Source organism: Chlorocebus sabaeus, chromosome 9 (genome assembly GCF_047675955.1).
Source record: "Chlorocebus sabaeus isolate Y175 chromosome 9, mChlSab1.0.hap1, whole genome shotgun sequence".
Taxonomy (NCBI): domain Eukaryota; kingdom Metazoa; phylum Chordata; class Mammalia; order Primates; family Cercopithecidae; genus Chlorocebus; species Chlorocebus sabaeus.
In genome coordinates this window covers 4,771,095-4,843,183 of record NC_132912.1, presented here as the reverse complement: position 1 = coordinate 4,843,183, position 72,089 = coordinate 4,771,095, and the positions used below count along the sequence as shown (strand labels likewise).

The 72,089-nt window shown below is 38.4% G+C and overlaps 1 protein-coding gene across 2 annotated transcripts; it reads left to right on the top strand.

The window, feature by feature from the left end:
• Window positions 1-18,835: 18,835 nt before the first annotated feature.
• On the top strand, window positions 18,836-47,247 carry LOC103237802 (uncharacterized). 2 transcript variants are annotated; one of them, XM_037983284.2, is made up of 4 exons: window positions 18,836-18,991; window positions 37,924-37,978; window positions 39,455-39,598; window positions 45,978-47,241. In XM_037983284.2, exons 1-4 carry the CDS (start codon window positions 18,951-18,953, stop codon window positions 46,494-46,496), a joined length of 759 nt encoding a protein of 252 aa, XP_037839212.2. In that variant the 5' UTR covers window positions 18,836-18,950; the 3' UTR covers window positions 46,497-47,241. The 2 variants fall into 2 exon arrangements, with proteins under 2 accessions (XP_037839212.2, XP_008000308.3); XM_008002117.3 differs by lacking the exon at window positions 39,455-39,598 and having other exon boundaries at window positions 45,978-47,247.
• The last annotated feature ends 24,842 nt before the right edge of the window (window positions 47,248-72,089 follow it).

Here is a 72,089-nt window from a genome sequence, read left to right as displayed (position 1 = left end):
CCATTTCTATTGGCAAAATATCCGAATTTCAAACTTGGGAGCCCACTTCTGCTCCTTTCTCCCCTCATCCAAGCCCCAGTAGCTACTATCTCACTATTATTTAGAACAGAAAACAGCAAGTCTATTTGAGAAGCATTTATGTTAAGTGAATAGGAATTACTGATGTGTGTCTTTGACATTAACCCATGAGCAGTTGTGTGCCTGTTTTATTTTGGTTTTGTTCTATATCTACAGCTATTATAGCTCTATCTGTATCTATCTATGGCTATTATATCTATCTCTACATATGTATATAATGTGTACCCATGTGTTATTATGTAAACATACACATATTCTCACATGTATGTATGTATCTATGTATGTGTGTGTATAATATACACACACTTATGTTTATATGCTGTAAATCTATTCATTCAGCATCTTATTCTTGGCTATGTTACTATTAAGTATTCTCCATATAGGTATATTTTTCTCCTTCAACCTCAAGAGACGAAACGAGAGAGCATCATAACATTTTAAGTCAAAATTAGAATTTAGAATGGAATGTTCTGGCCGTTATCTTGTAAAGGATATGGATATTTTTATACTATTTATTAAACTGTGAAATGACATTAACTGAGAACATCCTACAGCTTCAGCTGTTGTAATTTCACACCTCATGATGGCCTCTGATTTCAAGGTTCCTGTGTGCTTTAGGGAAGCTTCTCCAGAACCAAATCCAGCATCATAGTTGCAAAGAGGCCAGCTCAATGCCAGCAAAATGAACTAGAAAATTGAGTCAATTAACAGGCTAATTCAGGATAGAATTTCCCACAATATATACAATATGAACATGAGTTTTACAGGACTATGTAAATGACGGAATTGGTGGCTCACTAAATGGACCCGCAGTAAGCATGGGAAACAAGAGGATGGGGCATCTTATTGGGAGAAAAATGGGTGCTTTATCAGCTGCTCACATCCAATGCCTGCACCAGGCTGGTACCTTAACGCTGCTCACACTCAGAGAAACCAATCACGGCCTTATCAAACTCCCATTCTCCCTGCAGATCAATCAGTGTCCCTTCCAGTCCTCCCTGACTGTGGTCTGGGTGACAGCCCCTTCACTTGGAATTTGATTCAGTCTCATGTTTATGTGTTCACATTCTATGGCTTCACTTGTGACCCTCCTGGCTCTGCCTGCAGTTGTAGGTTGGCTGTATCCTACTAAATCCTTGCTCTTTGTCCCCAGACCTCCAGCCCAAGCCAGATGCGAGACCCTCACATACTCTGAAAACAACATTCAGGCATCTCATGTCTATTTGAACATTTCTGAAACTGAAAGAACGACTGCTATTACTTTTTTTTTGAGATGGAGTCTCGCTCTGTAGCCCAGGCTGTAGTGCAGTGGTGCGATCTCGGCTCACTGCAAGCTCTGCCTCCCGGGTTCACACCATTCTCCTTCCTCAGCCTCCTGAGTAGCTGGGACTACAGGCACCTGCCACCACACCCAGATAAATTTTTTGTATTTTTAATAGAGATGGGGTTTCACCTTGTTTGCCAGGATGGTCTCCATCTCCTGACCTCGTGATCTGTCTGCCTTGGCCTCCCAAAGTGCTGGGATTATAGGCTTGAGCCACTGTGCCTGGCCTGCTATTACTTATTTCTATTTTGTAGATGGAGCCTCAGGATTTGGCAAAATTAATTTGCAGATCTTAAACAGAGGCCTTCTGACTCCCAGGCCAGCACATCTCTCATAAAATGACTCTGCATCCCGCCGTAGCCCTGAGTGAAGAGTTCTTGGCCTTCATAGACCTTCTCGGGGTCACTACTGAATTCAATATAGGGTCATTCTGGCCATGTGATACTTTAAAATTTGTATTCTAGGTATTTTTTTCTGGTTGTGAAACTCAGACTCAGTCCACTTCATTTTCATTCACTCAACATACTTCTTTTATTAAATTGGTCTCTTTGGTAAGCCACAGAATGCACAATGAACAACAGAGGCCAGTGTGTGTGGAAAGTGACAATGGAATATGTCTTTGCAGTCATAAGAATATGATGACATTATGAATTGTGGAGTAGTTGGGAATCCTGTAAGGGCCTAAGGATGAACTGGTAAACCTAAGCTATATGTCAAAGGAGAAGTTGTTTATATACTAGATATCTATTTAACCTCCAACTGAATGGAATAAAGTCCCAATTTTCATAACTAAATTTCAAATTATTTCGTAGTACTTTTCCACAATTTCCTGATGTCTCATAGGAAGCTCGTACTAATATGATAATGTAGAAATGTAAAATGAGGTATATGGCATTTTCAAATACGTGCTTTATTTTTCTTTGGGAAAGTATATTGTACTATTGTGCTCATTCTCATGAAATTCATTGGCATGTGCATGTTACCCATTAACCAGAAGCCTAAGAGATCTGATGGGATGCTGTTGCTGTTCATTTGTGTTGCTGTCAAGGAATAGCTGAGACTAGGTAAATTATTATTTTTTTAAAAGTTTATTTGGCTCATGGTCCTGCAGGCTGGCAAGAAGCATGGTGCCAGCACCTGTTTCTGGTGGGGGCCTCAGGCTGCTCCCAGTCCTGATGGAAGGCAAAGAAGGTCAAGCTTCAATGGTTAGAGAGGAGGAAAGAGATGGGAGGAAGGCACTAGGCTCTTTTCAACAACCAGCTCTCAGGGAGAACTCTTGCAGGAATGAACAGAGTGAAAATTCACTCATAATCATGAGGACAGCACCAAGACATTCATGAGGGATCTTGCTCCCTAACTTCTAGTTAGACCCCACCTCCAACATTTGCTCCATTAAATTTCAACACGAGGCTTGGAGAGGTCAAATACCCAAACTATAGAAGATGTTTCTTTTGGAAGATTCAGTGATGCTTCTGTCTTGGTGGCAATGCCTCCTAAAACTGGAATAACATTTTTCAGGATGTGATGTGTGCTCTAGATCAACGACCAATATATTAGTTTTTTTCCAAAGCTAGAATCCATGGGTCCCAGACTGAAGGGGTGAAAATGGAAGTGATTTATCTCATTATTGCTCCTAGTGATTCACTGGCAAGACATTTTGCTTCTTATTCCTGTGATATTGGGGTCTTCTGGTCCCCAAAAGAGGTACGGGATTGTGATACTGTCATTAACCTGGGATTTAAAACAGGGTCTTATCTTAGGCTTCCGTAACAAACCACAGACAAGGTGCCTTAAACAACAAAGTATTTCTCACAGTTCTAGAGGCTGGAAGTCCAAGGTCAGAGTGCCTGCTGGTTTAATCTCTGGTGACAGCTCTCTCCTGGCTGGTGGATGGCCAGCTTCTCACTGTGTCCTCACAAAGCACAGGGGGACAGTGATATAGAGAAACAGAGAGATTGAGAGAGAGAGATTTGGTGTTTCTTCTTATAAAAACACTAATCTTATTAGATCAGAGCTCCACCCTTATAACCTAATTTAACCTTAATTACATCCTTATTCCAAATACCACCATGCTAGGGGTAAGAGCTTCAACATATTAATTTGGAGTGGATGCAACTTAGCCCATAGCAGAGGGACACCAGGCCCCTTTGGCATCTCATGCCTGTGAAGCAACAGGCCAAGAAGAGTGTTCCTCAATGGGAGTAGGTAGAGGTGGTCAAGGAAATGCTGGTCAATGCTGGTCAATTAATTAATAATTCCTTCCTATGGTCAAGGAAATGCTGGATTTATATCCATTAAGGATAAGTAGATGTGTGTTTGAAATTATGAAATCACTTGGGGTGCTTTTCATTACTTCCATGTTCTATAAAACCGGCTGTTGTTTAATTTTTCAATACAATGCTACAACTCAATACAGGCAGGCCTCTTAATGGTGTAGAACCTTCTAAAATGAAGAAATGAGCCATTCTACAAGGCAAGGAGCCACAATTAGCTATGGTGCTTGCCAGGGGAAAAGAGAATACGAAAGGGGCTGTGGAAGAAGCAAGTTACCATTATCAACTATGATCATGTGAGCAGTGGCAGAAAGAAGGACTTGAACAGTGTTGAATATACTTTTCCTGGCCAGATGCAGTGGCTCTTGCCTGTAATCCCAGCACTTTGGGAGGCTTGGGAGGGCAAATCATGAGGTCGGGAGATCGAGACCATCCTGGCCAACATGGTGAAACCCGGTCTCTACGAAAAATACAAAAATTAGCTGGGTGTGGTGGCACGTGCCTGTAATCCCAGCTACTCAGGAGGTTGAGGCAGGAGAATTGCTTGAACCAGGGAGTTGGAGGTTGCAGTGAGCCAAGATCTCACCACTGCACTCCAGCCTGGCAACAGAGTGAGACTCCATCTCAAAAAAAAAAAAAAAATTATATCTATCTATCTATATCTATATTTCCTTATGTTGATTTGTGTATACATTAACCAACTCTTTCCTTTTATTCCTTTCTTTCATTTTTATACAATTTAAAATAAAATATATTAATAATAATTAACTTTATACCTCTGTATTTAAGTTACAGGATATCAATGGAGGACTGAGAGGACTCAGCTAGAGGAATGAACTTTCACCTAAAAGGACTTTGTGGCCCATTTTTTGAAGAGCGTTAAGAGGTACATGGTTGTAAGTAAAATAATAGCATGATATGAAACAAAATGCATGATTTTGCTGTCATGTTTATTTGGAAGTTGTCTGCTGAGGTGTAGCATGCATGAATGCCAGTTAACAAAGCGTGCATCATGGTCATTTTACACTGTACCAACTTAGTTAACTAGAAAAGGAATCTGCCAGTTATGGCCTGAGGGACAGATTCTGCCCACTCTCTGTGTTTGTAAATAAAGTTGTATTGAAACATAGCCATACCTACTCGTGTGTCTGCTGTCTATGGCAACTCATGCTCTAGAATGGCCTGACTGAGTGGTTGTGACAGAGACCATATGCTCTGTAAAGCCTATAATGTCTCCTATCAGGCTATTTACGGACAATTGCCTGTATATACATATATATTATGTGTCTATCAGGGTCATCATTGCAATAATTTATGAAACTCTACTCTGACAATGTCTAAGTCCTTACTCACATTGGTGTTTCTGTCACCCAAACATAGTCATACACATAAACTTTATACAGCCATTAAGCCAGCCTGCCTGCCTGCCTTCCTTCACCTCCCTCCCTCCCTCCTTCCCTCCTTTTCCTTCCCTCCCTCCTTCCCTCCTTTTCCTTCCCTCCCTCCTTCCCTCTTTTTCCTTCCCTCCCTCCCTCCCTCCCTCCCTCCGTTCCTTCCTTCCTTCCTTCCTTCCTTCCTTCCTTCCTTCCTTCCTTCCTTCCTTCCTTCCTTCCTTCCTTCCTTCCTTCTTTCCGCTAAATTGTGGATAAAGAGAGCTATGCAGTGGCAAGTCCATTTGCCCAGAACCTACTCATCTGTTAGGATTGCTGAACAACTCCCTGGCTTCTCTTTCTAGCCCTCCTTTAACACAGACGGAGGACGGAGCATGTTATTTGTTCTATTGAAAAGTTTGTTGTTTAGTGTTACTCCCTTCAGAAAGATTAACAGTGATATAGCTAAGATAACAGGTTTTTTTTTGTTTTGTTTTGTTTTTTCTGTGCATGTTACCTGGTGCTCCTAGAGGAAAGTCTGAAAGCATTAAGGAGAAAAGATAGTAGTCCTGGTCCTTTTGGGACTCCAAAAGGTCCAGGAGCCACAAAGGAAAATGCTGGCAGTGGGCAGGTGTTGGAGATTCCCCTCAGGCTGGCAGATGTCACCCCATCTACTCTGAATGATGACGTTCACACCTGCTTGATTGTTACAATTTGCTTTTCCATATGTTCCATTTATCTGTTGCTGTGTAAGAAACAACTCAGAATTTAGTAGCTTGGCTTGGGTTCTGCTCACCCCGTGTTTCCGCTGCCTTCGGTGTGGGCTGGGCTGATGTGGTGACATTCAGCTGGTAAATATCTTGGTGATTCAGAATACATATTAAAAAATGTGTCTAGGTAATTTCACTCCCTCCACATCTTTGATAGCTTCAAACTATTTTGATTCCCATCTTTCTTTATGTTCTAAAAGCATGGTCCTCTATAATCTCTGATCTTTTTGTGGATCATATTTTTCTACAAATGTAAAATCATAGAATTTGTTTCACATTTTATTTGTAAATTTTTATTTTATAATGGGAATTTACCAAGCAAAATGCCAGGTAAATATTAAAAGATTCTTGTAGTTACCATATTAATACTTAAGGGACTCAGGGAGTTAAAGAAATATTTATGTGTGTGTGTGTGTGTGTGCCTGAGTCAGTCTGAGTGTGTGAGCATATGTGCGTATATGTGAATATATGCATGTGCATATCTGTGTACATGATTGTGTGCATATGTACCTGTGATCATGTATGTACACACATGCATGGGTGTGTGAGTGTGTGTTTGTGTCTCAATCATGCATCAGCTTTCCTTCAACAGTAACAATAGTGGCCATTTCCCCAAAGTTGTAGAAAAATTATTCTTTTTCGTCTAGCGTCTATTAATTTTACCTGTAGGAATAATTTGTTTCAGGGCCATCTTACCTGATATAGGCTGCCTTGTAGAAAATACATTTAGTCCAAGATAAAAAAAGGAGAATGAACTCTTTCCTGCTATAGGATAAACCCACTATGGCCAACTAAGCTGAGATAAAAACACTCAGGCAATGGAGTGCTTCAGAAAAGAATTGATTTTTGATATTCATTCTACATATAATCTAATCACTCTCATTCATATCCCTGTAATATACATTTCATTACAGCTCTCAGATTTATCCTTACATAGGAATAATCAGTGAGAAAGGAGAAAATATGTGTAAAGTATCAACTTGCTTCTGACATCATGAAAAAAGGTAAAATTCATTTTAAATGCCTGAAATAGTGAAATGTCTTCCTGCCTCATTTTTCTTCCCTTTGAATCTCAAATCTGGGTTCTAGGAGAGGTGTGCATTCCATTCCCATTCCAAAAAATTCCTAGTGGTGGGAAAATAGGCCAACTGTCGGGCATGTGACTATGTTCAGTTGACCTCTAAATATCATAAATGTTTTCTTCTATATTTCATATTTTCCACTCTAAAAATAATGGTGTCATGAAAATATCAACTTTTTCCTAAAGCACCAAACTATTCTCTAAACTTTAGATTGGTAATTAGAGAATCCAAAGGATAACATACCGCTTGATCTATTTGGACAACTTAAATGTAAAAACCTACATTTTCTTGGAAGTTGTAGAATATTAAGAGATAAAGAATATTCACTGTTTTATTTAACAAATCAAATAAGTATTAATTCCTCCACCTTTCTTTTATTTATTTCTTTTGGGACTTTCTTCGTCATGATTTCTGGCACTATATATACCATAAAATGTGGTAGTTTTCAAATAAACTTCCACAAGGTAAATATTGAAATCAACCAACTTGTATTTTTCTTTTAACCTAAAGACATTATAAAATTCACAAGATTTCTTGTAGTAATAGGAACAAAAAGAGAACATTAAATTCTTTCTCACAGTGTTTCAAATTCAAGTCACAGAGTCATTCAAACAAGATGGAACAAAAATAGAAATTTATTGGCTCAAGTCAGTGAGGGTCCTGGGCTGGGTGCTCCCAGCCTAGTCGGTCTGGTGGCCCAGGCAGAGCCTGTAAGACGATGTCGGGTCCTGTGCTTTTGACGCTTTATCCTGCAGACCCTTCCCCACATCACAGCAGACATCCCCGCAGCTCCACACTCCCCTTGCCTCGGCACTCACATTCTCAGAGGAGGCTAATGCTCTCTTTTGCAGTGCCTATATTAAACCTCAGGTATATTGTTTTCTAAAATCATGCTTTTGCATCCAGACCAGGGAAAGAAACACTCATTGCCAGCCTGCACCTTGTCCACTCTGTGTTCAGTGACATTGGGATGCCCTAGACCAGGGAAGAAGAGTTCTCAGCAGGAAGGGAAGGAAGGCTAATATCCCCCCGAAATAATAAAGAGGAGGAATGCTGTGCAGGATAAAACAGATTGTGAAATTTTAGAGGCAAAATGATTTTTACAAATACTCTATTTTAAGTATCTCATGTTACAGATGAGAAAACCGAGGTACCTGGTAGACTGCTTGACTTTCCACAGTTGCGTTGTAAGCAGTGACACCTGCAAGAAGAGAGTACTTCCTTCTGGTTGCTCCTTCTGAAACCTTGCAAAAATTTTTGAAGATAGTATATATGGGGCATGTTAAGGAGAAAGTTATTTGCTTTATTCATCTATTTGATTTATACTTAGGTTTTTCTATGGGATGCTTCCTTGTATTTCCTGTACTCACCTCAGCCCAAGCTTACGTCTACAGGAGTGTGTGCATTATAAGTATGACATACTGTGTAGCAGGTTCACGGTGCCTGCTTACCCGCTTACTGAGTCCCATAAGACAGAACACGCTGACACACAGCATGCTGCTTGAAGTAGGTTTAACTCACAGACAGGCAGCAAGGGACAACAGAGGCCTAGGATTTACTGTGAGCCAGTCTCCCAAGGCTCAAGAAATCTGCTGAGGGAGATAAGAGTCTCATCTGAACCTACCCCACTCTCACTGCTGCTGAAAGCAGGTTTTATACTCTAGGGTCATGTGATTCTCTCAGCTACAGTGTTGAAAGATTTCCTGTTTTAAGGGGGAATTAGAACAGAGCCCAGGTTGTTGCTGTCAGCCCAGGATGTTGTATTTCCAGCACATTCTATGGTTATTCTTGAGACCTATAAGTGAGAAAGGAGGGAGAACTTCGTGCATGTGTGTGTGTGTGCGGGTGTGTGCATGTGTGTGTGTGTGTATGTATGTATGTAAATGAGAAAGATAGATCAATCCACATGGTGATTCATTTATTTAATGCCATGAAAGATAAAGCAATTATAACATTTGCATCTAGAACTTAAAATTAACGGCCCTTGCCATTGAATAGATGACTTTTCTCTCTAAATTACTTTCCAGCAGTATTTCCACACCTATAGAAACATCTCTCAGAATAGAAGAATGAGTTCAACCAGATCGTTATCACAAACTCTAATCCCTTCCAGCTGCTTATGGTAAGACACAAATATGTATCATCCACATAGACCCACTGATGTGTATTGAAGATCCACATATACAATGGGAGGAAACATCCAATTTTCCATATGCCTTCTATCTTCCCCATTTCTGATCCACAGGCCTCATAGATTGACAGAGACATATAATACAATACACTTTTGGCCTTGAAATCTTTCTAAAAAAGCCTGGAGTCACTGAGCTCAAGGAATGAGTTGGAAGGACAAGTTCATTAAACTGAAACGCTGAACAAACACCGACGAAATAAACCAGAATTTCGAATAACTAGACATTTTCTCTGAGCCATCCCTGACCCTTTCAATACCAGGTCCCAAATGAAGAAGTAAATACACAGCATTTTGAGGTAAATGTCAGCACCTTATTGCAGAAACTACTATTGCAAAATGTATCTTCCAGATGTCCAATAAAATGTATAACAACCCCAAGCATCACCTGATCTTATTGTCACAACTTTGAAAACTTTTAGAGTATTTATACTCAACAGTACAAATGTGTGCGGGCATAAACACATGTACACATATATAAATAACTTTGTATATGTATATATGGCAAAAGGTGTAAATATGTGATATATCCAAACCCACTCATACTCTTTGGAGAACTCAGTAGTAGAGAGCAAAGTTGTGACGCCTTCAAGATTCAGCAGGTCCTGAGATTCCACAGGAAACCAGCCAGTCCGGCAGTTGACAGGCACTGCCTTCCTGCTGCAGTGGCCGGGTGGGGAGGATTACCTACAACATTACAGAGCCAAGCAGAGAGAACCAGCGGCCAGCCTGACAGCAACTTGTCCTAATCAAAAACATGGGAGGTTTTTCACATCTCGGTCTGTTTCCTGTTTAACACGCGATTTGGACGTTTTGGGGAAGAAATCTAATTTCAAAATTGTCTAAATATGTTTAATGACAACTCCCATGCTGTTGGAAAGTACATCACTCTGAATGCATCTATCTTGTATACTACCTACTAGGAGGCCCAGCAATCTTTTTTTCTGTAATAATTTTCTTTCAGCAGAAAATATTACACTGTTTCTGAATAACTAGCAGTTACATACTATATAAATTGTGCACTACATATACTATGCACTCTCTAAACCAACTGTATCATAAATGTTGGCACTGCACGTTTATGTCAAATTAATGTGATTTACTGAATTTTTCTAATCCCCTTGCAGAGTAAAACCCAACATATATAAATATTTCTCCCTAAGTTTTCCCTCTCTGCATAAACTCCAAATAAACTGTAAAAGTATTTTCTTTATTTTAGCATATTTCAACTTCATGTGTAGAGACATGTACCTAAGATCTTGGCTTACCCTATCTAAATCTCTCACAACTTTCAGAGTAAAAACTTTGATAATTCCCTACCAATCGTTACCCAAGAATAAAACTAAAAATAACTTGCAGCGATTTATCATGTATCTGAGTTTCAATACCAGACACAATGCTCACCAGACTGAGAGAAGTTGCAATGAAATTCCACTGCGATGAGCATGTTGTTCAGGTAGGAGAATGCAAAGCAACCACATAATGTGGTCTTTGTTCCTTCTCAACCTTAATATGTGATTCAGTCTTTCCATAGTCTGGGAAATTCACCTAACTAAACCTAATGAGGAAAACCTATGTTGTTGGTAACCAAATAATGAGTTGGAGATCAGAGCTCAAATTCCTGCTCTAAAAGTTATCAGCAAAAGAAGTAAGTTACATATCATTCCATTCATACATGTATTTATACTTTTTTTCTACTTTTATCTATCAACAAATCAACAGCTATTTTAATCTACTCTGTGAAAGGCCCTGTGCTCATCCACCTAGCAGATACAGAGAAGCGTAGAAAGAAGCCTTGCTGTCATGGAATTTGTGAACTAGATAAGAAGACACAGTGACAGCCCCAGTCCCATGTCGACATCTGTAAATGTCCTTCCACGTGCTTCTATAGTCAGTACACACAAGCTATCCTACACGTAGCTTGTAGAGGATAATTACAAGCTAGTGTGAAGCTATATGTAATTTATAAACACAAAATAAAATAAGCAATTAATGTTGTATGATCTCAGAGTTGTGAGTAATGTTTAAATTAATGCATGTAGAAGGTCAGACATAAATTAGGCTCTGTGGAATGTGTGGGGCTCATTTAAAGGTAAATGCCCCTGAAGTGTCCTCTCCTGTCACTGCTGACTCTGCAACATCAATCCCCATAGGAATTTACATTTCTGGAACTCCCTTTTGGGTTGTTTCCAGAACGGCTTGTTTCAGGAAAGTGAATTGGAATAATCATGGTTGGTTTTCAGTTGTATGCAACAGATCGGTTTTCATCTGATGACCCTTTGTACTCTTCCTATGACCCTACACAACTACACAACTTGATTATTCACTTAAAGAAAGAAGGCTGAGTGAGCAAAGAGAGGCCACAGGGTCCTAGTTCATAAAACTTTGCAGGGACAGGAAAGTGAATTGCAATGTTTACTAGAGAGAGACGTGTCCAGCAAAATTCATCGAACTACTTAAGGTGAGTTATTGTAGGAACTACATAGCAGCCTTGCCGTGGCTCGCAAGGCCCTGCACTCAGACCCTCCTTCCAACACTTCCAAAGTAGTCCAGCCTCAGAGCCTTTGTGCTTGCAGTTTTCTCCACTTAGAACACCTTTCCCCAAGATGTCCTCTGTTCTCATTTCCTCATTTCCTTCACTTTGGCTAAAACGTCACCTCTGCAGTTAAGACTTGTTTTACGTCTATCTTAAAATAGCCAAGGGCACAGCTGTTTTCCTCATCAATCACTGGCCTCACTTTATTTTTCTTCGTTGCATGTATTGAATCATGACCTTCTACTTTTTTAATCTGATGTTTATATATCTGCTCCTCTCTGTCACCACCAACTGCCCCCACACGCATACCATGAAGTCATGGAAGTTAGGTATTCTGTTTTCCATTGCTCTTTCCCTAAAACCTGAAATATTGACTGGCACCTACTGGGGTCTTGAAAGTACCTGTTAAATGAATGAACTACAAGCTAGCAGGAATCAAAAAGCAGTCCATTTTGGGGTGTGTGATATTTCCAAAACACTGAAACACTCCAGATCAGAAACCAGAAAACTGCGCAAAGGCTGCTGTTGTCACTTGCAAATGTCTCTTTCATGATGAAACACTTAATCTGTGAAAAGTTCACCAAATCCCACCCTTTGGATACTTCGATTGATTTATTGTGTCTTGTATGTTGTTCTCAGTGATGCTGCACTGAATACTGGCACACCCAAGAAGGAACACGGGGTCATATTAGACACAGGTTGTTTTTATCGTGGTTGTTAACTACATGGAGATGACTTGGAAATTGATCTATTATTTATATGAAAACAGGGGCTGTTTGCTATTGCTGCCCCTGCTCTTCAGGGCTGCTCTGGTGTCCCTGAGAATTACTACATCTCCTTGCATGCTTTGCATTTTTGGCCCTTCCTTCCAGTTGCCTTGACCATCAGATGTTATTCTTCCAACCAAAGATCACTTAATAGAGATACCTATAAAATGCTTTCCTCTTGCTACAAAGAGTCACAGCTGGCTTTGTCTCCCAATCCCTGCGGCTATTTTTCCATTCTTTTTAAATAGAACTGTAAAGAATACCTAGCATATCTACAGATGCTATTGTTTACATGGAAAGAAAATAGAATGTCTATATGGAATGCCAGAGACTCCTTCAAGTAAAATTATATTATTGTATTCGTGTATTCATTCATTCCTTCACTCAACAAACACTGATTGTGTCTCTGGCATGAGTCAGGTGCTATGGTAAGTGCTCATGCTTAAAGATGGATTAAGATGCAATCTCTGTTGTAAAACAAACCATTGTCTGAATGCAGGTAGGACTATGGTAGCCTAATTTCTTCTTTTTGGCGAAGACCCAGGCAGTAGAGTCCTGGAGCCAGAGAAGTCATTAAGTTAGCCCTCTCTCCTCTTCTTGAAAGCCTCTCAACCAAGCAGGTAGTACTCCAATGTAGCCACCCTGTGATATCTGATTTGCGTCCCTTTTTTTGTCCCTGTTCAGTATTGGCCCATACTCCTTCAAAGTCACCCAGACCCTCCTTTCAGCCATCTGTTAAGGTTACAAAGCAATTCAATCATTCCTTCATGTAGTGACTGTCAAAGATGTTTGCATTACATGTCACAAATTTAACCATTATTAAGGACTCCCAAAGTGCTGTGCTCTACCTCAACCAGGCACTTTTAGTGATGCAAACTTGGGGGCTCCTGGAAGACAGTCAATAAAATAATTTTAGATGAGGGGAGCCTCATTCTAAACATGATTCATCCCTCAGTACCACGGTGGTAATCTGCCTTTAGGAATCAAGTAATGTCTCATTGAAATTTGAGGCCAAGGCTGGGAGCATTGGCTTATGCCTGTAATCCCAGCACTTTGGGAGGTTGAGGTGGGCTGATCGCTTGTGTGCAGGAGTTCAAGACCAACCAGGGTAACATGGTGAATCCCGTCTCTACAGAAAATACAAAAATTAGCCAGGCATGGTGGCATGTTCTTGCAGTCCCAGCTACTCGGGGACTGAGGAGGAAGGAACACTTTAGCCCAAGCAGTTGAGCCATGATCATGTCACTGCACTCCGGCCTGGTGAACAGAGTGAGATTCTGTCTTTAAAACAAAAACAAAATAAAAGAAAGAAAAAGAAAATTGAGGTTAAATGAATACTACATTGATCCTAATAGTTATTCTTAAAGGTATTGTCTTTCAATATCCTCACCCATCTACTCCATAATGTTTTCTCCTCTCTTTAAAGTATTTCTTCAGTTTCCAGGAGGCAAAAAGATTACTGAGACTGCTCTGAAGGCCAATAGTCATAAAGAAAAATATAAAAGTGGCATCTCTGCTAGGCAAAATTTATATCCAACAAGGAGACTCAGGCTTTCACAAAAGACAAATTCATGGCTTCCTGTTTTCAAAAAGGGAAGTGAGTAGGTACCTTTCTCTATAGGTGTGTGTCCAGCTGGACTTGGGAGAAGTGTTACAACCAGGCAAGGGCCAGGGGATGGGGTAGAAATAGAAAGCCCCATTATCTTCACCTTTGTCACCTTCTCTAATTGAGATCTAAAATTTCTTCTTTTCTCTCATTCACTTCTGGTAAAAAATCCACGTACACCAGGAAGGCATGACACCTTGATGGAAGTAGCTCTTCATACTTCAGTGTGAATTTAAAAAGCTGATTAAAAGTTTAACAAAAGGAAAGAGCACGTCGGGAAGGAAGTGCTGGTCACTTGACAGGAGGATACTCCCTGGTAAAAAAGGAGCTATGAGTATAATAATAAGTGATTTTCAAGACAAAACACACAGGGAAGTTGCTGAAGAGTCACCCAGCTCATTGGAACAACAACTCAAAGATCATATTAAATGGTAAGCAGAAGTAATTTAATTCCTTACTGGAAAGAAAGCTAACATGGTCCACATTTACATGCTTGTACTGCATTTCCAAAATGATAAAAACATTCCCCTTTTGTTGTCAAGATAGGAGTGCTTGCATTCAAAACAGGCTTAATGCCCATCAGTCCATTGAAGCTCATTAGCCAAGAGATGATTACTACCTTAGCACGAACGATGTATATCTTAGCATGCATTATTCAGCTAAAAGGAGTTTTAATCCTCACGCATTCTGACTATGATCTGATAAAAGTTTAATGATACTTTAGAGTGGATGCTTTAGATTTATTTCTACGACTACCAAAGCAAGCCTTGGTTGAAATAATCTAGCCATTATCTTTTTGGGTCTTACACAGTTTTCCATGACTTATGTTATTATTTCTGTGTTTTTGCAGTTATCAGCAAAAAGTAGTTTCCATAACTTTATAATTGGTTATTTGTGTTTGTTGTTGGCCTTAAAATACTGTATTAATTCACACAGGGACACAGACAGATGTATGTTTGGATGTTGAGCTGTAATTTTTCATGAGCTGTTATAATAGAGTCTTATGGCTTCCACTCAACCTTCATTTCCCTCTTCATGGTTTAAGTGAATATAAAACAAACACAAATGCTTACGTGCAGCAATTTTCTCTCACAAATAGGTCTACAGTTATCTCATCAGGAAGATATATTGTATTTAAGACCTTATTCACCCTCTTTCACACCCAGGCAAGGTGGTTTAGGGAGTATCATTGTATGAAGTAGAATTAGAAGCACTTGGAAACTTGCTCATCTTATGTATAAACCTGAAATTAACTTGTCGAATAGAAAGTAATGAGAAACTGATTCAGTTTATCTGATGCTTATTTCTTGTGACTAACCTATCATTTAAAAGAATTAGTAAAACAGACATTTTTGGCCTGGGTTAGCTATATATTTACAATGGTTTTCTATTTCTTTTTGTACTTAAATATTTAGTTCCCTTACTTTTAAAATAGAATGTATTTTAAAAAAATATTCTGGGAATGAAATGTAGAAAGAACATATTATACACACTTCTATACTTCTGCCGAAGTTTGTAATATTCCACTTCTTAAATACCATTTATGATTTTACAATATTGTTATTTTCACATGTATATTTTACATGTATATCATTATAGTGTTTTGTGGATAAAAGCCAACATTGCATTCATTTGGGATCCTTCTATCACAAATAGCACAGCACATAATCAGTAAATAGTAAATATCTAAATAAAATTTATAAAAAACATATTATTCTGAGTAAGTACTATGTGGTAGGTTCTGAATAAATAAAAAATAAAATTTTCAAGCTGAAGCTTATGACATTCGTTAACTGTCTTGCTTTTGAATCCATAAACAAACAACTTATATGAAGAGGTTAAGTGATGGCCGGCCCTGGGAGCCTGACTTGCAGAGTGTCCTTCTTTGAGAGACTTCTTCACTGGAAGCCCAAAACCCTGTCCAGGGAAATCAGAGGCCAAATCCAGGTCCTCAGACACAGACATAATGATCTCTCTGTTAACTATGCATTATAGTCATTGTACCTCCTCCGGGTATTTTTGTGAAATTTAATTAAATGATCTATGAACCTTTTGGCAAAACCCAAAGAAGACAGAGAATTCAATTTCTAAAGGAAAATCATACAAGAGAAAATAATTTAGAAATATTTAACAAGATATATTTACCTGACTCTGAAAACTCAGACCTGAAAAGAAGAAACACTCAGGTTTTTTAGTTCAGATGCTTTTGGGGGAGCACATAAACGAAAAAGTCACATACTGTTTTGAGATAACCTCCATCTCTTCAGAAAAACATTTGAGGGAACCAATGTAGCTGCTTCTTGTTTATAGGTAAAGGCTTTTGCTAATGATAAGTGAAAAGCAATATATTTACTATTTAAACCTCTAGCATGCCTTAAGACAAAATTAGCAATGAGGTAGTGAGGTTGTGAAGTGGCAATGGAGGTGATGCTGGTAGAAGAAATAAAGAAGGAGAGGAAGGAGAGGAAGATAAATGACTAATGTTTAATGAGCACATATTTTCTGACGGTCATTGTTGTGCTAATTTAGTCCTCCCTGCCATCCTGTGAGATAGGTTCTTACTTTTTTTTTATCTTCAATTAATGGATGAGGAAGCAAAGTTTGCAGCAGTGACCAAGTCACTTAACTCAGGTCATTTAGTTTGTTCTCTCTCCCAAAGGGTCCTGACTCTCCAACCTAAAGCATAGGCCCCATGTACATAGGGTTTTGCATTTTCCAGGGTCTCTCATTTTCCCAGCTGGTTTTTATATTTTAAATGTTATGCCAAAATAATTTTCAATGAAGTAAATGCCTCTCAACAGTGCTGTCTCCCCTGAGGTTACTTTTAACCCAGAGAAATAAAATTCTAATGATCACATTTGTGTCAAGGCTCTGGGAAGATTATCTGCTCAGAGGAACTTTCTAAGAATTTGTACCTTTGTATTCCAGACGCAGCTGCCCAATTTTGTCTGTTCGTTGGCTGTTAGAATATTTTGTCTATTCGTTGGCTATCAGAGAATACTAAACAAGGAAACAAGCAAAAAATAAACCAAAAGGAATTTTGCTGTCCGATTATGTCCTAGTTTCTTAACTGTTTCTGTCTACTTCCCTCCCCACCATATTTCTTTTCATATGTGAGTTTTTTAAATATTTAATGATGGTGATGGTGCTGTTGAAGTGAAAGATTTATGCATCACTTTTATAGTCCAAACCAATGCAATTTTCTTGTGATGTTAAAATATTAAAGTCAACTATATTTAATTTTAGCCATCAGTCTTTCCCTACTCCTGTTTTCAGGATTTTTTTTTTACAAGAAAAAATGAAATTTACTAGTAAACATTGTTAAAATTTTTTTAGTCAAATTAAATTAATAGAGTTTAATTGAGCGAAGAACAAGTTGCTGACTGGGGCAGCCTCTCGAGACAGGGTAGGTTCAAAGACTCCAGCACAGCCATGCGATGGAAGAAGATTTATGAACAGAAAAAGGACAGAGATGTACAGAAAATGGTCGAGAGGTGCAGAAACAGCCGGATTGCTTATAACTCTGCGTTTGCCTTAGTTAAACATGGTCTGAACAGCTGACTCCCTGTGACTGGCTGAAACTCCACGATTGGCGCAAGAGTAGGTAACAGTCTGTTTACACGTCCAGTTAGGTTACAGTTCATTACATACAGAGAAACGTTTAAGCTGAACTTAAAATAAGTAAGGAGGCAGCTCTAGGCTAAACTTGATATAGCAAGATAATCTACTAATTCTTTTTGTAATAAAATTATTTAATTTTCAGGTGATAAGATGAAGTATCAGTCTCTGAGATGTATCATACCCAATAGAATCTGGAGTGGATATTTGCTTTTGTGAATGGTTGTCACATTAGGAAAGTGCATTTAGGAAAATCAGATATTGCATTTTTGTGGTTATTTGAGCTTGACCATTTTCTTCCTTTATTAGAGAAATCATTTGGTACAAAGATCAACTAGAAAGAAAGTTTCATGTTTTGAGTTTTTGGGAGGGGTTTTTAAAAATACTATTAAGACTACTCTTTCTTTACTTAGTAGGGAGAGGTAGGAGGGGCATACCCGAATTCAGAAGCGTGACCACCATAACCACTTCCTTCTTCAATTTATTTTTCAGTTCTAGGACATGTAAGCAGACAAGGACGGTCTCTAGGAACCATAGGAGTTTCATCCATGTGAGCCATCAGCCTGGTTTACAGCCTCCTGCCCTGCAGGCTGGTCTTCCCTAAACCCTGGGTGGAATATAGTAACCTAGTTGGTTGGAACCAGTTCCTGACAGACCCTGGCAACTTAGTGATGAATCCTGGTGAATCTTCCTCATGATTGTGTAACACCTCCATCCTGGAGGAACTGCAATTCCATTATCTAACATGCGACCCGTGTGCTGCCATGATGACACTGTGTCTGTGCCCCTGGGACGCCTCCTCTACATGCAATGATGCACCCTCTCCCCTCTCTGTCACCCCATAAAACCCTCCTGTCACTTTCCCTCAGGGACACACTGCTTTGGAGAATACACCCAGTGCTCCCCTTACTTGAGCCAAGTAATAAAACTGCTATTGATCAAAACCTGCCTTCTTGTGGAGAGTCATTTGTTGCTTGACAGGTGAATGAACCTTGTTTGTTTTTTTTTTTTCAGATAAAAAATATGAGAAATTAAACAAACAAAAAACCCCAGACTTGAGACTTTCCCTTAATAACCACAAAAAGTCTAAGTAAGAAGTCTACAGCTTGCCTTCATCTGTGGCAGACTTGCATGAATCATTTTCAAATAAAGATAATAACTCAGTTGGTCTTGTAGTCCAAACAAAATGTGCTACTTCAGGAACATTCTCTTCCTGCGTGGCCTTTGCTGCTGAGTCAGTGTGAGACCTTGAATAAGTCTCTGTTTGTTTTGTACCATTCAGATTTCCTCGTCTGTAAACATTAAGTATCTACGTTCCCTAAAAGTAGTTCTGAATGAATGTTATTTAATGGTGCCAATGATGTTGGAAACACCCTGTGGTAAGTGGTTTAATTTATTTTTGCAAGTTGGTATAATATCAATACTATAATGACCTTAAAATAAATGGAGAATGTGGATATGTGGATGCTTTTGTTATTGAGAAGGGGGCTGACTGAGAGTCAAGGACAGTTTGATTTGTTTTTCTACATTAGTCCTATTCATCTGGCAAATGTGAAGTCTCCATTTCATCATTCATGTTCCTAAGGCGGATACTAGCTTTAGTTACATTTTCTTGCCAGAGTAAAAGTTGCATCATATACTTAGGAACGTGTGGAGCACTTCTCAGAGCTGTGCTTAATCTCAGGTGCCTAGAAATGTTGAAACTTGTTTACAGAACTCTGGACTCATCTCTGATTTACTAACTCAAGTTATTCCCTGGACCTATAATTAACATCTTACCAGGCTGATGTTTTCCTCAACCACTTAACACAAAAGAATGATTACAGAGCTTCACATGCAACATTATCCCTTAAAATGGACTCTAAACAAGGATTTAAAATAAGGTTATTTCCATGCGCACAGGTGATAAAATCCATTGTGTGACAAAATGATAGATTTTTTTTATGATGTATTTTCATATCTCTGTGACCTTTTTTGTTAGAGAGGTGATACCATTGAGTCCCGGGAGACTTGGGGTGACTCTTAATATACAAAACGATAAATACCTTCTTCTTCAAATAATTCCAAGCTTGTTTGACTCCTTTAAAATAATTTTTAGATATACTTGTCAAATTCTGTGAAATATCCATGTATGAATTTTGATTGAAACTTCATTAATGATGTATTTATCCGTTTCTTTTTCTTTTTAACTTAAAATTTATATTTGTTTATGTAAAAATTCTGAACATACTATTTTGAAACACTAGTTATAGCTACTTTAGAGTTTTTGGTAGCTATTGTGGAAAGTTTCCTTGTATTATTACTTTATTATTATTACATTATGTAATTGTTTCCATTGCAATATAGTGATATTTATTTGTATATTGATCTGGCACCATAAAACTTGCTAAATTTTTCTTTTTGTTTTAGTTGCTTATTTATATATTATCTTAAAATTTCCATGAGGATGGTCATATGAGTCAGCAATCATGATTTTACTAATACTAATTCCTGTATTAGTTTCCTAGGCTGTTGTAACAAAGTGCCGTGACTGGGTGGTTTTGAACAAAGGGAGCTTATTCTTTCTTGGTTCTGGAGGTCAGAAGCCTGAAATCCAAGTGAAAGTACGGCCCCCCCCCCCCCCCACCATCAAAACTCCAGGGAAGAATCCTTCCTCACCTCCTTTAGTTTTCTCAGGGGCCCGCAGCCCTTGGTGCCCTGTGGTTTTGGGGCAGCATCTCCACCTCTGCCTCCATCTCCGCCTCTGCCTCCGTCTCCGCCTCTGCCTCCGTCTCCACTTCTGCCTCCGTCTCCGCCTCTGCCTCCGTCTCCACCTCTGCCTCTGTCTCCACCTCTGCCTCCGTCTCCACGTGGCTGTCTTCACTGTGTGTCTGTGTCCACATTTCCCTCCTATGAGGTAACCATAGATACTTTGCATTCGATTACAGATCCCTCTAATCCATGATTACCTCATCATTAAATCTGCAAAAATCCCATTTCCAAATAAGGTCACATTCACAGGTTCCAGTTGAACAGGCATTTTTTGGCGGAGGAGGGTGGCACTAATTAACCCAGTAAACTCCACCAGCGGGCGCCCCAAACTTCATGTTCTCTCATGTGCAAAATGCATTTACCCATCCTAATGTCCCCCAAATTCTTAACCCATTAAGCATTAACTCGAAATCAAACATGTCACGTTAATATCAACTCAAAAAGTTATAAATCTCATCATCGAAATGATCTAAATTAGGTATGGGTGAGACTCTTCGTTTTCATCCACAATGGGGCAAAATCCCTTCATCCACAGAACTGGGAAGCTAGAAAACAAGTTATCTTCTCCCAAAACACGATGGTGGAAAATCTGAGGTTGTCTCTATCTTGCCTTCATATTCTGAAGAATACATCTGTTGGATGTAGAACTGTGGGTTGGTAGGTTCTTTCCTTGCATTACCTTATCATATTTTTCAACTGTCTTCTCACCTCTAAAATTTCTGACAAGAAAAAGATATTTGAAACATTTTTTGGATGTATGTAATATGCCATTTTTCTCTGGCTTGTGAAAACATTCTTTCTTTGGCTTTAAATACTTTGACTATTACATACTTACTCATTTTAATGATGTTTGCTCGCACTTGGAATTTGCTGTTTCTATAATCTATATTTATCTTTTACCTAATTGAAAAATATTCAGTTTTTTTTTTTTCAATAATTGTGTGTCTGTGTGTCCCATTTTCTTTCTCTTCTGCTGTGGAACTGCAGTTACATGGATATTGGAACTTCAGAGATTATTTCACAGGTCCGTGAAGCTTTGTTCACTTTGCTTATCAACCTTGGTATTGTTCAGATTAAAAAAAGTTCTGTTGGTCTCTCCAACCCCTTTCTTTGTCAATTCTATTCTTCTATGAAGCCCAAATTATTGTGTGCTTACTGCATATTTTGTATTTTTCCATTCTTGCGTTTCTTTTTTGTTTTGTTTGTTTGTTTTTGTTTAAGACAGAGTCTCACTCTGTCGCCCAGACTGGATTGCAGTGGTGCAGTCTTGGCTCACTTCCCAGGTTCAAGTGATTCTCTGCCTCAGCCTCCCAAGTAGCTGGGATTACAGGTGCATGCCACTACACCCAGCTAATTTTTGTGTTTTTAGTAGAGATAGGGTTTCACCATGTTGGCCAGGTTGGTCTCGAACCCCTGAACTCAGGTGATCCGCCCACCTCAGCCTCCCAAACTGCTGGGATTACAGGCATGAACAACCACACCTGGCCGATTCTTGCATTTCTATTTAAGACTTTTTCCTAGTTTCTATTTTCTGATGAAACTATTTGTGTTTTGATTATTAAGAGCATATTTCTCTTTACGCTATTGAGTGTAATTAAAATAGTTAAAATAATATCCTATGTGCTTATTTCAACATATGTTCATTTGGATATTGTTTTCCATAGGTTGTCTTTTCTCGAGAATGAGTGAAATATCCGTCTTTCTTCACCTATTGACTGGATTTGAATTGTTTCTTGAATACTCTGAAGATGTAGAGACTCTGAATCTTGTTACAATCCTAAATAGAGTATTGATTTTCTACACTTTAGCAGGCAACTATCTTGGACTCAAGAACATTTTATTTCAAAATTCATTCCAAAGTGCCTTATGTATGCACGGTTTAAGGTTGGTTAGTTAATTGACTGAAATTTGTGCATAGGATCTGGGCTCCGCCTCTCTGGCCATCTCCTTTTTGGAACATCTCCCTCACTTTCTAGTGGCAATGATTATTCCAAACTCTGTTCTCTGGTTCTATAGAACAGAAAAAGTACGAATTTTCTATCAAGGATTTACTTATTAGTGCTGACTGCAATCTGCATTGGGGCTAAACTCATTAAGAACACAGGAAAATTACCCCATGCCATTCTTTCTTCCAAATTGATTCCCTTCTATAATCTTCCAACCTCTGCTCAATCTGCACTGCCTCCAGGCCACTATTCGAAATATTTATCCAGGATTTGAGTTGTTATTTGTGGTGAAATTGGCCTGGCAGGAACATCTTTGGCCATGCCAGAAGTGGAACACATACACCATGCTTTTGCATTGTCTTTGGCTGAAGCCACCAATATTTCATCTTCCCCAAATATGTCTTCTCTTCATGTATTAACTTGGGACTTTCACAATTCTTTTATATTATTAATTTGAACTGCATATTTGTGCGAAGATCGAAGTGGAATTTAATTTGTTGTAAAAAGCATTTTCTCCCCCAACTGAGTCCCATTCAGATGGCTACTTCTCTTGGAGTATTTTTGTCCCTATTCGGGGGCATTTTTCTGGTGCTCTTATTATTAATAGTCACTTTTCAATAGTCCCCAAATTTTGCAAGTATGTCTTTGAAATTCAAGTATAAGCTTAAGACGGTAACTAGTCTCTTATCTCCTCTTCTCTTGTGGGTATTAAAACCCCAACCATTGCGCATTCTTCTTCTTTTCATGCTAAGAAAATTACCTTACACCCAGTAAATATGCAGAATCTTTAAAGGACTGAAAAAAATAGGAAAATGTTTAACATAGTTATCAAGGTAGCCGCCTCACAGGAGAAACTGCTTGATGATTAACATTTAAGTTTTAAAGCAGTAAAGACAGCCCCTGTGATGAAGGTGATTAGAACGTGATACAAATGACGTTTCAGTGGTCCAGAGTGACAGTTACTGCTTAGTTCAACAGGTGAGACTCAATCACAAAGAGTTTACGGATCTTGTTGAAAATAATGGAGACAGGTACCATGGCAGAATCACTACCCTATACACAACTGACTCTCTGAAATGAGTGCCTAAACCACATGGCAACCAAATGTGTATTATAATTAGTTTCTGAGAAAGTGGTAATAGTACTTGTTGCAAATCTTGATGTTGTTTTATTTTTAAAAACCCTAAAATATGATTTATTTAATATTAAAATAATGTTGTAAATATCATTTGATGTAAAGTTTATTTGCAGTATTAAAACTCCTATAAGGAAGTATTATAATACTAGAAAGAAAATTATTTCAAGACAATGACTCATGAAAAAGTGTTATGTGCTATCTGTGAAAATATGCCAATACTCCCTTGTGTGAGAATATGCCAAGAAAATCTTTGTAGTTTTGAATATTGTCTTTATTACTCAATTAGCCACTTTTGGTACTGTAAAATGTAATTTAAATGGCTAAAAAATGAATATATTAAGACAATAAACACTTTAGGCATTTATTATGAACCTGCTGTATTTATGAAAATGCTTATCAGCCTATTATTTCTTTCAAACTCTAGTCAATACCAAATCTGATTTGTGATTTATGTTTTCCTAATAATGAATTCTTTATTAAATTATAGTTACATGACACTGAGAACAAAGATTTTGCCTCTGGGTGTTATCTGAGCAAGGAAGCTCAAAAAATATTATCTACATACTCTTAATTAGAGAAATCCCTTAAAATATTTTAAACTTCATGAAAATTCAGACAGGCAGGAGATGCATTTATTATTAAGATTATTTTCAAAACCAAAGCCTTATTAATAAAAAATGAAATGAACAACTTGACTTTTGAGGTTTCACTCTGTCCACAGTGAGTCTATAACTTTGGGAATGTTATTTAAGGTCTCCATTTCCTAATTAGTAAACTGGAAATTCTATTAATGTCTTCAAAAAATTGTTGTGAGGAACATATAATATATGTATAAAATGTGGACACAGTATTTGGGCCATGATAGTAAATTGTTCAAGAAAAAATTATTTATAAACTTTCTTCCCTATATTCACAATTTGTGTTACAATTTTAAATATATTTTTCAGAGTAAACCATGACATTTTATTATACGTTTGTTTTCACTTCAAATGGATCTTAGACACAAGGTTGTTTGAACAATATAGTCTATTCTAATCCATCAAAATAAAAGACTAACAAAATATAAACTTGAAATTTCATAGTGAAACACACTAGCAATGAATTCAAAGATATAAAGAGAAATCTCTTGTAAGAAATAATAAATCCAAGTCACGTTGGCTTAACTGATTTCTGGAAATAGAAGAGAATAGGCCACTCTTATTCGCCTGGTATTCCTGGGGATAAATTGTGCCTTTACAATGAAACTAGTGGTGGCTTGCTCTGCCTGTCCTCAATAGTATAATGTCAGTGACTGCCAAGAATGCAGCTTTCCCAGGATCAAGAATGGAGCCTGCTTCTTTACCATATTTCCAGAATGATATGCATGTTGCTTAGCCAAGTAATTAAAGACTCCGCATTTTAAGACTTGTTGTTTTCTCTGATTATTATAAATACAAAATAAAGAAAATATTTATTAGTCTGAAAAGATATGGTAATGGAATGTCAGGGGAAATGACAGAGTAAGGATCTCTGAAATTTTTCCAATCTATAAAAACAATGAGAGTGCTTTCAAAAATGAATGGAATCAATCTTTTCAGGACTTGGGAAATTAACCAAAGGCTTGCAACAATTCAGCAGGTTTATTAAAAAAAAAACTAATTTAATCTTGGTAAGAGCAGCACATTTTATTGAGTTTTAACTTTACTTTTTTTTTCCTCCTCATTTCCCACCCCCACCAGGGGTGGCAGTCCTAAAAATAGCACCCAGTAGTGGGACAACCAGCAGCCTGCCAACCACTGGGGCCAAAACAGGTTTGGTGCTTCATCAAAACCTAATTCCAATAGAATCATCATTATTTTAATTGTCTGCTGGTTTCTGGAAGACCCTATTCACAAGGCTTGCTTTTATTTGATCTGACTCAGAGCTTACTCAGAGCAATGGTCTTTCTGCAGGGCATGTATTGAAAGCAGTTAGGAAAACAGAAAGTCACATATATGCATACAGCTGTGGATGTGCTCTGAAATCATCTGAAATGGCCTTAAGCTCTCACCTCTGGCTCACCTTTCAGGCTTACTCAAGCAAAAAGTGAAGGATAAGGCAGAATTACCAAGTGCCTGGTGGAGTCTTGAAGGCATGCCTGAACACATATGCAGAACCCATCAGCAAAGGCTGGAAGACTGATTGATTCCAGGCATTTAAGGAAATGTCTTTTGAATCTTTGGGTGACCACAAAGCTAAGCAAGCAGAGACTTCAGTGATACATGTGACAAAGAACAGAGACTTGATAGAACTGATTTGGAAAATTAATTAATGAGAAACAGCAAGAGAAACAAGCAGTGGCAGCAACAAACACCAGGAAGGGAGAGCATCTGATGTCCAGTGTGTGCAGGTTATATTATTTAAAATTTCCGTTTTCAAAAAACACTTTAAGCTAACTGTTATCTATATGCTTGAACTGGGTTGAAGAGTGTCACCCCCAAATCCATGTCCACTCATAAACTCAGAACGTGAGTTTATGTTAAAATAGTGACCTTAACTACATAATTAGTTAAAATGAGATAATTCTGGGCTAAGATGGATCCTAATCCAATATGACTGGTTTCCTTATAAGAAAAGGGAAATTTAGTCTCAGATACATATAGAGAGAATACCAAATGAACACAAAAGTAAAGGCGGAGGAATACAATTACAAGCCAAGGAATGACCAAGATTGTCAACAACCACAAGAAGTTGGAAGACAGACATGGAATATAAATTCCTCTAGAGCCTTCACAGGGAGCATCACCCTGATGACACCTTGATTTTGGAATTTTAGCTCCCAGAACTGTGAGATGATAAGTTTCTATTGTTTTGAGCTACTTAGGGTGTGGTAGTTTATTAAGCAACCCTAGGAAACTAATACAATGCACAAAGATCTAAATACAAGCACGTCTAAATAATTAAAATATGAGACTATTTAACCAAATAAAGACAATCAATAAAGAAATAGAATTTATATTTAAAAAAACAAATTCAAATTCTATAGTTTAAAATTGCACTAGCTAAAATAAAAAATTCACTAGAGAACATCAACAGGAGGTTTGAACAGGCATATAAAAGAAATTAGCAAGCTAGAATATAAATCAACTGAGATTATCCAGTGTAAGGAGCAGAAGGGAAAGTGAATGAAGAAAACTGGAAAGAGCATCAGAAACCCATGGAACGCTAACCTGCACAGCATTATACACAAAACGGAATTCAGAAGAGAAAGGGAAAGAACGAATATTTAAAAATACAGTGGTCCCAAAAGTAACAAATATAGTTAAAAAATTTACACATCCAAAGAACTAAAACTATTATAAATAAATGCATACATTTATGCATAGAGACGTTATAATCAAGCTGTGTAAGCCGAAACTAAGAGAATCTTGAAAACAGCAAGAGAAAAATATCCATTATGAATGAAAAAAAAATCTAAATAAAATTTAGAAATGACTTATTTTCAGATGCAAAGAGGCCAGAAAACAAGATGGAGACATAATCGAAGAGCAGAAAGAAGATACTTTCAACCAAGAATTCTGCATCCATCAAAAGCTATTCTTCAAAATTAAAAGAGAAGTTAAGATTTCTCAGAAAAACAACTAAAAGAGTTTGTCACTAGGAGATCTGCCTTATAAGAAATAATAAAGGCTGAGTGCAGTGGCTGGCTCATGCCTGTAATCCCAGCACTTTGGGAGGCTAAGGAGGGAGCATTGCTTGAGCCTAGTAGTTTGATACCAGCCTTGACAACATGGCAAACCCTTGTCTCCATAAAAACTTTTTTAAAAAATTAGTCAAGTGTTGTGGCACACTGCTTTAGTCCCAGCTACTCAGGAGGCTGAGGTGAGAGGATCATTTAAGCCCAGGAGGTCAAGGCTGCAGTGAGCCAAGATTGCATCACTGCATTCCAGCCTGGGCAACAGAGTGAGACCCTGTCTGAAAACAAACAAACAAACAAACAGAAAACTGAAGGTAGTTCTCTAGGTTGGAATGACAAGACACTAGTCAGTAATTCTAACCCACAAAACTAAATGCAGTGAATAAAGAGCACAGGTAAATATAATTACATAGGTAAATATAAAGAACAGTATAAGTGCATTCTTGCTTGTAACTAGTGTAACTATTTTTCTTCTGTATGATTTATAAGACAACTACATAAAACAATAATTATAAATCTGTTTGGCGTGCATGCATAAAGATGTAATTTGACAATAGCTCAAAAGAGAAGTCAGGGAAGAAGCTTACAGTAGCAAAACTTATTTTATTATTGAAACTAAATTAGTGTTAATCCTGACTAGCTTGTCATAATTTAAGATATTAATTGTAATCTTCAGGTAAATAACTAAGGAAACTTTTTTTAAGTATTAAAAAATGACAAGAGAATTAACATAATATATTTGAAAAATGATTTAATTTAAAAAGAAGGCAAGTAATAGAGAAATAGCAGAATATACAAGCCATGAGATTTTTAGAAAACAAATAGCAAAACAGTAGATGTGAGTGATATATTAAGAGTAATTACATTAAATGTAAATGCATTAATAGTCCAATAAAAAGACAAAGATTTGCAGAATAGATTTTAAAAAGTGATCTATGCTGTCTGTAAGATACAGATACTAGATGGAAAGACAGATGTTATAAAGAAATGATAGAAAATGATACAATATGTAAGCAGTCAAAAAAGGAGAGCTGAAGTGGTTATGCCAATATCCAACAAAATACATTAAAGCAAAAATTGTTACTGCAGAAGAGTATTTTGGAATAGAAAATGGTCAATTCATCAGGAAGATATAAAAATTAAAAACATATGTGCACCTAACAACAGAGCCCTAAAATACATATAGAAAAAATTGATAGAATTGAAAGCATGAAGAAACAACCTGACAATAAATTACCAATTTCAATATCCATCTTTCAATAATATATAGAACATTTAAACAACAGATCTGCCAGGAAATAGAAGACTTAAAGATAATATAAACCAATTAGACCTGAAATGTATGTATAGTAGTTTCCATCTGATGACAGAAGAATACACATTCACCTAAAGTACACGTGAAACATTTTCCAGAGTTGACTATAAGATTTTAAATTATAAAACAATGATGAAACAAAACTATTTTTAAGTTAAAGGTATTAAAGTCATATAAGTTTGTTCTTTCACCACAAGGGAATGTAATTTGAAATCAGTAATAAAAGAATGAGAAGGTCACAAATATGTAGAAATTAAACAACACACTCCTAAATAAACAAGAGATTAAAGAAGAAATTACAAGGTCAGTGAGTACTCTGAGGTATATGAATTCAAAACTACATCAACTCTTATGGAATACAAGTAAAGCAGTGCTTATATGGAAATTTATAGCTGTAAATGTCTATATCAAAAAATAAGATTAAAAATATCTATAACCTAACCTTCTGCCTTAAGAAACTAGAAAAAATATTAAGCTAAACAAAAGCTAGGAAAGGAAAGAAAGTATTAAAATTAGAGTAGAACTAGATGAAATAAAGACTGTAAAATCAAAAGAGAAAATCAACAAAACTGAAAGTTGTTTCTTTGTGATAAGATCAATAAAATTGACAACCTATAGCTAAACTGACTGCAATGGAATGAATAATTGTGCCTCACACTTCCCAAATCATATGCTGGAATTCTACCCCTCAAAGTGGTAGTATTAGGAGATGAAGTATTTGAAAGGTAATTATGTCATGAGGGTGGAGCCTTCATGAGTGGCATTAGAGCCCTTATAAAAAGGGACTCTAAAAAACTCTTGCCCTCTTTCCACCATGTGAAGAAACAAGAAGACAGCAATCTGCAACCCAGAAGAGGACCCTCACCAGAACCCAACCCAGCTGGCATCCTAGTCTTTGAATTCCAGCTTCTAAAACCGTGAGAGATAAATCTTTGCCATTTATGAGCCACTCACACTGACTAAGAAATTAACTAAGAAGAAAAGAGAAAATACTTGAATTAATATTATACAGAGAGAGAGAGAAGACATCACTACAGACCTTGTCAAAATAAAAAGAATTATAAGAAAAATCTACTAACAAGCATATGCCAAGAAAAAAATGCATAATCTAGAAAAAATAGACAAATTATTTGAAAGATATACAACTTCATTACTTACACAAAAAAATCCTCAGAATAGAACTGTCACAAGAAAAGAGATTGAACTTATTATTTTAAACCTCTTCCCAAAATATGCCATACCTGCATGGCTTTACTGGTGAATTATACCAGACATTTAGTGAAGAACTAACATTATATACTCACAAACTCTTCCAAAAAAGTAGAAGAGAACATAACACTTTCCAATTCCTTCTATGAGACAAATATTTCCCCGATACCAAAATTTAAAAAAAAGATTGTAAGAAAAGATCTACAGATAAATATTCCTTATGAATATTGATGAAAATCCTCAATAAAACACCAGCAAACTGAATCTAGCAACATATCAAATAGGTGTATAGACCATGATTAAGTCAGATTTATTCCAGGAATGCAAGGTTGGTGTACTACGTGAGTATCAATCAGTGTAATAAATCACGTTAACATAATAAGCAACAAAATACATTTGTCACCTCAGTAGACACAGAAAATATAAAATTTTCATAATTAAACACTCAAGAAACTAAGGATATAAAGAAACTTCTTCAACCTGATAAAGAGTATTTCCAAAGAAACATTCAATTAGCATCATAGTTAATAATAAAAGATTGAAAGGCTTCCCTCTAGGATCGAGGAAAAGGACAATGATGCTCCCTGACAATACATCTATTTAACAATGTACTGGAGGTTCTGGCCAGGACAACTCACCAAGGAAACTATATGGACAGCATCCAGACAACTGTCTCTATTGCACATGACATAATCTTGTATATTTTAAGACTTAAGGAAATCTTAGAGAATACATAAAAATACTATTACAGCAAATAGATGAGTTTAGCAAGGCTGCAGAAAATATGATTAATATATACAAGTCAGCTGAATATATCCAGTGGCAAAGAACAATTTTAAAATGAAATTAAGGAAACAATTCAATTTTTAATTCCATCAAAAATGATAAATACTTAGAGATACACTTAACAAAAGAAGTATAAAACTTACTCACCAAAACAATAAAACATCATTGAAAAAAACTGCTAAATAGTATATAAACGTATCTGGTGTTCATGCATTGGAGGAAAATATTGACAAGATGCTTTGCTACCCAAATTTTTGTACGTATTTAATATAATCTCTGTCAGTATCTTAGCAGGCTTTTATTGCAGAAATTAAAAAGCTGATCCTAAATTTGTATGGAAATACAAGGGACCTACAAGAGCCAAAACAGTCTTGAAAAGAACCAAGTAGGACTCCATCTTCCTGATTTTAAAACTCTCAAAGCTACAGTAATCAAGAATGTGTGGTACTAGTATAGGATAGACATAGAAACCAATGACCTAGAACTGAGAGTTTAAAACTGTGACATACAAGATAAGCCAGTTTTTATAAGGGCACCAAGACAATTCAGTGGGGGAAAGAACAATCTTTTCAACAAATGGTAATGGAACAAGTGGATATTCATATGAAAAAGAACGAAGGTGGATTCCTACTTCATACAATTAACTCAAAACGTATGTGTTAAAATGATAAAACTCTTACAAGAAAAGAGATACAAATCTTCCTGACCTTGGAATGGGCAATTTTAAAAAATAGCATAATGCCCAGAGCACAAGCAAGAAAAGGAAAAATAGATAAATTAAACATCATAAAAATTCAAATGTCTGTGCATCAAATGACACTATTAAGAGTGAAAATACAATTCACAGAATAAGAGAAAACATTTGGATATCATATATGCCATAAGGGACTTGCATTCAAGACGATAAAGAACATTTACAAACTCAGAAAAAATATACAAATGATAAAAATAAACAAAAAATTTTAATAGATATTTATCTAAGGAAGATAACATGAATGGCTATCAAACATGAAATAGGAAAAGATGTTCAACGTCATTAGTTGTTGTCAAAATCTCAATAAGATACCACTTCTTACCCACTAGGGTAGCTATAATAAAAAAAGACTTGCAATAAAAAGTATTTGAGATGAGTGAAGAAATTGGGACCTTCCTAACTGTTAGTTACAATGCAAAACGGTGCAATTACTGCAGAAATCAGTCTGACAGTTAGATGGTTAAACTAGCTGCCATATGACCTTGCAATTCCACTTCTAGCTACACACCCCAGAGAAATAGAAACGTATGTCCAAACTAAAACTTGTACATCAAAGTTCATAGCAGCATTTGTTTTTTGGTCAGAATGTGGAAATCAAAAGCAAATATAGCCGAAACGTGCAAACGACCAAATGTCCATTTAAGAGAGAATGAATGGGTAAATACAGTGTTGTCTAGCCCTACAGTGAAATATTATCCAGCCACACAGTAAGTGAAGTTCTGGTACATGGTAACATGTGGCTGAATCTTAAAAACATTATCTAAGATAAAGAAGCTAGGAATCTTAATATAAAATGTCAGAAATAGTATATCCACAGAGACAAAAACTATTAGTGTCTGCCAGGGCTGAGGGAAGAGGAGGAGTTACTGCTAATATGAAATTTCTCTTTGTTGTATGAATACATTTGGGAATTATATAGTAGTGATGAATATGCAACTTTGTGAATACATGAAAACCTCTGAAGCATACACTTTAAAATGGTTAATTTCATAGTATGTTTTTATTTATATTAAAAAACAGACCAGGCATGGTGGGCTCATGCCCATAATCTCAGCACTTTGGCAGGCCAAGGTGGGAGGATCACGTGAGGTCAGGAATTCCAGACCAGCCTGGCCAACATGGGGAAACCCCATCACAACTAAAAATGCAAAAAGAAAAAAAAATTAGCCGGGCGTGATGGCACATGCCTGTAGTCCCAGCTACTTGGGAGGCTGAAGCAGGAGAATCGCTCGAACCTGGGAGACGGAGGTTGCAGTGAGCCGAGATGGAATCACTGCACTCCAGCCTGGGCAACAGAGCGATTTTCTGTCTCAACAAACAAACAAACGAAAAACAGTACATGACAAAAATATAGCCGTGAATTAGGAAACAAATTTTTATCATTTATAGCTAGAAATGGATATATCTAGATATAGAAATTATTTTTCAAATAAGCAATGCAAACATTCACTTCTTATATTTCAAAGACTCTCAGCTTTGCCACAAAATCCACAAGGGCATGTCTTACACAATTGTTTGACAGATGTTGATTTAGTGAAGCCGATGAGTCTTTAATGTCCATTTATTTATGTAGTAATGGTTGAATTCCACCTAACGACTCTAGCGTTAATTACAACAGGATTTCACGTATTTGGACAATTCTTTATATATTTTTCACGTTACTTTATATCATCCTTTCAATAACATTTTCAGTTAGACTCGGGCATTTTTTTTCCCGTTTTATGTACGGAGAACCTAATGAAATGAGAACTTCAGGGTTTTATTCAAGATTGTGTAATACATTATGGAGGCCCTACCAGTTCTAAACCTTCATTCTTAAATTACTTCCAAAATACATCAAAGGGAGAACCCACACAAAGAAAAATATCCATGTTAAACATTTCATGAGAATGCTTTTTCCTGCTGGCTTAAAAAAATCAAGCCGATACGTAGTTTCACGGCAGTGAATGAAATGCTCCTTACACTTTATTTTTAAAGCCATTCTTCTTTGAATGGTTTGAAGAACCTGCAGCAACTCTCAGCTCTGCCTTGTGAAACAGAATGTTCATATCATCTTGTTACTCTTTAAAAAGACATTTTGGCTCTGAAGAGTTCACAGATTAAAATAGGTTAACACGCAGGACGTTAATCTCTGTTTATAGAAAATACCGAGACAGATGGAGAAGTAATTATGAATAAAAATAGATCTGTTTCTCAAACAGATTCCTGAACAGAGGCATTTAAACATCAAGGAAACTGGAGGCAGGGGCAGGGTGAAACCTATCCCGTTGCTCTGACACACCATCCTGGAGTGACAAATAGGATATTGACAGGGGAATCTGTTTAAGCCTGGAGCCATAGCTAAGCAGGACTTCCAGTAGCTTCTATTATAAGTAGCTTTTTCTGTGCCACCTAGATTTACTTGGCTGTGCCACCAGAATTTTGGACTCGAACTGAATGAACACAGTGTTGGTCTGAATACTGCTCCTCTGCCTGTAATAGGATCCACTGACATTACCCAGGGTGCTGAGGCATGTGAAGTGCCTCTGTAACCAAACTCCACCCTTGAGTCAGAGCCTGGTAATCCCTGGAGACTAACAGACATCCACGTGTTCTGCATGATTCATGCAACTGCTATCTGCAGACAGTTGCTGGGTGAAACGCCCTGTTAAATGTTTACTCATTATGGCTACTTTGCCCAACTACTCTTGAGTTATTTTGACTTGGACTAGAAAAGAAAAAACGAGAGCCAACAAAATGGAACAAAGAATTTGCCCTTTCTCCTGAACATTAGGATCTTTGGTGATTTATGTGTAGCTTCCCTAGGACAATATGAGACTCATGTTTACAGGGAACATAGAAATCTGGGAAACAGAGACAGAAGACACCAAAGTGAAGAAGCAGAAATAAAAGCCAGGCTGGTCGGGATAGTGTACAGATAGGCAGTTAATATAATTATAGCAAAAACAGGCATACTTGTGCCAATCTTTAAAAAAGGACGTTTTAAATCAGGATTCCCCAACCCCCAGGATGCAGACTAGTACTGGTCCGTGGCCTTTTAGGGACTCACAGCAGGAGGTGAGTGGTGGGCAAGTGGACACAAGGGCCTGAGCTCCGCCTCCTGTCAGATCAGCTGCGGCATTAGATTCCCACAGCAGCGCAAACCCTACTGAGAACCGCGCATGCAAGTGATCTAACGGTGCTCTTTATGAGGATCTAATGCCTGATAAAACAGTTTCACCCACAAACTACTCCCCACCTACCACATCCGTGGAAAAAAATAGGTTCCTGCTACTATGAATATGGGGGACTGCTGTTTTGAACGATGCTGAATGATTTTATTCAGTTTTGTTTTCTGAAAAGACTGCTTCAAACTAACTTTTTGAAGTTTTCCATCAAGTGTGTGTGTGACAAGTAAAAGAAATATTGTTACAAAAATATGATAACAGACTTGCCATCATTTAGCATATTATTATTGCACAACAACATTTTTTCCTGGATGGTAAGTATTTATTAGATATGGTAGTTACAGAAAAATATAAGCATGAACAGTATGCCTCTATTTGAATACATAAATGTGTTCACACTTGATTTCAGAGACAGAAATTGAGAATGAGTTGAAGGGAGGAAGATAAAAAGGAAGGGGGACTCAGAGCTCTGCAGTGACCCAAATATCAACAAAACTTGTGAACATTTTGGATCCTGACAAGGGCCGTTCAAAGCACGTGTGTGCTCAGCGTTGCACACAGTTCAGTTTACTTCATGCGTTGGAATTCAATGGTGCCAAAGTACATTGGCAAACAAAGTGGACACAAGAGATAATCTGCTTGTCAGCTAGAGACAGACAAGAGGCATGGAGAGGGGTAGCTGAAAATAGGGCCGTTGGCATGCACTCGGGGACTGGAGTGGAGGAAAGTGCTTGGGGGCACTGCAAATAGCACTGAGGGGGAAATCTAGGAGGTTGGGTCATGCCGAGTCTGTGAGCCACAGATCAGGAGGAAAACATGTGACAGGCAAACCCATGGGGTTCTGATGCAGATGCTGTGCCGTGTTCCTCATGGGACTCCTGGCAGGTGGCTTGGAAGAGGGGCTTGTGTGCCTGCAAAGCCATCTCCGGCGAGCAGAGCTGCGAGGTGTGCAAGGTAGCCTCTGACTCCTCATGGGCAGTTCTTTCACATACCTGCCAGAGGATGGCTCTTCTGCAAGAAAGCAAAGGAAACACAAAAGGAGTGGAGGAAGCCAGTCCAGCAGCCAGCCCTGATGCTTTTAGTTCACTCCTTCTTTACAGAGTTCACACATCCACGCATGGCCACAGAGTAGGAGAGGTCACGGCTAGGGTGATCAATACATATCAAAACTACAATTACTTGCATAGTCATTGCCAAATATAGATTATAAAGTGACCTTATATACATATTCCTATCTGGTATACATCTTTGGTAAATTAGCTAAAAAGGAAATGTTGCATCACTGTATTCTTGGCTATGTTGTTCACAAAAACACTTGGATCTCTTAAGAGTAATACGAGCAAAATCTGGCTGTTTTCCAGCATGTAAAGTAGTTTAGTTGCCATAATATGACTTTTGTTCATCAAGTCACTTATTCTCCCTGCCACTGAATACTAACATTTGACCCTGAGACCCCCTGGCAGCAGACACAGAGCCTGACCCACAGTGGACTCTTGCTGTCTATATATTTTTTGAGACGGAGTCTCACTCTGTCTCCCGGGCTGGAATGCAGAGGTGTGATCTCTGCTCAGCCTCCCAAGTAGCTGGGATTACAGGTGTGCACCACCACACCTGGCTAATTTTTGTATTTTTAGTAGAGAAAATGTTTCACCATGTTGGCCAGAGTGGTCTCTGACTCCTGACCTCAGGTGATCTGCCTGCCTCAGCCTTGCAAAGTGCTGAGGTTACTGGCGTGAGCCACCGCGCCTGCCCCCTTGGTGTCTATTGATGGGTCCAGTCCAGTGATGCAATTGGAGGGAGCTAGAGGGAAGGAGGGACAGCAGATGGGGAAGAGACAGAGATGAGAAGGAAGGGAGAAGAGCAAGAGATAGCATGGAGAGGGAAGGGGCGGAAGAGAAAGGAATGAAGAGGAGGATGAGACTCAGAGAGAGGGAGAGAGGCAGACAGAGGGGTGCAGAGAACGGAAGTCTTTCAGGAAATCTACAAGGTGTCAGGCACACCGTCTTGGATGATTTATGGAAGCCTATAAACAGCTGTATAATAGACATGATGGGTGTGCTGGGTTTCTTATTACTGCCTTTTGTTTACCTGCATTAATTCTTCACCTTTTCCTATGTAATTTTTCAGTCAGGGAAGCTGATTTCTATAGACTGTACTGCCTGGGCTCCCATGTGGTAGGTGGGAGGAGGGAGATATTAGCACAGGGCGTGGTATTTACGCCTTCGTCACCCCCGTGGCACCAAGTTCTAACAGTGGTTAGGTCCCCTAGTGATGCAGTTTCTGTCAGAGACCCTGATGTGGGAGCTCCAGAGAGTTCTAGTAATAGAATAGAATTTTCTGTTATATGTTTAATTTATACCAAGAGCCAAGAGTACCTGACTATGGTATACAGGTTACAAAAATCAACCTCTCCATCAAAGGTGTTTTCCAAGAGTGTCCCTTGAAATGTGTTATTCTCAACTGACAAGACTGAAATGTAGGGAAACTGTGAGCAAATCCAAAAGGTTGCACAAAAAAGACACGACCAATTTTTAGATAAAAATTTTACTGTTAAGTTTGCTCCACAGAGGAATAGTGGAAGGCAGTGTTTGTGACACTTTTGCAGTTAATACACACACGAGAGTCACATTTCACCAGGGGTTTGAGCAAAAGTGAATTGACTAGGGGAGGAAAGAAAGCTGACATCCACCTCTCTCTTAATTCTTCCAATTCAGAAGCAGTGAGAAGCTTTTGGTATCAGTTGTTTAGATGGGGCTTCACTCATTTCATAGCCTTGTCACATTATTTATCTCATCTGTTCTTCACAGCATCTCATGCTGTGGTTAGAGCATCAATTGTGAAGAATATAGGATACCAAGTCCATCCTAGAAATGACTTCAGGAACTTCATGCTGTAGCTCCATAGTCTGGGAATGGCAGACAGATTCAGCACCAGGAGAACATCACATAAAGGACAAATGTGTATGTTTAAAAATGGCCAGTTTTGGCCTGGCATGATGGTTCACGTCTATAATCCCAGCACTTTGGGAGGCCGAGGTAGGTGGATCACGAAGTCAGAAGGTCAAGACCATCCTGGCCAACATGGTGAAACCTTGTCTCTACTAAAAATACAAAAACTAGCTGGGCATGGTGGTGCACACCTGTAGTCCCAGCTACTTGGGAGCCTGAGGCAGGAGAATTGCTTGAACACAGGAGGCGAAGGGTGCAGTGAGCTAAGATTGCCCGCTGCACTCCAGCCTGTTGACGGAGCGAGACTCCGTCTCAGGAAACAAACAAACAAACAAAAAACAAAAAAACAAAAAACAAGTTTCTGCTTGACTTATAAGACCTCATCCAATGTATTTCTAAATCAAATAACAGATTGGTGAACTCATTTTTAAAGCAATTATCTCAGCTTTTCAAAACAGGTGTAAGAATATGGTATCAAAATCCTAGTCTAGGTTTCAATATTTCAGTATTTACAGATGACGTCTCAGAAAACAAAGAAGCCGTTATTGACAAGCACTTTGCAGGCCAAAGGCCACTGCCAGGGAATATAGTGACAGTGGATTTGCTGCCAAACTGATGATTATTTTCTTGTTTTCTTTTCAGCCCTATTGGTTCCTGGGCTCGGACTGTTGATGCAGCTATTTCTATTTGGTTATGGGTAAGTCAACACTGTATTTATCACTGTGCCCATGTTTTCCTTCAAAGAGGCACATGTAACTGTGTCCAATTGCAACTGAGAGCATATTTTAAAAAGGAATTTGGCTTCAATGTCTTTAACTGACTTTAAAGAAATTGCTGTGAGACTGTAGAGCAGAAGATTTTACAATATTAAACGTAGCTCAGAAGAAATGCTGAATTTAGTAAATAATCATTTTTAAGAACTTAGATAATGTCACCTTTTAAAAAAACCTGGAACTTCAAATAACTTCAAAATGAGGAAAAGCTTTTATCAGCTTTAGAGTTAAAATACAGATGTTAATCACAGGTTAGGGTCTTAATAATTTCTAAAAAGACAAATGCAGTATTATTTGTGAAAGTACATACAGTTGTGTACAGCATAACATTTTGCTTAACAAAGGAACGCATATACCATGGTGATCCCTCAAGATTATCATGGAGCTGGCAAACTCCTGCCAACTAGTCAGGCAGTCGCCATTGTAAGACTGTAGCAAAATGCATTACTCCTGTGTTCGTGGTGATGCTTGTGTACACAGACTTATCGCACTGTCAGTCATACAAGAATATAGCACATACAGTTAGGTGTAGCACATAATACTTGACAATGATAATAAATGATTAGGTTACTAGTTTATTTATTATGCTGTACTTTTTATTGTTATTTTTGATTGTACTCTTTATGTCAATATATTATTAAAAAGTTGGTTGGGAAACAGCTTCAGGCACTTCCTTCAGGAGCTATCCAGAAAAAGGTATTGTCATCATAGGAGATGCCAGCTTAATGTGTGTCATTGCCCCTAAAGATCTTCCAATTTGACAAGAAATGGAGGTGGAAGACAGTGATAATGATCCTGACCCTGTGTCGGTGTAGGTTATAGTGGTTTGTGTTTTAGTTTTTAACAAAAAAGTTTAAACATTAAAAAATTAAAAAATACAAGAGCACGTATAGGATAGAGATATAAAAAGAGACAATATTATTATTATTGTTTTTTTTTTTTTTAAGATGGGGTCTCACTCTTTTGCACAGACTGGAGTGCAGTGGCATGATCTTGGCTCACTGCAACCTCCGCCTCCCGGGTTCAAGCAATTCTCCTGCCTCAGCCTCCTGAGTAGCTGGGATTACAGGCGCCCACCACCACGCCAAGCTAATTTTTGTATTTTAGTAGAGATGGGGCTTCATCATGTTGGTCAGGCTGGTCTCGAACCCCTGACCTCGTGATCCACCCACCTTGACCTCCCAAAGTGTTGGGATTACAGGCGTTAGCCACCATGCCCGGCCAAAAAGAGACAATATTTTTGTTCAGCTGTACAGTGGATTTGTGTTTTCAGTGGAGTGTAATGACAAGAGTCAAAAAGTTCAAACAAAGTGAAAAGTTTATACTGTAACAAAAAGTTATAGTGGGCTAAGTTTCATTCATTATTGAGGAGAGAAATTTTCTGTGTACATGTTGTGTAGCGTAAGTGTACGGTGTCTGGAAGGTCTACAGCAGTGTTTACAGTGACATCGAAGTCTTTCACATCCACTCACCAGTCACTCACTGACCCACCCAGAGCAACTTCCAGTCCTGAAAGCTGCATTCGTGGTGAATGTCCTACACAGGTGCGTCATGTTTGTCTTTTATACTGTATTTTTACTGTATCTTTTCTACGTTTAGATATGCAAATACCATGGTGTTACGATTGCCTACAGCATTCAGAACAAGAACATGCTGTACAAATTTCTTGTCTAGAAGCAGCAGGTGTGTAGCTGGCTCTTCCGTCTAGTTTTGTGAAAGTTCACACTATGATATTTGCATAACAACAAAATCACCTACGGATGCATTTCTCAGAATGTATCCCCATTGTTAAATGATGAATGGCTGTGTGTGTGTCCAGGCAGGACTCTGTGTGTGTGTACTATATATACTATATATGCATACCACATATGCACACATCCACACTATACTATGCACTATACATGTATACAACTACATAGGCAAATATAAAACTACACATGCATAAATACACAAACACACATACATATGTATGTATAAAAGGTAATGTATTGATATTATTAATAGTGACAATGTGTACTAAGCATATATTTATATATTCTTAAATATATATTATTTTAATACATACTAGATTATGTTATATACTAATATACTTTTTTAAAACTGAAAGAAATCGCGTTGCTTTTCTATTTGTGTTTCTAAACATGATGTCCATATTTTTTCTGATTTTATTACTGTAGCTGTGATCAGGTCATGTAACTTAATTTTGATGATGTTTCTTAGAGTACAGTCTGAGGGTATCCAGCCTCAGATTACCTGAGGATGTAGCTCAAGGTTTCCTAATTTTGCAAACAGCAAGTGTCCCAGGAGATTGTAAGACTTGCTAACAAAAGGCGGAGACTCACTGGACAGTTACTGAAGATGGACAGTAGGGGGCAGAAGCGCCCACGCTTCTTTGATATGGGTAGCTTTGGTTTTTCAGTGACGGGGAACCCTTTGACTTCAGGTGCCTACTGCATTTAGAATTTTCAAATGAATGCTTCTTGCCTGTTCCCTTATTTTTTCTGCCTCCAAACATTATGTCTATCATTGCAAAAGTAATACAAAATCACTGAACAACGTGGGGAAAATACCAAATGTATAACAATAGAAATAAAGTAAAAAATGCACCACTCAAATTCCCATCAAGAAATAAACATTCTGATAATATTTAGTTTTATTTTCCTATATATTTGTGTGTATAAATAAACATATATTCAAAATGTGTTATAATATAAAATGTGTAAGATATATACAACAGCATAAACAAAATTATGTTGTATATGTCATTTTCATGTCATATGTCAGGTATAGCATACTAATACTTAGCCACTTTTTAAAAATGCTGATCCCTTTGAAATATCCAAATATCAATTGTGTTTCTTTCCTCGCTTAAGTTACGTTTTATGACTTTTGGTAGTGAAGAGATAAAATTCATTACAAAACATGCCAGGCTTAAGCAATTTTCCAAAGGGATTAAGTAATTGCAGTGGCCTCAGGCTATGCACAGTTTTTAAAAAGGGGATGTCTCTCATTTTCTTCAGCATAACTTGGGTCACAGAAACCCAGGTCTAAATTCATTACGAACTCATATTCTATCATGCCCTGACCCTGGTAAGTTATTTTGTTGCAAAATCCTTATACAATTTGAGAATGTCGAAGCACATTTTCAAGTCTTAGCATGTCTCCATTGTCTATTAACTGCATGTATTTTATGCCTTAAAAAAACTTCATGTTCAGATTTTCTAGCTTTCTTCTGCAGTTTTTTTTTTTTTTTTTTAAGAATATTTTTCTATCATTTTAATTCTCTATTGTAAAACTTGGAAAGCTCTAGTTTTGGACTGCCAAGAACAGTCTGAAATTAAATCAGTTTACTCTCGCTCTTAGTGAATATTTTGGGAGTGCTATGTACTGAATGAGTCCCCCAAAAGTTCATGTGTTAAAACTTAATCCTTCTGCCCCTATGATGAGACGAAGGGATGAATGAGGGCTCTGTTCTCATGATGGGAATGTTGTTGCTATCACAGGAGTGGGTTTATTATCACAGGAGCATTATTGTTATGCATGTGAGCTCTCCCTGGCTCCCTTGCTCCGGCTCTCACCATGTGATGCCCTCTGCCATGAGTGAGGCAGCAAAAAGGCCCTCACAGATGCCGGCACTGCGACTTCCAGCCTCTAGAACTATGAACTAAAGAAACATTTTTTATACAAATTACCCAGTTTGTGATCTTTTGTTACCACAACAGAAAAAGGCAAGAAGACAGGGAGGTTCTATTATGATGTCATTCATGGGAAAATGGTAGACAGGACAGAATCTTTGCTGGCTCCCTAGGTGCTGCCTGGAATGCTACTCTTGGAAAACAGTGGCTACAGAGTGATGTCTTTCTCCATAATTTTAATTTACCTTAAGAAAAGCTTTGAGTGCTACTGAGTCAGGAATGAAAAACCTAGAGAATGTTCTGTCCCTTGGGAGCAAGGAGTATAGTCAGTCCCTGTACTACTCCCCAAAGAGGCATGAGGTTTCACCCTCCTTGGGCTCCCTAGTGACTTATAATGCCTTCCTGTAATTATTGCGCCAGTTGATTTAATACTAATCCACTTAATTCAGTTAACATCAGATTTGTCCTAGGGATCTTGTTAGATCTTTTTGTATATTAAAAGAGAGAGAGAGAGAAAAAAAAGACTTGCTTCTCTTTCAATATTCCTGGGAAATTGGATATCCATGTGGAAAAGGTAGATCTATAGCTCACAACAAATAAAAAATAAATTTTACCTAATTAAATGTAAAAGATAAAACTTCATCATTGTAGAAGAAAATATAGAAAAAGCTCTTTAGGTCTGTGAGGGAGAAAAGAGTTATCGAAATCAGACCATAAAGAAAAAGCACAAGTCATAAGGGCAATAAATATATAAATAGAGTTTAACCTCTGAAACACTTGACCAAATGTTCTGTGGTAAAAGCAACAAACCAGCCATTGAAGGGAAGAACAGATTGACAGTGCATATAACATAGAAAGAAGTAGTAATCGAACTATTTAAAATTGTCTAATAAATCAAAAGAAAATACCAAAAAAGAAAAAAAAATGAGGGATAAGAATAAGCAATTGACAGAAGAAGAATTTGTAATGGTCAGTAAAGAGATGTAGTAATTTTTAAATAATAATAAACAATGGAAATAAACAGAATGCCCATTAGCAGGATAGGTGAATATATATATATATAGTTGCGTGGTCATAAAGTGTTATGTATTGTGCCCTAGATTTTTGTATTTCTGAAATTGTTTATTAAAAAAGTCTTAGTCTCTTTTTCTAATAATTTAAATAAAGGCACTAAAAGGACCTGGTGCTATATCTGTACATTAAATTTTACGTGCCAATGGAAATAATTGAATTAAGCATAGTTCTGTTTGAGTTTTTTCAAAGCAGTATATTTTTAAAGACAAAATAACTAAACTAAGTGAACTAAATTTATATAAAAGAAAATAGCCATTTCTGCTAAACAGCCTGTTGCATTTGAAGTCTTTGCTATCTCTGTGGAGACCAGGAGCAATCTAAATGGAAATAAAGTAACTTTATAATTGTAAATGTGTATTTGAGTGAAAGCTAACCTTAGGGAATAGTGGAGAGTAAACTGGGTATTCACAGGTAAAGAGAGATGATTTCTAGAACAAAAAGTATGAGCCAGAAGAAACAGGGCAAATATTAGTGCCCTCATTTAGGATTTTAATGAAGTTGTCAAATTTATGGGCTATGATAACTTACAATGGGCAAAAGAAGGTTAAGTAGTCTAGATTGGAGAGGGCAGAAATTACAACAACAACAAAAAAATTCAGCCACCAAATGATGACACAATCTTCCAAATTATAAATCTGATCTCATTTTTATTTAGTGACATTTGATATCTCTCAACTTTCCATACTTTAATATATTCAGTAGCAAAATTTGATAGGATTGAAAAAAATGACACTATAATTCCAAAGGCTTTTGCATAGATCATTTCTGAGAATCTGTCCCTAACCTAACCTCATCTCCAGAAACCTCTCAAGCTGCCCCACGCCTCAGGTGAGTAGACTGGAAAAAAAGACCCGATTAACTGCCCTAATATTTTATTTAAATTTAATATAAGTATGTGCCATTAGTTTACAAGTAAATGCTTTAATACATCAAGATTCATAGAGAAGATTCTGAATCTTGACTTTTGTTGATGACTCAGTGTTACTGAAAACCTAGAACAGCAGGGTTCCACCTCACGGTGACAAGAGATGGAATGTCCTAATCTTTTAATTATTGGTTGTAAAACCTATCCCTTGGAAAAACAGGGAATCTTTTATGATGGCATTGTGTCTGCCTGCTAGTGCCCCCGGCAGCTTCATGGAGCTTCCCGGTGCTGATGGGATGGTGGAGACGGTTTTTGTGATTCTTTTCCAGAGTTTATTTATTCATTTGTTCAAATAACATTGACTACGTGGAAATGATTATTTGGTGCCATTAAGAGATAGGTTGTGTCTCATTCTTAAAAGTTGTAGACTTTGTAAACAAATGTTATCATTATATTAAATAGTAATATAAAATACAATAACAATTACATTATAATAAATAGTATAAACAAATCATAGAAAAATTATACATCTTGTCAGTCCAATCAACTGTAAAATAATATTACATGAGATGCTGCCCTAACACTTTTCAAGTTTCGAAATTGAAATCGATTAAACCTGTTTGAAAACCTATATACATGCATTAAGCAAGGTGCTACAGCTTATTTCTCTACTAGCTGGCTGGGATTTTCCCTTTCATTTTCCCTATTGACTCTATTAGTGAGGAGCCCTTTAGCTCGTATTTTAGGTCCACATTTATACATAGTTCATAACAGGAATTAGTAAATAAAAGCTACTGAGAGCAGTACTTTAATTTCTCCATGAAGCTCATTCATCTGGGTGGTAGCCAGCCTCTGTTACACCACAAACACCCGGCTCCAAGCTTCCCGCCTTATTTCAGGAGAACATCAGTCTCTCAAGTCCAGTTGATTATTTTGTTTCCTAAGCTACATCCGTGTAGAAACAGAAGGAAAAGTGGAGGAAGTTAGGAGAATAGACCCTGAGTGTAGCAAGTAGGAAAGGTTGACAATGTGCTGGAGGAAAGTCAGCATATGAAAGTTCAGAGACAGCTAAAACGCACAGTGCGAGGGGGTGTGGAGATGAAGGGCAACCCAGACAGTCCAGATGCTTAGCTGACTGAGCATCCGTCAGCCCAAAGCCTCACTCATCTCAAACACCTTGATTTTCTACACCGTATACCCCACGTCTCACCATGAATGGAGAGCTACTGTGGTTGATTTCTCTCTTGAGTTACCATTTCTGCACATTACACCAACAAGTACGTGACTGACTGTTTCAGTATTGACCTAAACTTTCACTCTTGGGGTCAGATAGTTTTCTCAATGAATTGAGTTTGAACCCCAGTGGCAAGGTGGGTGCCTGGCAGTGTTGACGGCGGGATAACCTGGAGCTGTGGTGAGTCCCCAACAGCACGGCCTGTGAAACCTCATGGACTTAGAGTGTTGTTGATGGAACATCCAAAGCATTGCATGAGACTCTCAGCCATAAGGGATGGTCGAAATTAGTCACGTAAGACGGTACAATCAATTTTCACAGTCACTTCACTTTTAAGGAGGTAGAGTCACATGTCCTGGAAAATAAGAGAAAACTAAGAGAAAGTGAAAATGTAAGCCAAAATGGAGCTCTTTGTGCAATATGTTCAGAGCATTAGAAAGTAGAGTAAAATGGTAATTCGCAGAACTCCTCACCCATGAAATGAATATTTTGTGAGCAGGTTAGTCTTTTTTCCATCTATTGAGTCAGAATCTGGGTGAGTCACACACTTCAGGTGGCAGATGCCAAAACGCCCTCATGATTAACCAAAGCGTGCTGCTTAGCTTTGCAAAGCAAATACAAATATTCAAACAAACATCTCTCCAAAAGGCACCTCTCCGCTCTCCGCTGACTAACCCTCTGTGTTATGTCTTTACCTAGAGCCCCACACTTGGGATGGGAATGACGTGGTCCTGTGCAGCCCTATTATTTTCATGTCAGAAGCCTGATTAGAGTGATGGAGAGGTTTATAATGTATTGTACTTTCCCCTGTAGAAAACACATTTCTCCTAACGCCATTTAATATTTCATTGCCAGGATATCCAGTGATATAAAAATTCTGAAACCCTTTATTTTCTATTGTATAGGTAAGCAAAAGAAAACATCAATTTACAATTTACGTATAAATCCCACAGATATCACTTAAAATCAAGTAGTAGATAATATAACCTGGCAGCCATCATAATGCTCAGCGTTTTATGATTCAAAAACCATAACAATCAGGTTAAACAAATAGTACTTTTTATTAAATGTCACTCAATCCCAGGGCTGAGAATTCATTTGTGTTTTCCTCTTAGACTCAATCACTGCAGTCGCAATCAAAAGATGGCTTGAGTTGGAACCTGGAACCTGCTAATCCTGTCGGTCAGCCTGTGATTTTGGAAGTGAAGGGAAAAAAAAAGAAAAAAAGGAAAATTTCACATAAAACTTCCAGAAGAGGAAGAAGATGGAAACTTTTGTGTTGTGCATTCAGTAACGTGTACTTTCATAAGCAGATGGCAAAGAAAGCAAGCCTGAGTATATGGCCCGACGTTTTCATTTCAGAACCCTGCATTTCCCACATAGAGGAGATACAGCACATCCATTGCATGGTAGATCCAGCTTGCTCTCATAGTCGTTGTGCAAATAAACATACATGTGGCAAAGCAGTGCAGTTTTCAGTTGTTAAAAGTTGTGTCATTCCACGAGATGGAGCAAAGGACATTGATGATGTAAACAGGCAACAGGACTCTGACTCCACACCCCTCTCTGCACGGATGATGCTCAGTCCTTATACCACAAAATGTGAGATGCTTCCGGCCACCTCCTGGCCCTGACCCCCTGAGCTCCGTGCTCACCCCACTGGAGCTCCTGGCAGTTTTCTGAGCAGGCTGTACCTGTCTGGAGTGATCCTCTCCACTTAATGTTAGACATTAAGTTCCCTGTGAAATCTGTTTTGACTCACTGAGGTTATGAGCACTTTATCACAACTATCATCATATACTATTAAATCTCCAATTTTCTTGTCTCTGTTACTAGACTGTGAGCTCCTTGAAGGCTGGACCTGGGTTTGGCACTGAGTGGCACTCAGCACGTACTTCTTGAATAAGAGAATGTACGTACACAGTGGCATGAAATTGATTTGATTTTGTCGGTTTTCTTAAGTGCTAAAGTTGTAGACAGTTCAGTAAACACTACAAAGAGGTTACCCTGTAAACCATGAGTACTATTAATTGGAACCGTCTTTCTTACGTATCCACTTGTGTTTCTGTTAATGTTTCCAAAATAAATAAAGAGCAGGCTAGAGGGAAATCTCCAGTCCTTAGAAACCATGGCACGAGAATACATCTGTATTTGCACTCTGAGCGAGAGACTTCCTCTTGTTGTGTATGTTTCATTAAGAGGTCTGGGAAAAATTAGCCTTGTACCAGGATCTGAACTATAGTTTGAAAGTGTTTAATGGGTACCAATGTTCATGTCATCATTTTTGAATGATATACAGTACATTTTTAAACACTTTCCTTCTGTTCCATTTTTATACTTTCATTATGTTTGCCAGCATTGGGCAGTTGGTTGCATTTATTGAAGTTTGAATAAAAAAAATCTAAGATGAGTTATCCAAAATACCTACTAAACACATCTTGCAAGATTGGTCAATAATAATTTTTATATTAGAGACTCCCCTCTCTATAGACCTCCAATAATTATTTTTAACATCTGTTTTTCACTTCCAGTGTTATTTTAATTTTACTTCTATATAGGGTTTTATGGATGTCAGATGTTTCAAAATGATTTTTAGTTGTCATAAGCAAAATTGTGGTCATTTTGATAAAATTCCGACATTGAATTCCAATTTATTCATTCAAAAATAACATAATTGCTGGCAAAAGTCAGTAGAAGATATTGTATTTATATTTACATGGATTAAGTTGCCAGGAGTGCTATCAGAGAATTTAAATTAACATGGAATGGGATGAAATTTCCCCAAGTCAAAGATACCAACGGAGAGGCAAAGAGAGGTGGTCAGTGGTTAAAGACAGATGAGCAATTAAGATACTTTCTTCTTAATAAAAATTCAGTTTGTCTTCTTGAAGTTTGGCAGAATATTTCACAGTAGCCATTGGTGTTTGTAGTTTTGGATTTCCATATTTGAAAACTACGCAGTACCTCCATCAGATTTGTTATAACGGATCCAAATTTGGAAAGTTCTTTACATATTTAAAATGATACATGAGTGGTTCCAGATTCTCCATGGGCCTGATTTCTGGCTGACCAAGGGAATCTCTATTTGTGTCCTTCTCAGGGTTTAGATGCCTGCTGTGCTCACTCCTGCCGAGAGGCATGGCCACCATCTGCAGCTCCTGGCTGCACTTTCTAAACAGCTGCCTGGGTCAGTTCTTTTGAGTAAGATATAGCAGAGTTGTAGAATTTACAAATGAATGGAAAATCGTCACCCTACCAAGTCTTAAATGGTTATGACTCCACCACTCAAGAAACTTCAGGAATCCACCTTTGGTGATCAGAAATACACTGAAGTGTCCATGTAGTAATGTTTGTGTGTTAGATTCTGTACCATTTTCCAATGTTCTCCTCATTTTCAGTCAACTCTTTATCTCTGCAGTGGTGGCTTTAAAACATGCCTGCAAATTCCTTGACTGTCTTTCCAGTGGGAGGCAGAGTCTAACTCCCTGTGCCCTGAATGTGGGCTGGCCTTTGGGATGAAAAGAATGAGGTTGAAGTGATGCTGCCCAACTTCTAAACCTACTTCCTAAAAGGCATCTTTGGCCTTTCTCTCTCGCTCACTCTCTGTCTCGCTCTTTTCTCTTGGGAGGCTTGCTCTGTGGGACTGGCCATTCTCGTGTGAAGAGGCCCAAGCCGTCTGGAATAACCAAGTGTAATATTAACATTGCATTTAATCATAATATGAATGCTGTGTGTTTAGTCCTGGTAATGGAGTAGAGGCCACGTGGTACCTTCCTGGGTAAAACAATAGAAAAATCTGTGTCTCTCTCTTTCTAAAGCAAAGGAGAGTTGGGGATGGGGGACATATGGATGGTGCAGATGTTGCCTTCATCCTGAGGCTTTCCTGTAAGACTAACAAACACCTGTACAAGTCCTTGGTTTCTCATGCCTTGATTTTGTTTTTTTTCTTTTTGAGACTGAGCCTTGCTCTGTCACCCAGGCCGGAGTGCAGTGACACGGTGACGTGATCTCGGCTCACTGCAACCTCTGCCTCCCTGGTTCAAGCAATTCTCCTGCCTCAGCCTCCTGAGTAGCTGGGATTACAGGCACATGCCACCATGTCCAGCTAATTTTTGATTCTTAGTAAAGACAGAGTTTCGCCATGTTGGCCAGGGGTGTCTCGAACTCCTGACTTCAGGTGATCCGCCTGCCTCGGTCTCCCAAAGTGCTGGGATTATAGGTGTGAACCACTGTGCCCAGCCATTTCCTTGTTTCTTTTTATTATTATTATTATTATTCTTTAATTTTTTTTATTATTATACTTTAAGTTCTAGGGTACATGTGCATAACGTGCAGGTTTGTTACATATGTATACTTGTGCCATGTTGGTGTGCTGCACCCATCAACTCGTCAGCACCCATCAACTCGTCATTTACCTCAGGTATAACTCCCAATGCAATCCCTCCCCCCTCCCCCCTCCCCATGATAAGCCCCGGTGTATGATGTTCCCCTTCCTGAGTCTTAATTATTAAACTTTCAAAGACAATATATTAAAATATATGGGAATGTAGGAAAATAAAAAATTAGTCAGAATAAAAACTCCACAGCCTTACTTCCTGCTGACATCATCTGGACACACCTTTGCTCAAAAAATGCTGGGTACGTTAAGCCATTGTGGCAATTGATTTTCTTCATCACAAACGAAGTTTGCTTTTTGTATTTTACTTCCACTTTTAAGTCTAAATAGAAGACAAATTATATGTTAGATAGGGTTTTTCATCTTTTGGTACATCTGTGTCAGCGATAAATATAAATTGAAGAATTGGAATGCCTTTCCCACTGTCAGGAATGGAATGCATTAACATTTAAAATTCACTAATTCTATTGATCTTTGGCTGGAAAAACTTGTTTAAGTTGTTCTTACTCCTGTCTCTGACTTGTAGGCCAGTGAGAAGCAGACCACAGCAGGAAGGAAGAATGTGATACTCATTATGTTTAGAAGGGAAGAGTGGGAAGAGTCCAGTTTCCTTTTATTTTATTCCAAATTCTTCGTTTTTCTCTGCTGTTTCTTTTTTCTTTGCTGAGAAATTGATTATTCTGAATCCCTCCCTCACCCCATCTTGTGCGTTACATATGATCAGCAGTAAAAAGACCACACATTTGTCCTCAGCTGCTTACCTGCCAAGAGAAGCCAGATGAGCTCCAGCATTGCTTTTAATTTCTATGGAACTGACTGTGTAACTCTATTAAGACTGATGACAAAAGAACTATTTTTGGTGCCTCTTAGAAAGAAACACACTGGAGCCTGTTATTTTCAGTAATCCTGCTGTTCAGAGAGAAAAGCACCAACAAAGCTACTTTTTTATCAAATATCACTAAATTCTCCTGCCTCTATGGGTTTATCCTTTAGTCTATACACTTGACCAAAAGTGCAGCATGTCAAGGCTGAACAAGCTCTGCTGGTTGCCTGATTCCAAAAAAAGGAATCGAGGATGTATTGCACCTTTTGTTACCCACACATTATGAATCTTGAAAACTTTCTTTTTTTGTCATTAAGTGTTTAATAAGGATGTCATTTTAGGATCTTATCAGGGGAAGTGGTTTGGAAATTTTATCTTTATTCTTCTCAATTCCTGCTTCCACAAACACAAAACCACTTTTGCAGATTCAAATTAAGGTTTGACTGACTTCACCAAGGAAGCTGGAAAAAAACCTATGATGCCAGAATATTAAGATTTCTTATAAACCATTCTGTGTATTCGCAACTCAGTGGTGTGCATTTAATAACAGCAGGCTCAGTCTGTTCAGTCATTAACAAAGACTGGTGAAAAAGAATACATGGGCTAGTAACCTAGCAAGAAAATATGAAGTTGAGGGAGCTTGAGTCATCAATGAGAATGGAGTGAACTTATATTAAATCTCTAGCACTACTGTACAGGATAAATGTAAGAAGCACAATGGAGGTATAATTAAGATAATTTGGAGAGTAATTTATGTCAGTTCTGAGAACAGAAGTTAAAATAACTGCAAGGTTTTAAATTTGGGTGAATAATAGACTGCAGTAACTCTAAAAGAATAAAAATCATCAGAAAGAGACGTAGAAAGATACAGTATAAATAAACAAAATTGAACTACGTAAGATTAGGGAAGAAAAAACTGGTGATGGGAAATAATACTGTTTAAAATATTTGAATAGTGTAATAGAGAGCACTGTAAACTTGTTTCGTGTTTTATAGGAGAAAGACTTAAGAGGAATAAGAAAAATTAGAGAATATGGATCAAAACATTAAAAAAAATATCTGTTCTAGCAAAACAATAAATTGAGAAGCCTTGGTAAGAAAATTTCCTAACGAACAACACTAGTGATGTCCAAGTTGAGGTTAATGGGCTCTGAAGTCACAAGAAGAATTTTTGCTTAGAATGGGAAGCAAGTCATCCTTCACTCCTCCTTGTTCCTGACATTTTGTTCAGATCACACATCCAGTCCGGGACAATGTCTTGCTAATTCTGTATAGTTGGGTAGTAAACTAGTATTTATTGTGTGTTGCACACCAAGTCAGGTACTCAGGTTGCACTGCTGAAAATACACAGACGTTTCCTGTTCTTACGGGACTTGCATTCTAGTGGGAGGGTGGAACAGTAAATAGAGAAACTCATACATAAAATTATTTGGGGTAATTATAAGTGCTGTGGAGACAAAACAAAAAAAAAAGCTGGCTAATGAGTTAGATGGACAAGGGTAGCTATTTTGGATAGAGTTTTCAGATATTTTATCTGTGAGAAGTTGGTAAGTGAGCGGAGGCCTGAATGTGGAGGAGGAGCCAGGTAAGCACATCTCTGAAGAAGAGTTTACAGGCAGAAGGCTCATCCTCTAAAGGGCTTGAAAGGAGACTGGGAGGTTTGAGAACAAAGACCGTTCTGGTGCACCTGGAGCAGAGTAAGCAGCAGACAGCGTGATGGAGATAAGATTGGAAAGACAGAAAAAGCACTCAGTCAGGCAGGCCAGGGACCACTGCAGCAAGTCAGATGTTACTTTAAGTGGTGTGTTGGAGCCACTGCAGGACTTTTGGAGGTGGCAGTTATGCTTCTGGTCACTCTGACTTCTGTGTGCCCATCGGCTGGAGTGGAGGGTGGGGACAAGAGTGAGAAGAGAGTGAAGGGCGAGAAAATGTTTGCAATGGTCCGGGTGAACACTCACAGTGACTTTGAGAGGAAGGGCAATATGGAGAAGATAAGGAGGGATGAATCACTGCCGCTGAAACAGGGATACGTTTTTGGCAATTGGGCCAAGACATGTTGATAGATTGCCTATATGTGTGTGAAGAGTCTAGCCAGAAGAAGGGTGGAGAGGGAAAGAAGAGGAACCAAAGTGATTTTAGGTATTTGTCTTTAGCAACTGAGTGATATCGATAGAAACGAGGAAGAATGGAGAGGAGCAGGCTGTGGGTGTGGCAGGGATTGGGAGAAGATGCAGCTGTCTTGGTTGAACCCAGTGTGTGGAGCTTACACAATATCCAGGTGGAGATATACAGTGTATCTGTATCTACATCTGCCTATAACTCATGTGTATCTATCCACATACATGGATTTTTTATATTGGATATTTAGAAAACTGAGACTTAAAATATATATATTTGGTATCATGAACCCAAAAGTATCTGAGACAGGTCTCAGTTTAGAAGGTTATTTTGCCAAGGATAAGGACATGCCTGTGACAGCCTCAGGGATTCCTGATGACATTTGCCCAAGGTGGTCAGGGTACAGTTTATCTTGACACATTTGAGGGAGACACAATACATCAAACAGTACATGTGAGATTTGCGTTGTTTTGATCTGGAATGGTGGTAGAACTTGAATCAGAAGTTCCAGGTCATAGGTGGATTTAAACATTTTCTGATTGACAATTGGTTGAAAGAACTATTATCAGTAGAAAGGAATTTCTGGGTTACAATAAGGAGTTGTGGATACCCAGGTTTTATCATGCAGATGAAGTCTCCCAGTATAGGCTTTAGAGAATAGACTGTAAATATTTCTTGTCAGACTTAAGGTTTGTGTTGATGTTAAATGCTGGTCAGCTTTTCCTGAATTCCAAAAGGGAAGAGAGTATAATAAGGCATGTCTGACTCCCCTCTTCCCTGAACTAGTTTTTCAGATTAACTTTGGAATGCCTTTGGCAGAGAGGAGGGGTCCATTCAGATGGTTGGTGGCAGGGGGCACTTAAAATTAACTTTGGTTTACAGTTTCATCAGTGTATAGAAGGGAAGAGATGAAATCACCAAAAGAAAGATTGACAATAACAAAGAGAGGCCTCAGGACTAAGCCCCCTGAAGAATGGGATTCCCTAGATAAATAGGATGGTCCCAAGGAGATTGTGAAGAGGAACAAAATAAGAGTGGAAAACTATTTTTACTTCAGCAACATGGAGTCAGAACAAGATGGAAATCGAAGATTGGCTGTTGGACATGGTAAAGTGAAGGTCCTGTGAACACCGAAATGAAGCAGGTTTGGTGGAGCAATAGGGTGTTTGGAGTGTGTGCAAGAAAGAATAGGGAGGAAGAGTGTGGGGGGCTTTAGCAAGGAGATTTGTTGTTGAGGGAAGCGGAGACTGTAGGCAGCGGTGGAAGAAACAGAAGGCCTGTTTTGAATTTAAGGTGAGATGATGTCTGTACGTACATGCGAGGCAGAAACTGATGATGCGATTATCATCAGAAAAAAACGAATTGCTAGAGCAAAATCTTTGAGTAGGCAAGAGGTTATGACAAGGAGTATAGAGATCAGCAGATTTATGGTGGGTAGATAAGGCAGATAAAAGTTTTCATTATATTGCTTTACTTCTTAACGAGGTAAAAAGGCAGTTACTTGGAAAAACATGAAAAAGGGAAAAGATTAAATGCAGAGGGAGAAAGAGGAAGTTTTGAAATCATGTAATCAAAGAGGGGAAAAGAAAATTTGCTCAAGAAATGTAACAGAATTGCTGGACAGTACTGAGGGCTTAGTTGATATATGTGATTCAAATATAAAGATGAGTCCATTCATGACGCTTGCATTTAAAAGATATATTCACATTCAGTTGATCCAGTATGGGGGTAGAGTAGACTGAGGTATACAATTAATTGAGTTACAGTTTTGCCAGGCCGGCATGCACACAAGAGGGGAGAAAGATAATGGAAGCTGTGTGTAAGGAAAGGATTGTATTGAGTATATTGATGGTGATATACCTAAGGTGGGAGGAGAGGAAATGAGGATTCAGAACGGAATATGGACATGGAAAAATTTCCGTGAATGTGATAGGTAGAATTCTCAAGATGGCCTCCTTGTGCTGCTCTGGTGATATGGTTGTGTTAAATGACAAAAAAGATTTTGAAGATGTAATTAAGGTTAGTAAGTCATTGACTTTAAGATAAAAAGATTGTCCAGGTGGGCTTCAGTTAATTTCATGAGTTCTTTAAAAGCATAGTTTTCTTTCTCTGAGGAAGGAGAAGTTTAAGAGATTCCAAGGATGAAAAGGATTTGATGCACCATAATAGGCTTGAAGAAACATGTTAGGAGGAGTGTGCACAGTCTCTAGGAACTGAGATTGGCCACTATCTAACAGTCAGGAGGAAAGGAGGACCTAAGGCCCATACCCACTAGGAGCTGAGTTCTTCCAAAAATCTACATGAGCTTGGGAATGTACTGTTCCCTGAGTCTCCTGAGAGAGCCCATCCTAACTCGCACATTGATTTCAGCCTTGTGAGATGGTAAACAGAGAACCCAGGTGAGCCTGCCTGGATTTCTGATCCATAGACCTAGGAACCCAATGATAGCTGTAGTTTTAAGTCATTATGTTTGTGATATCTTGTTACACAGCAATAGAAAAAGAACACAATGACCAAAAGATTGTAGATTTTATTGGATTTGAAGGTAAGAAAAAAGGAGGAAATATTCAAATAATCAAATGTTTAAAATTGTAATTTTGGAAGCGATACCGCTATTGGTGTTAAAAAGCCTTAGAGTGTGAAGAAAAAAAGAGATGTTGAGGCAAGTTGTAGGAAAAACTATTTAGAAGACAAGACAAGAAGGACTGTGGGTGCCAAGAGCAGAGAGAATGTGGAATCAGACATTGGACCTTTCTTCCAAGTGACCCCCAACGTCATCTACCCGCCCACCCCACTCTACCTGCATTTCTGGTCCTCACATATTATGGCCCTAGACAGCCTTCCTTGTCTTCCCCAGGACAAAATGTGTAGTTTTGTTCCTGCCAAAATCTGACTTCAGAAAAACTAACCAAGTAAGACAGCTTGTTCGTTTACTTGTTTTATAAAATACCTTATAAGTGGGGATTGTATGCTGTTCACCACTCAATATCCAGCACTTGATCAGGATTTCCCATAGGATTGATTCTGCTTTCTAAATCTAATCCAATGTTTATCAAAATAAAAGCATATTAGTGAAAATTCTAAATGTCTAATACTGCATATGTGTGTGTACATGCATAGTTCTTCCTACTTAAATTTAAGTTATTTGCATTAGCTGAATGATTTCCCTTACTTCAACAAAGCTTCATTGTGTCAATTTTGTCAAAGTTCCTTGGGGGGCTCTATCACAAACTAATACATACTTTCTGTGTCTGTATTCTGTGTGTTGTCAGAACTAGCACATCCCTAATGTCATATAACTACTTACATCCTCCTAATTTGGATATACACTGGTCTGGCCAGAGTGGCTTATTCACCACCTTGGCAAAATCAAACAGGTTACATGCACTTTGACAAAATAAATGGAGGCACATTTTAAATATTTGTTTTTCAAAGCACACCAAGCATATATTTTTATGGCTTAAAATACTAAATCAATTAATCACAGAAATTAAAATGATAATAAAAAGAAAGCACATAAACTGGAGACACACTCAAGTTTCAGTATATTACCATTACAACTCTCATGGCCATTTCAGCAACAATGTAGTGTCTATCTAGAAACCGACTACACAAAAAAATGAAAGCAAATTCATTTTTGTCATGGGGTGAACTTATAATTCAAGTTCCTATCTGTAATTTCCTGTGCTGATAGTACATTGATCTCAACAGGATTATTGTCTGTGAAATAACAGGGTATGAAATAGAATTTCCCACTGGGACAACAAAATCCTATTGAATAACCCTGAAAGGTGACATCTACCCTGAAGTTTATTGTAAGTATATATTCCCATCAGATTTGGTCTTTTTTCCTCTGAAAGCCCTGCTTTCACCAGGCCGTGTAGGTGGAACCTCAGGCGTTAGTATTCCCAGCACAGATGTTCAAGGGAATTAAAAACTCAGAGCCTACCAGAATGTTGTGCATACAAGAGGAACTTAATAAATGAACATACACATCTATGCCTATACAGACACATTCTTGTCTTTCTTGTAACCTGTCTGGGTGACTTCAGTCCTTTAAATATGTTAACTCTAATTTATCCAAGACGAATTTGTCCTAAGTATTTATAATTATATGCATTCGTTTCACCAAAACAGTCCATTGTAACAGAAAAAATAAAATGACATATCCAAGGCATGCAAAAAAGAAAATACACATTTCTAAGCTGAGTGCATCTGCCTTAATAAAATATTCTGGTAATATTCCCATACCAACAATCATGACCCTACAATTGTTATGTTATGTTGTACAATATCTTAATGGTTGCACAATATTCTCCTTTTTCTCTTAAACATAACAAGGTTTGGCACTTACTATGAACTTCCTTCCTGAAGTTCGTGTTGTGTAAATGTAAACGTAATATTGGTATAATCATTACTTTATCACACATACTTTTAGTGTCATCGTAACTCCTTGGATAATTTTGAATCAGTCTCATCATGCTGACTAATAATCGACAGGAAAAATGTTCTATCAACTACTTATTGTATTGAAGTTAGCATTTATTTTTTCAATAAGGATTTGTTATTGTTATATAAACAGAGAGTTTTGTGTCAGGAGATTATTCACGTCTATGCAGAGTGGTATTAGAAATACTAGCAGAAGTGTCCTGTAGGACAATAACACCACCATATAGTGAATGTATCGGTAAGAAAAGTTCTCTTTCAACCATTCATTCTGTATGATAAATGATCGCCGGTTTTTTTTTCTTTTTTTTTTGACATCAACTTGATTTTTCCGAGGAGAATTGCTTTTCTTACCCTGAACCTTCTAATCTTGTCTGGACTTTCAAGCAGGTGCCTTACCCTCTTCAAACCATACCTGGGCACATGACTTGAATTCTGAAAGAAGTGGCTTAATTTCTGAAAATTAGAGTGAACTGCAGCAGTCTGAAAAAAGTGATTATTCCAAGTCTCTAAACCAGCAATCTTCAGAGCTGTCCCAGCTCCCTTCCTTTCTGAGACTGGCTTTGGCATTTTCTCATTTATTTGAGGTACGCCATGTACTTCCAACACATTCCATTGTTCCTTGTTAGCCAAGTTTCTTCATGTTTCCTGCCAGCAAAGAGCTCGAATAGGACAGGCCCTATAATTGGGCAGGAGCCTATTAGCATGATCTCCAGAGAGGTCTGTAGACAAACTCTCATTCCAGGCATTCAATTCTAAGCTCAGAAACTGATGTGGACCATGCTCCATTGGTAGGGAGGCTGTTGGTGATAAATGGAAAGAAATCTGTTCCTAGCTGAGCACACCGCGTCAGACCTGTGCATGATTATTTTACCCTGAACAATTATCGTGCTGTGTGATTACATATTGACAACTTACAATTAGCCCTAATAAAGGGCTCCCTAACACATATCTATGTTGCTAGCCTACATGAAGAACTGCCCCAGATTTGACATATATTTTCTATTATGTATGAGTTTAAAAGAAGAGACTTCTAGGTCTAGAAGGTCATTTGCTCACTCAGACATCATCATGCACAACCATGTAATTCCTGGTGATGATATTGGCTTCTGGAAGTTTAAACTTCTGTTCCAGATAAATATTGATTTTTCTATCAGTTGTACATATTCCATGGCCTTCCTTCTGCATCTTTATGTATGCAGACTTTGTTTGGTTTTAGTCTTTTAGTTTGAGCAACTTGTAAAGTGTCAATCCAACGGTTGATCACTCGTGATTTTTACATATTGATCCAATTGTAAGTAATCTTTTCATAATTTTATGTTTTGCATTATTTCCTACATTTGACCATAGTAGCCTGCTTATTGTAAGAAAATAATTCAAATATTTAAATGTTAAAAAATTGCCCTTACTGGTGGTTGTTTATTTTTGTTTTTAAATAGAACTAGTTACCTATAAGACCTGGTTTCTAAATATAGCCCTTTCAAAAAGCCTTGTAACCATTAATATTCAAACTTAGATGCATTATTATTTAAGTAGATACTAGCAAAACCTGCTGTGTTAACTCACAGAATTGTTAAAATTGAATGCTACAGAATCAAAGATTTCTATTCCTGGAAGCAAATTTAGATTACAATAGTCCAAACCTGTCATTTTACAGATACAAAATTAAGGCCCAAAAGTGTGAATAAATTGTCAAGATTCTGAAGCTTTATGGACCCTTTAAGGATATAAAGTGGATTCTAAATGTAATATGCAAACCAATGCAAAACAAAACCAAAAAAAACCCCAGAAACCGTAATGTGATGTAAAATGGAAGATTATATGCTTTCCATTAGTTCTTGGAATCAGTTTATTCCTAATATGGCACATAGGATGATTAGGAGTAAAATGTGATTTGTGAAGGGAAAGTACCCAAATGCTGAGAACCCTGTCTAACAGAATTATAGAGATTGAAAGGAAACCTTTAGGAACGTTGTTTATATTTGACATAGATCACTTATTTTTGTATCTTTTCTATGAAATGATGGCATCTGTTAAAGTTGGAATAGTGAAAAAGAACAGGGACTTCTGGATAAACTTGCGAGTGTTTACATTTGTATTTATCTTCATTCTTTTCTGAGAGGGAAAAATGAATTTGACAGATCGCCTAATGTGTTTGACCTTATTAAGAGATGTTTTGTATTTATATGGAAGAGTTTGAAAACATTAGAGATCGATGGTTAGAAAACTAAGGACATTTATTCATTCATACTATATTTTTTTCCCTTTGACACATTTTATAGAGCTCCTGCACCAGGCATTGTTTTAGTGCACCAACAAGACAATGACTGGGTGCTAGATGGGGAAGGGGTGCAGCTGGCATTTTGGAGGAATGGCAAGGGGGCCAGAGGCTGAGGCAGAACAACATTCAGAAGGGCTACAGATAGGCAGAGGGCAGTGAGCCCAGGCTGGTGTAGGGCCTGCCCTTGACCAGAGTAGAGGTGGGAAATCTTGGCAGGGCTTTGAGCAGAGACTTGTGTGTCAACAGGATCATGCTGGCTGCCCTGGTGAGAATGGAATGTAAGGGCAAGGACAGAAGGAATGTGACGGGTGAGCAGGACTATGTGTGACCTGAAGGGAAGACTTGTTTGTGCCTTGGATGCAACTGTGGTGAAAGGAGCCCAGATTGGGGACATATCTGAGGGTAAACTTGCCACGACTTGCAACCTGGATATGAAATAAAGAAATGAGTGAAGGGAGAAGTCAAGTTTTTGGCTTGGGGAAGAGGATGAAGTTCCCATTGACAAATGTGAACAATTTCCTGCAAGAGGCATTTTGGGACCAGAGTGGGGGTCATGGAGGTGGTATAAAATCAGAATTTTCATTTGAAGCATAGTTATAGTAAATGTCTATTAGTCATCCAAATAGACATATAGGGTGGATGGTCCAATATTCAAGTTAGGATCCAAGAAAGAAGTCCAGGCTGAATACAAAATAAGGCGTTATTGGCAAGGAGATGATATTTAAGCCTTGCATGCAATCCAAGTCAGGAAGGGTGTAGGCGTGGGTAGGGTAGTGGGCTGGTCCACGGGCTGATCCCCACATTGCTCCCCAGTCTTTTGTAGGTGAAGAGATAAAGAAAAACCAGTGAGAGAGCAGAAGAAGTCACCAGCGAGGTCCAAGGAAAACCAGTATCCTGTGGGGTTTTAAAACAAAATAAAGTGTTTTTAATGAGGGGCAACTGATCAACTGTGGCAAATGCTGTCATTAGCTCATGTATTAGGAAGATAAAAATTATCACTGGATTTAGTAACCTTGTTAGGAGCAATTTTCCTGGAAATGGGGCAAAGCTCATCTGAGTAGGTTCAAGAGTGAATGGAAAGAGGATGTAGAGACGGCAAGGGCATGAACTTATTTTGGGAATGTCTTTGAAAAATAAAAGAGCAGGGAAATGGAATCATAGAAGCTGAAGTGGGGTCAGGAGAGGTTTATTCGTTTATTTTTGGTATGCCTAGATACTAAATGGAATTACTTAGTAAGAAGAGAAAGGAAATAAAAAAATCATTGCATCTAGTTAGTTTTCTAATGCATATCCCACAAGTTAATTTTAACTTTATAGGTCTGCAAAATTTCTCAGCCCTGATCAATTGTTAGACAAAATTACATGCCCACAGAGAGTTGGATGGTTAAAAACGCTCTAGCATGATACAAAAGTTCATGCAATCATTTTCATCCTTATTTCAAAGCTGTGAATTGTTCTCCTGAGTGGTGACATTTATGGGACTTTGTGCCAATTGGTAAGAGTGGGCTTTGCTGAGAGCACAGGATGTCCAATGAGTGTGATAAGAATATCAGGGTATAACCTTTGATGCCAGTTTGGGTTCTCATTCAAAGGACGCAGATCATCAGGAGTCAGATGGTAGGCAAGAAACATTATTAGTTGCACAAAAATGAAAAAAGAAATGGGTCCAATATTTGACTCAGTTGTAAACAATGTCCATAGGGGTAAGATGTAAGCAATGAATATTTATTTTTAAAGAATTATTATTTAACAATATTAGAAAAAAGATGAAGGGTGTGACTGAGTTGGGTAACGTAAGAGTTAAATTCAGATACTTCATAATAGGAAATCACAGCTAATATCTAAAATTGGCAAACCAAGTAATAGCAGTGTGAAATAAATATTCAGAAATAGAGAGTGCCAGAGGAAGCTGAATGGAGAATTGCTTTCTCCTGGGAGTGGCATTAGGGGCAGGTGGTGATGGGCTAGGAGTAGGAGACTGCTTACCATGAGGTGTGTCTTATACTGTGGCTCCTAAATTAAATTTAAACATAGAGAAAGAGGAGCAGAAGCAAGTCTGTAAAGTGTGGTGGACAAAGTTCTACGTATAGGACCTTCCACTCGGGCCTCGTATTTTCTAAGTGAAGAGAGGTATTATGTGAAGTCCTGCATTCTCCATATATGATGCTTTTAAAGTTGACGCAGTTACTTCAAAATGCATTCTTAATGTTTGGGTATATGGGACATTACTGCATACCTACAGGGTCACTATGAAGCAAGTGAAATCTTAAATTTTATTTACTTTCAATCTGCATTCTTGTATCCAGATTTATTTATAATACAACTTATTTAACAACATTAGAAATTTTCTCACTGAGCCTCTGCATGCAGTAGCCAAAAGGTAAAACTTGATTGTGACATTTTAAATAATGAAAGTTAAGTAGACTCTCATGTGTTAAGTGGACTTTCCCCTTTTTTCTACCTATTACATTTTCTTATTGAAGGTTAAACAGAGTAACAAATGATATGCAAATTTTTTTCCTGTGACAGTTACCTCGAGGTCAAGTATCATCAGCATATATTCGAAATCCCCAGAGAACAGGTTCTGGTTCTTGTTTCCTTAAAATCACAGGTTTAAAAAAATCGAAAAGAGAAATGAATAACAATTACACATTTAGCTCATTGGAGATGCTGAGAATTTAGTCATAGTCTCGTGAAGCCCTTGAATTCTGGGGATTAATCTTTCTTTCTTTTTTCTTTTCTTTTTCTTTTTTTTTCTCTCTCTTTTTTTTTTTTAGAAAACAGATTTAAAATAACCTGATATTATGGCCTTCAAAATGCTTATCCAGGCATTCTGCAAAAAGTGAAAATGTCTATATATACTTGTGGCCAAGAAAGAAAAGAAAACTATCAGTTTCTGGCTGTTTGAGCATAAATCAGAAGTGACTGTGTATCTATGCAAACGTAAAAGCAAAGGTGGAACGTGTCAGACTCCATGGCGCCAGGCTGATCACGGAAGAAAGTGAAGAAATTCTCCCTGCACAGCTGACGGTGCCTGTTGCTGAGACAAATACAGAGAAAAAACTTCTTACTATTTTCTAACATGGTAGAGTCTCCTTTTTTTTTTTTTTAATTTAAATAATTCCTACACATGGTAGATATAGCTACAAATTGGGGAGAGTAGTTAGAATACTAGCTGGCTTGCTCTACCTAAATTTTTTGAAAAGATAACGCTTCTTGAAAATGGTGCTACACATCCAGGAAATTGTTTATGTAAATGGTTTCTTCAAAATGAAAGAAAAAGGAAAGAAACTATTGTTGTATATTTTGGAGTCAATAAAAAAATAGTTAAATGCCCCATAAGCCCTAACGTCTCTGTCTTCCATTATGATGATAAATAAATTTTCGAAAAGCTAATTCTCAAAAGGAAAACTCTGGGAAACTGCAAGACTATCATATATATTATATATATGACACATATGTGTATATACACACATGCATATTTATGCTGTACATATATGTGTATATATATCTTAAATTAGCTATAGGTATTGTAACACAGAAAACAATAGCACATGAAAAATTATTCAAAAATGTTTTTGATAATCCTAGTTGATCAATTAATCAAATTCACAAAACTTTGAACAATCCAACGCCAGGTACCCTGGTTAAGGATAAAAGGATCAGCGTGGGCCTCCTGTCTTGCCCACGTTCAGGGCTGGTCACAGGGTAGATGATGGAAGAAGATTTTATGACCCTTTCCAGAGAGAAGCATCCCTGCCTCCTTTGAAATGCCACTGTAATTTATCTCTGTCTTTCTGATGCTAGAAATCATTATCTACACATTTTGGTTATGTTAATAACTTAAGGTTATTAAACTTTTATTAGACTCGAAGTTATTTGATAACATCCTTCCCTTTTTCTCTGCCACAGTTTCTATAAGAGAAAGAAGAGGATGTTCCCAGCATCTGTTTTGTACAAGTTGTGCTAATAGGTTTTTGTTTGTTTGTTTTGCTTTGCTTTGTTTTCTAAACATTGAGTGCCTCATTTGGTCCGCAAAATCAGCTTGCAAGATGAAGCACCTGAGGTTTGGAAATTGTGTGTTTAAGGCATGCATAAAAACAAACAAAAAAATTCATTGCAATAGCTTTTAGGGATACAGGCAGCTTTTTGTAACGTGGATGAATTGTGTAGTGGTGAAGTCTGGGCTTTTGGTGTATTTGTCACCCAAATAGTGTACATTGTACCCAGTAGGTAGTTTCTCATCTCTCCCTCGCCTCTCACCCTGCCCCGTTCTCAGTCTCCAAAGTGCATTATAATCCTCACTGCCTTGAAGGCATTCATTTTTTATGCTACGCATCCATGTTTTTCTCTAGCTGTGTCTCGCTTTGAAGCCCAGCTCCCACCTTTCTAAGGCAGTGTCTCCGTGACTCAGGGGAGGACCTGTTCAATATCATTGTCAATCCATGAATATGAATGCCTAAGTCACCGGCTTGGCTCCACTGTCTACTCAGCGCACCCTCCTTTGTTTTAGAGGCTACCATGGTGATGTTTCTTTCCCTAGTGACTCATTTCCCCCCTACCTATTTTCTCCCCATTTCCTCAGTTTCCCCTAAGACTAGAAGAATGCAGAGAATGGAGATGAAGTTGTTAAACTCAGCGCTGCTGCTTCTGCTCCTGTTTTCCTTGGCCACTGCCTTCATGATCACGTCTAACAATCCCATCATTCTGTTGACTTCGGGACACCTTCCTTGCAGTACTCACCACAGTTGCAATTTGCTCTTATTTTTCTTTATGTTGAGGACAGTTCTCTCCCTCATTGAAGTGCAAAGTCTCTGAGGTCCAGGCAGCATCTATTTTACTCTAACATTTGACCTTTTGATCCTTGCAGCAGTGTCTGGCTCGTGGACCTGTTTACGTAATAAACCAATACACAGATCATTGTTGGCACTCTGAAAACAATACCCCAATGTGAAGGCCTCAGCAGCTTCTTCAGAAGCAAAAGTTTTTCTTTGACCTTCTCCTGCCCTCCTGTCTCTCAGTCCCATTTCCAGAAATCCAGCCAAAAAACCTAAACAAATACTCTATGTAAAAACGGGCCATAAAGAAATTATCTGACTTTCTTTGTTTGACTACAGGTCATTAGAGCCTCATTCCTCAAAGGGCCCTGCCCCACACCGAGAAGGAAGAAGCGCTGCTCAGAGAGGCCAAGAAGAATCTAGACAGACCGGCCTTGCAGGGTTTCCCCACTCAGTCTATCAGCATCATGTCAGGCCTTTTTTGTGTCATCATATTCTGTGTAGCTGTCCATACTTTGTTGAACCTAAGGATACATGTGAACAATTTTCCATATATTTTTGGGTCTCCCTTGTGAAAGCTCTCATGTAGACATCGTTAAGTACATTTCTGTGCCTTGTCATCACGTATTAATCAAGCTGCTACATGTCAGTGATTTTGCTACAGGACTTTCTTCTTAGTTCAGCTAACAGCCGGGTTCTTATCATACAACCGTAAGAGATTAGTCTCGCAGACACTCTGAAGCAGGTGAGAAGGGCAGGGCTTACTGGGTGAAAAGGGAACAAAAGGGAAACAAAGATTCTCAGCAAAGAGAGAGTCCTAGTAAGCTGGCTTCTCACCTCACAGATTGAATCTCACGTTACCACCGCAAGTTACTACCGCAAAACAGGAGCGGTCAGGCTCCTCCCCACTGCAAAACAACGGCACAAACTTCCTGAGGCTCCATCGCATTCTCCCCGTGCACAGTGCACAGGCTGGTTGGAGGTTCTCTGCGGACCCCTGTATACTCGGCTGTCTCAATTTTTCAGTGAACCAAGGCCAAGGCTCTTGGCCCTCACATCATCTAAAAATGAAAGTTGACTGTAGGGTTGTGTCTATTTTCACAATTCAGTATTTTATATTTTATTTTATTCCCTGTTTCTAATTTTTCTAGTTAGTATTTCCACAAAAACATATTAAACCCTAAAGATGATTGCATGCCTCCTGATTGCACTGAGGTGTTTGCAGCTGTATACCATTGAGCCTAATATTGGATGTTACTTAGAGATATGTTTTTATCAAGTTTCAAAGATTTGTTTTTCCTTCCGTAGGGATACATGCTTAATATTATCGAAGGCTTTTTGGCAACTGTAAAGTGGTCCTCTGGGGTTTTTTCTTCTACATATTAATATGGGACTAAATTATATATTTTAAAATATTGAATCAATAGTTCTTGGGGATGAACTGTACCTGGCTGATACATTATTCCTTTGATATACTTCTGAAGTATAATGTGTTTCAATGCTCTCTTGCTGGTCTTTTTCTTTTTAGTCTTAGGTTTTTCTCTTCCATTTTAGACTGCTTCTTGTTCTTGGTTTTGGTATCAATTTAATTTGGTTTCACAAGAAGAATAATTTTACAGCATTAATTTTTCCCTGTGTTCTGGATGAATTTCTCAAAATGAAGACATTTCCTTTTCTTAAAAGCTTGAAAACAGTTGTTCATTACATTGTCTGTGGTGATGACATTTAGGACAACTTTTCAAATTATCTCAGGGTCTCTTTAGGTATCTCAGTAATATTCCAGTAATTGTATTTTCCCAGGAAGGCCTAGAATCACCTGTTTGATTCAGATTTTCGAATCTGTCTCATGGGCTTGCCCCATGCATCTAGTAGGCCACCTTGTAATTCTTTCCACTTGCTCTGGTTCTGGATGGTTTCCCTCGCCGTGTCTGATTCATAACTTGATCTCCAGCCCCCTACAATCTCCTTCACTGGCTGGGAGCTGCCTGCACAGAGGGGAGCCTCCTGTAGGAACCTGGACCAGCTCCCTGAGAGGCGGTTCATGCAGATAGTTCACATCAGACAGCTCCTTCTCCCAACAGAGACCACAGGAAACACAAACCCGAGACCTCTGCCCCATCAATCTAATTTAAACGGAGAACTGAAGAATGTTGCACAAGTCTGGAAACTGCCCTTTATTTGGACACGTAGAGTTTCCATGTCTAAGTTCTTCCCAGCATTGTCTTCATAGTGATTTTAATTTTATTTTTGCTGGGGTCCATACAGTCGTGGCAATGGCAAATTCCACCATAGATACCTGTTCTTCATAAAAGTGCACTCATTCAAGCATTTCTCATAAGACCAACCATCTCTTCATTTCTCATTTCTATCTTATGAAGCCATTGCGAGATTCTAAATTAGTGTGAAGCCATGCCATGAAGGATTCCACGTTTCCATGATAGGGCTCACACGTGCAGGTCTCACCTCACTCCAGATGTATAGTGTGCGGTATTCATAAGGTTTCAAAGTGGAATGTACAGTAGAGCGTTGCAAGGTTATTTAATACTTGAGAGCCTACCATTAGCCAGCTAAGGAAACAAAGGTAAGTCTAAGTGGAAAAGTTGTTCCCAGACTTCAGGGAGCATATGCTTTTGTAGGAAACAGGCAATAAAAATAATCAAACCTTGGTAGTGTGCAAAGTGTTAGAAAGAAAATAAATAAGATGATGTAATCATAATAGAGCAGGGAATAAGCCAGCGTGTGCTATACAAGATGGTCAGGAGCAGATGCTCGAAGGGTGGGAATACCAGCCCTTCATATCATGAGCGGTGGCTGGTGTTCCCACCCTTTGAGCATCTGCTCCGGCAGTTAAGGAGCTGCAGGGCAGAGTAGCTCACACGAGGTGGAGAGGGTGGGCAGGACTCCACTCTAAGTGTAGCCGGAAGTCTTTGATGGGAGGATTTTGTCTAGCTCAGTTTCATTTCACTGCTCCTAAAGAGGGGATTCTGAAGCAGAGGGAAGGGTAGGAAAGTTGCTACAATCAGTAAAAAATCACAATGAGTGGGCAACAATGCTGGCAGTGAGGAAGAGGAGGAAGGCGTTGACTGTAGAAATATCTTGGAGATGAATCCTATCAACCTTGGTGTTTAATGTCAGAGTTAAGAAACGTGCATGGCATTCACTAAGATGTGAAAGGCATGGCTTTTTAAAAAAATAGCAGTAACTCTTTGAACCTCATCAGAGGTCCTAGGCAGCAAAGTAGGCACCGGAATTGGGTGTTCTGTTTTTTCATCAGCTTGGAAGTGACATTTTGCTAAGACCATCTTTTAAGGTTTTCTCTCAGGCTGTCTTATAATCATCTTCTTCATTTTGCCAATTTCAAAATGGGAAATTGTCTTGCTTTCTACCGGCCATTTCTTTATGAACCCACAGCACTTTGTAGTCTCCTATTGGTGCTGTCTCTTTGTTCTATTACATACACTGAGCACATGTCTGTACAGATAGGTTAGATTAGATTAGCTGAGGTTTTTTTTTAAGATAAAAATATTCTAGGAAAAAGAAGGGATCCAGGTAATTTAGTGTTAGAATACCTGCAAAGATTTACTCATTAATTTTTATTTTAATTTTTATCTAACTGATATAACTTTACAGACAGACGTAACATTCAAATTTTGTATGTAATAGATAAGAAAACTTCCAAAAACACATTATGGAGAAAACAATATAGTGTTATTAGTTTAGTATTTTTTCAAGTAAGAACATTAAAAGCATAAAACTACAATTTTGTGACACCGTTATTTCAAAAAAGTAATGACGCTTTAATACTTACAGAGGAGGAAGGGCAATAATTTCTGAAGACAGTTTTTGTTTGTTTGTTTTATTCAAGAACTGTAAATTTATTTTTTAAAAAGTCATAATGTTGCTCTCATTTTGCCCATTTATCTCTTGATCTGTGAAAACATCCTCCTAGAACTTCAGCCCAGGGACAGGAACTGGTATCAGAGAGTAAGAGATGGAAGAAAACAAGTGACATATTCTTTACTTCTGCTTAGAACTGCTGATTTAGATTATCATAATGACAATACCCTATTGTCTTCTTCATTCTCCTTATCTTATTATTGTTATTATTATTTGATATGGAGTCTTGCTCTGTCACCCAGGCTGGAGTGCAGTGGCGCAGTCTTGACTCACTGCCACCTCCACTTCCCAGGTTCAAACAATTCTCTTGCCTCAATCTCCCGAGTAACTGGGATTACAGGCACCCGCCACCAAGCCTGGTTAATTTTTGTATTTTTAGTATTTTACTTATAGAATTCCATGATGCCAAATTATATTTTATAGATAACAAATAGAGAGCTGTGTCCCCTGACTTGTCACCCCTATAGAACACATCAAGATAACAGAAAACAACCATATATTCTGGAAAGAGAGGAGGCTGAATAAAGAGAGATGATGACCCTTGGGGGAGAGATTTGAGTGTCTACAGTGGGAAAAAATGTCACTCCTTCCTGGGAAGAAAGGTCAGGTGTTTGAGTGTGTGACCCCTGAATTTCACAGTAAGGGGGTCTGGTTTGGATGCAGTTGAGAAAGGCCACTGGCTACTGATGTAACCTGAGTCCAAAGGGCAGCAAGTGGAGCCTGTTAGTTACAGAGATTGCTGAGGACCACAGATGGGTGCCTCAGCATTGCAGGACTGTGAGTGGAGCCACTGCACAAGAGCAAAAGCATCAAAAGTGACCATCTTGAGCTGCCCTTAAGTGCCAGCGTCTGCTCAGCTTTGTATATGATCACATTGCATCCTCATTGACAACCCTATAAGGAGGTCATAATTACTTGCTCTATTTTGTATTCTAATTAGGCTGTCTAGTTATCACTTAAGAATCTGTCCCAAAGCTGCTTATTGTTTCCAACAGCAAAGTTTTGAAGTCTTTTCAAATAGGAAGCTTACTGGCATATTGTTTTCCGAAGGACACACATTTAATGGATCCTAGGAGTGGGGTGCAGCAGAATAAAGTTTTAGCTGCTTGTGCAAAGCTAAGTGTGCAGGAAATGCAGGGCCAGGAATCAAGGTAGGCCTAGCTGATGCCTCCCTGCCTTTAGCTGCTCCCTGTGTTCTGCCTAAATTGTTTAGACTGGGCTTGCACAAGAGGAATGAATTTTATGATGAAGGGGAGCCAATGACTTCCCAGCTTCATGTCCCCACCACTGAATGAGTGTGGCCCAGTTGTGCCCACCCCTAGCCTGCAGGGTGCAGTGGAGGCAGGGCCAGCTCCCAGGCTGTTGTTGGGATCATAAGCTCTAGGCGGAGGAGAACTGGAGAGGAGAGGAGGGAAGGGGAGCCCAGAGCAGGACCACCTCCACATGGACTTAAGGAAGGAGAAGCCCTATGCCCATGACCTTGCTGAAGAGGACAAGTGGAGGGTATTTCAGGGAAGAAGAGATAGACATAGAGGCCAAAAGCATCCCTATAGGAAGAGGAGCCAATGACACAGTCATCGGAAGCCATTGCTGCTTCCATTGTCCCATGATGGTCAGAGGCCACTCTGGGAAGACAGCCCATGCACAGCCCCTACCTATACCCTCTTCCCCACTTTCAGTAGAGATGTGTTCTTAGGAAAACAAACCTTGAGGAAGCTTCTGTGTACAAGGACCTAAAAAATGTGCTGTTAGAAAGAATGTGAAGCTTTGGCATGCTAACTAGACAACCTAATTACAGTCTCAAAATACACACTCATCTTAATGCAGGAGATGTCCAAATACCTGGTCTTGTGGTCCTGTCCAGTAAGAATGAAAGAGGAAGCAACAGTCACCAATTGCAAGGCTTAATGCCAGGTGTACATTTGTGCATCTGTCCATTGAATAATCACAAGAACGTATGTGGAATTATTTGCCAATCCAAAGAAGAAAGCTGAAGTAGAGATAAGTTAAAAGTAGAAATACACAGGATCTTAACTAGAAAGTGAAGAAGTTGGCCTTCAAAAGCTGCTCTGTCTGACCGAGGAGTCTTTTCTGTATAGCTACTAGAGTCATCCACACTGTGTATTGGCCAGTATGGAAATTTCAAGAATGTTTTCCTTTAGATGAGGAATCCATAAAAATCCTAATGACCCCTCTTATGGTTTGGCTGTGTCCGTACTCAAATCTTGAATTGTAGTTGCCATAATCCCCAAGTGTCATAGGAGGGACCTAGTGGGAGGTAATTTAATCATGGGGGTGGGTACCCTCATGCTAGTCTGGTGGTAGTGTGTTCTCACGAGATCTGATGGTTTGAGAAGAGGCTTTCCCCATCTCCACTCTCGTTTTTCTCTCTCTCCTGCTGCCTTGTGAAGAATGGCATGCTTGCTTCCCCTTTTGTCATGGTTGTATGCTCCTGAGGCCTCCCCAACCCTGGGGAACTGTAAGTCAATTAAACCTCTTTCCTTTGTAAATCACCCAGTCTCAGGTATGTCCTTACAGCAGTATGAGAACAGACTAATACAACTCTTCTTTCCTACAATGTTTCCAATCACACATAGTCCTTGGCTGCATCTGCTGAGTCAATCGAGGGGCATAACCTGACCAGGAGCAAAGTTAGGTCTCAAAACCACTCACATTTCCACTGTCTCCTTCTGCCCATCTTTTTCAGAGTCCTGCACAACATTCCTGATCTATCAACTATCACGCAGACCAAAATCACATACAGCAGGAGCTTAACTGTGATTACACATGTGCTGACCTAATCGAAACTCTCAAACCCCAACTGCTTTTCTTTAAAAGAAAGTGTAGTATGCACCCAGGGAAGTGCAATTTCAGCCATCTCTTTATCTAGTGTGAAGTGAGAACGTAGTGATGTCCAGTTGGTTTAAAAAAAGGGAATGTTTCTAGTAATTTTCTTGGAGAGTGACCTGTGATCCAGCTTTATCTTAAAGTTTCTAGAATGCGCCTTCTTGTTCATCAGAGCTTAAGCATAACTTTTTCCCCCCAATGGTGGCTAAAACTTTGAGAAATCTTCCACCAACTTCAATTGTTAACAATGCAAGCTAACCTGAATGGTGAAATCAAAGTTAACTATGCAACTTCAAATTGAATGTATTGCTATATTCTTCTACAGGAGGAAATTTTTGTTTGTAAAAGTTCCTGGTCAGGTCAGGGAGGGAAGAAAGAAAACTGGCAGAGAGGGAGTCAGAGAGAAGAGAAAGAACAAACAAATGACCAATCCTCCTGTTTACCAAACGCTAGGGCACAATCAAGACTGTTTCCAAGGCCGGGCGCGGTGGCTCAAGCCTGTAATCCCAGCACTTTGGGAGGCCGAGACGGGCGGATCACGAGGTCAGGAGATCGAGACCATCCTGGCTAACATGGTGAAACCCCGTCTCTACTAAAAAAATACAAAAAACTAGCCGGGCGTGGTGGCGGCGCCTGTAGTCCCAGCTACTCGGGAGGCTGAGGCAGGAGAATGGCGTAAACCCAGGAGGCGGAGCTTGCAGTGAGCTGAGATCCGGCCACTGCACTCCAGCCTGGGCGACAGAGCCAGACTCCGTCTCAAAAAAAAAAAAAAAAAAGACTGTTTCCAGTATTGAAGACTATTGCCTGGATAAGTTTACTGTGCAAATAAGTGGAGATATAAAAAGAAAATATTAGGTTGATGCAAAAATAACCACACCAACGTAATATTTGCAATTACTTTTGCGCCAACCTAATAATTGAGAAAATATTTATAAGCTTAGAGTATGTGATTGCTATTCTTACTGCCGCTACCAACAACTCATTCCTGTGAATCCACGACTTTCCAGAACAGTGATTTTATAGTTTTTAAATGAGAGTTCAAGTAAGAAGGAGCAAGAATTTCCAGAATCCAAAATCTCCTTTTCCCCACTTTTCTTTGAAAAAACTATCAATGACAGATAAAGAAATGCCATGTCCAAAGAAATTGTTGGGTGTTAAAACTTTCTTAATAATGAGATAAGGATGCTGAACCATTTTGCCATTACACACACATGTTTAAGAGTAGTTAATGAAAATTGATAAAATCACATTATGGATTAACCAAGTCACAGCATTTAGCTTGAAAATGATTAGAGTGTACTACTTAATTTTTTTAAATGGAGAGCTGCCATTTTAAACTCTAATTTAAGAGAATATTGATACAAACAAGAGCCAAGTGTCCTACAACTGCAGGGGTTCCCCCCTGGCATTGACTAGGAAGCTGCGTTGTCCCCCATCAGTGAAGTGGGTGGACTTTCTGGAAGGTTCATTAATCGGAGTCCTCTATGAACTCCACAAATATGCTAATTTTAGTTCAGGAATAATGCATTTTAATAAACCTTAATAACTCAGTGGTTAAGTTTCAAATGAATAGCCCTTATCCTACAGAAAAGAACATCAGTGGAATGAAATTATTTGCTGACAACGATGCTAAAGGGGTGA

Excerpts from the sequence above, each read along its gene's own strand:
- LOC103237802 (XM_037983284.2), top strand. The coding sequence starts at position 18,951 with ATGTTATTTAATGGTGCCAATGATGTTGGAAACACCCTGTG. Across the intron at positions 37,979-39,454 it reads CTATTTCTATTTGGTTATGG|CGTAAGTGTACGGTGTCTGG; the intron begins GTAAGTCAACAC and ends CATGTTGTGTAG. Across the intron at positions 39,599-45,977 it reads GTGGTGAATGTCCTACACAG|ACTCAATCACTGCAGTCGCA; the intron begins GTGCGTCATGTT and ends TTTTCCTCTTAG.